The sequence below is a fragment of the Myxine glutinosa genome, chromosome 1 (genome assembly GCF_964187855.1).
Source record: "Myxine glutinosa chromosome 1, kmMyxGlut1.1, whole genome shotgun sequence".
Lineage (NCBI taxonomy): Eukaryota > Metazoa > Chordata > Myxini > Myxiniformes > Myxinidae > Myxine > Myxine glutinosa.
Window position 1 is genome coordinate 46,577,835 of NC_136261.1, and position 62,122 is coordinate 46,639,956.

Below are 62,122 nucleotides of genomic sequence, written 5' to 3' on the forward strand. Positions count from 1 at the left end.
TGTGGTTGCATACAACAAGTAAGCGGTTGCATACAAGCAAGTGGTTGCATACAACAAATAAGCGGTTGCATACAACAAGCAAGCGGTTGCATACAAGCAAGTGGTTGCATACAACAAATAAGCGGTTGCATACAACAAGCAAGCAGTTGCATACAAGCAAGCAGTTGCATACAAGCAAGCAGTTGCATACAAACAAGTAAGCGGATGCATACAAGCAAGCGGTTGCATACAACAAGCAAGCAGTTGAATACAAGCAAGCGGTTGCATACAACAATAAACTGGTTGCATAAAACAAGCAAGCGGTTGCATATAAGCAAGTGGTTGCATACAACAAGCAAGCGGTTGCATACAAGCAAGCGGTTGCATATAACAAATAAGCGGTTGCATAAAACAAGCAAGCGGTTGCATACAAGCAGGTGGTTGCATTCAACAAGCAAGCAGTTGCAGACAAGCAAGTGGTTGCATACAAAAATAAGTGGTTGCATACAAGCAAGTGGTTGCATACAACAAATAAGCGATTGCATAAAACAAGCAAGTGGTTGCATACAAGCAAGTGGTTGCATAAAACAAGCAAGCGGTTGCATACAAGCAAGTGGTTGCATACAACAAATAAGCGGTTGCATAAAGCAAGCAAGCGGTTGCATACAACAAGCAAGCGGTTGCATAAAACAAGCAAGCGGTTGCATACAAGCAAGTGGTTGCATAGAACAAGCAAGCGGTTGCATACAACAAATAAGCGGTTGCATAGAACAAGCAAGCGGTTGCATACAAGCAAGTGGTTGCATAGAACAAGCAAGCGGTTGCACACAACAAGTAAGCGGTTGCACACAACAAGTAAGCGGTTGCACACAACAAGTAAGCGGTTGCACACAACAAGTAAGCGGTTGCACACAACAAGTAAGCGGTTGCACACAACAAGTAAGCGGTTGCACACAACAAGCAAGCGGTTGCACACAACAAGCAAGCGGTTGCACACAACAAGCAAGCGGTTGCACACAACAAGTAAGCGGTTGCACACAACAAGTAAGCGGTTGCACACAACAAGTAAGTGGTTGCACACAACAAGTAAGCGGTTGCACACAACAAGTAAGTGGTTGCACACAACAAGCAAACGGTTGCACACAACAAGCAAACGGTTGCACACAACAAGTAAGCGGTTGCACACAACAAGTAAGCGGTTGCACACAACAAGTAAGCGGTTGCACACAACAAGTAAGCGGTTGCACACAACAAGTAAGCGGTTGCACACAACAAGTAAGCGGTTGCACACAACAAGTAAGCGGTTGCACACAACAAGTAAGCGGTTGCACACAACAAGTAAGCGGTTGCACACAACAAGCAAGCGGTTGCACACAACAAGCAAGTGGTTGCACACAACAAGCAAGTGGTTGCACACAACAAGTAAGCGGTTGCACACAACAAGCAAACGGTTGCACACAACAAGCAAGCGGTTGCACACAACAAGTAAGCGGTTGCACACAACAAGCAAACGGTTGCACACAACAAGTAAACGGTTGCACACAACAAGTAAGCGGTTGCACACAACAAGTAAGCGGTTGCATGGGCTGAGATACAAATGAATGCAGCGGTTGCTTACTCTCAGATGAACTTGGTTTGCTGCTTGTAGGAGTTGGCATGGAGGAAACATCTGTAGGAAACATTTTCTAACCAATAAATACAATGGAGGTTCGGATAACCACAGTAACAACGAAAAGGGCACTCGGTCGAGCGCATACCTCCACCAGGTGGAACAGTTTACATCTTGTATCCCACTGATAGGCCGAATCTGGATTCGGACCTGAACCAAAATCTAATCGGCTTGTTATTGTCACCTGACCAACTCATCCACCAAGTTTATTCATAACTCGTCCTTAACTTTTTTAAATATCATGTTATTTATCACTTTTCGCCCGATCTCCCAATGGTGAAGAATCACTTCAGAAATTAAATAATTCTCGTATCCGAATCCATATTCAGATCTTCACCACAATCGAATCGATTCGGTCTTGTCACACACACAACCTCTCCACCAAGTTTCATCCGAATACATCCTCAACTTTTTGAGATATTGTGCTACATGTCGGTTTTAGCCGCATCTCTCAATGGTGAAGAATCATTTTTATAAATTATCGTAGCCGGATCCGGAACCTCACCAAAATCTAATCATTTCGTCTTTACCACATACACAATATATCTGCGAAATTTCCTCTGAATCCGTCCACAACTTTTTGAGATATCTTGCTCACAGACAGACAGACAGGGTGAAAACATAACCTGCATCCACCTTCGGTGCGGAGGTGACAATTGTGAATGTTCGAGTAATGTGGGCAAGATGTCACCTCCTGCATGTATATAACCTCGTCCGTCATTTCGTTCAGTTTACCCTGTCACTTATCCTCCTTATCTTCCTTATCCTCCTCCTTATCCTTATCCTCCTCCTTATCCTTCTTAAAGCCTCCTTATCCTCCTCATCCTCCTTATCTTCCTTATCCTCCTTATCCTCCTCCTTACCCTCCTTATCCTCCTTACCCTCCTTATCCTCCTTATCCTCCTCATCACACTACTATCTTTACACCTTCACAAACTTCCCTCAATCCCCTCATCCACACACTTCTCTCACTACCTTTTCTACCATTTCAGCTACTTCCCTCGTGTCGTTCGCCCAATCACCTCCATCCCTTTACAGACTTCACACTCCACACTTCCTCCTTTACCAATTTCATCTCATCCCCCATACATTTTCACCAACTTCCTCCCTCATGCGCTTCTCCCTCTATCTATTTGTCCACTCCTCTGTCTACCTGTTCACTCATTCCCACAAATTCATTCACTCATCCATCACATCACTCGTCTTCTTCAAATTTAAATCGATTTCATCACATCTTGTTCACAGTTATCAAGTTAGAACTGAAATAACCTGTTTAATCAAACCAGGTACTATTTGTTACCTTCATAGTTGTTTTTATTGAACGAATCCACATCCCAGGTAAACCCCACATAACTTACCAACCACCTCCAGCCTGGTTCCTCCACCACAATCTCCATATGATCCTTGACTTGTTCTGATCATGATAACACAGAAATAATCTCCAGAGTCGTTCACGTTGAGCTGGAAAATCCCCAGAGTGAATCTTCTTCTTCTCAGTTTCGAATGTTCTTGTATTTCATGAACAGTTTGATTCGCACGGTTAATGTATTCCTCTGGTGCAGATTTTCCAAAGAAAACTGCTTTCCCTGTGAAGCTGTTGGGACAGTGTTTGTACCAGGACACGATGGGATTATCTGTAATGTACACCTTGTGTTTATATGTGTAAATGCTCTTCATGGAGACGTCACAGTGGAACTCGGCCTGTCCGTTCACATTGGCAGTGGTTGTGGTTATTGGTTGGGACATTGAGAGATTGGCAGATGATGGTGGTGGCCTCTGCATGCAACCACATTGGTCATCATCCAGGGTCTCTGGGGTTGGTGTGGGTCGGGGATGAAGTTAAAATATTATTATATATTTATTCTTCATTAAATTCATTATTTCTATGCGCAATTTAATAAATGTGATGTCATTAACACAACCTTGATGATAAATTATACTTTTTGTGCTGTTAATGTTCAAGTCGAGGATATTTTGTGTTTTAAATGTATTGTGAAATTGTTCAGAAAGACAATCGTGTGTTCCTGAAAAGGGGGTAAATAAAATTATTTACCAACCAATTGGAGGCAGGGAGCGGGGAGGTAGCAGGGGAAGGGGTAAGGGGTGATGAGGGTGGTGGGGCAGGGAGTGTGAGGGGAGGGTGATGAACGTGGTGGGGACAGGGGGTGTGGGAGGGTGATGAACGTGGTGGGGACAGGGGGTGAGGGAGGGTGATGAACGTGGTGGGGGCAGGGGGGTTTTGGAGGGTGATGAACGTGGTGGGGACAGGGGGTGTGGGAGGGTGATGAACGTGGTGGGGACAGGGGGTAGGTGTGGGAGGGTGATGAACGTGGTGGGGGCAGGGAGTGTGAGGGGAGGGTGATGAACGTGGTGGGGACAGAGGGTGTGGGAGGGTGATGAACGTGGTGGGGACAGGGGGTGTGGGAGGGTGATGAACGGTGAAGGGGACAGGAGGTGGGGGCAGAGATTGAGGCAGGGTGAAGAAAGTGGGGGGGGGGGGGGGGTTGGGTTGTGATGAGTCGGAGCTCCTTTGAATGACCAGACGAATGAATCAGTTCACTATAGACTAATTAATGCAGGATCTCTCATCTATCTATAATTCCAGTAATCTCTGTACGTCTGTACGTTTGTTTGTTTGTCTGTGACCGCTGTTTCTCGACAACTACCGGTCCGATATACTTGAAACTTGCCAGGTATATTGCTGGGGACCCGAGGATGTGCCTTTTCAAGGTTTCATATTAATCGGACAATTACTTACCGAGCTATGTCCAAAAAACGATTCAACCAATCAGAGAGCAGCGAACGATCGCGTGTGCCGAACGTGGAGGACACACTCTGCCTCGGATGGCACATTTGAGAGCGTATTCATTTATTTCACGTTTGCAAACTATGTTGGCGTTAAACTATGTTTTAAAACTAATAAAAACGAATTTGCGATTCATTCGCTTTCCTGCGCGTTTGTGCACGCGATGGCGATTTCTTTACCAAACTCCGGAAGCCGTTCGCTTTGGACCAAACCATTGCATGTAAATAGAGGGGGGGGATTGTCACCGTACTCGCAAGCCGTTCGCTTTGGACCAAACCATTTCATGTAAATAGAGGGGGGGGATATAATTTTAGATATAGATATAGTACGGGCAATGCCCTAGTCTATCTATAATTCCAGTAATCTCTGTTTGTACGTTTGTCTGTGACCGCTGTTTCTCGACAACCACGGGTCCGATATACTTTTAACTTGCCAGGTATATTGCTGGGGACCCGAGGATGTGCCTTTTCAAGGTTTCATATTAATCGGACAATTACTTACCGAGCTATGTCCAAAAAACGATTCAACCAATCAGAGAGCAGCGAACTATCGCGTGTGCCGAACGTGGAGGACACACTCTGCCTCGGATGGCACATTTGAGAGCGTATTCATTTATTTCACGTTTGCAAACTATGTTGGCGTTAAACTATGTTTTGAAACTAATAAAAACGAATTTGCGATTCATTCGCTTTCCTGCGCGTTTGTGCACGCGATGGCGATTTCTTTACCAAACTCCGGAAGCCGTTCGCTTTGGACCAAACCATTTCATGTAAATAGAGGGGGGGGGGGTATAATTTTAGATATAGATATAGTACGGGCAATGCCCTAGTATTTTAAATGTAAGGACATTACGGAGGCTTGTGGAGAGGTTCAAACTTGGTTATCACAGTCCATTCAATGTACATGAAAATAACGATAACTAAAAGTCATTTTTCCTTTGTTGAAGCTCCATCTCTCTTTTGTGCTGACAAAGGATAAACATCAGCAAAGGATAAACATCAGCTCTCCTTGCTTCCCAAGGTGGTGGCATATAGTTCAATGCAGGTGGTGCTGATTCCATCAATTGTTCTACCTGTCCACCATGGCATTCATGACCAAGACAAGTTCTTTGTTGTACTTTTCATTCTACTTTGAGCAAATAAAAAATTTACCAAACAATTTCTGGTCATCCCAATTTGTTTATTTTTCATTGTACAAGACTATAAGTTATGAGTCTGGTCTCACATAGAAGAAAAAATAATTAAATAAGGATGGTTGTTGGGTTAAAAATGAAATAATTTAATGAAACTTTCATGGAAAAAAGTCAAAAATGTTTCTTTAATTTCCTCAATGTCTGTTGCAATAACAACTTAGGATATGGAATTATGAATTACCTTGAGTAGTAATATCTGAGTTGAAGGTAATGGGGCCCTTAATACGATGGTTCTTACCTGTAGGTCGGAAAGTAAAAACGAGCACGAGAAGCAGGTAGATGTCTCCAGCGAAGGAATTCATGACTGTTTCATCCACAACTGTCACTCGGAATGAAACTCACTCTGGGAAAGTGAAATACTGCACAGGGAAGTATCGAAGAGTTTTGTTGGAATGAAGAGAGAATGAAGGACTAATGAATGGTTCAATGAATGATTGAATGAGAGATTGAATGATGTGGTCGACACAGGAGTTCTTGCATGTTAGTCTGTGTGTGGACAGTGAGCTGAGTCACCACGACAGAGGAAGAGGAAAATGATATTCATCACAGGGAAACAAATGGACGATGACAAACAGTGAAGAATAGATGGTTTGAGGAAGTTTGATGGTTTTGTAAATGGTAAGATGGCGTGTGACGTGGCTTGCCTTGACATGTACAGTTTTTGTCTCCCACCCCTCTGACAAGGTCCAGGTCTTGGCTATGGAGATGAAAATTAGCTCTGTCCAACCCACCCATCATCTGTCCATGTAATTTTGTGCACACTGTATTTGAAAAACCAATTTGTATCAGGATGTCGGTAGACTTCCTATGTGGGCATGTCATGTGCACTCCATATTTATAATAAACTAGCAGAAGTACCCGGCGTTGCCAGGTGGGGGAGGGGAGGGGAACGGGGAGGAGGAGGGGAGGGGAGGGGGAGGACTGGGGAGGGGAGGGGAGGGAGCAGTCAGAAGTGGAGGCTCTTTTACGGATAATTTATATCTCAAAGGGGAGGGGAGGGGGAGGAAGTGGAGGGGAGGGGGAGGGGAAGGGGGGGGAGCAGTCAGAAGTGGAGGCTCTTTTACGGATAATTTATATCTTAAAGGGGAGGGTAGGGGGAGGAAGGGGAGGGGGGGGGAAAGGAGAGAGGAGGGGGGTAAGGGGAGGGGAAAGGGAAAGAAGAGGGGGGGAAGGGGAGGAGGAGTTTGAAGGTGAGGGGGTAAGGAGGGGGAAGGGTGGGGAGAGGGGGAAGGGGAGCAGTCAGAAGTGGAAGCTCTTTTACAGAGAATTTATGTCTTAAAAGGGAGGGGAGCTTGTCACGGAGATGTCTTGCCTCGCCCTCCCCATGTGAACAAAGCATGCCTCCAATGAAGGATGCTTTAATTCAGCACACTAGGCGGGCCTCGTACCAAGCTGCGGTTTTTCGGCGCTCACTGCAACAAATGATCAATCCCCCGTCCCCTGATAGTCACGGATGAACATTATTAAACGATGAACTCTCCATCAAATAGATGACGAAGCCCTCAGCTCCAGAGAGTATTCTCGAAATAATAAGCTACAAATGTCTGAAAACTCGTTGCGAAGGTATGCTATGCTCCTCTCGTAAGTCAGGTTTGTCTTGCACCGATTTATGTTGTTGTAAGAATTGCATGAACTCCACTGAGACTATCACACAACAGCGCTTACAAGGGGATGGAGGTGTGGACATCGACAAGGATGAATATCTTGATGAACAAGCATTCTGAGTATTGCGCTGCAATACATGTCACCTACCAAAGTTCAAAGTGCCATAACTTTGTCAAAAATGATCGAATATGCAAATTTATGCACGGTTGATGCTGGTTTTCAAACTTGATCTGAGGTATGCTGAGACACATGTGTGTCACGCCTCGCCTCGTTGATAGGCCCGCAAGGATCGCTCCGTGGAGCAGCCTGCACGTATTGCACTGTGTGAATGAATGAATGAATGATCGTTTTAAGGCCATTTTCCCCGCTAGAGCGGGGGTTGGCCTTGCGAGCCCCATGACAATCATGATTCCCTGTTTGAGGCAATGTTTTTATGGCCGGATGCCCTTCCTGACGCCAACCCTTGGCCACACTCTTACAATGCACAGGGATATGGTGTACCTATTCTAAATTGGGGTACACACCGTGATCATTCATCCCAGCAAGCTGGTACTCAATTTGCTGACCTCGTTAGGATGAAAGGCTGAGTCAACCCCCCTGGCGTTAATTCAGCAATCGACCGGGATTCGAACCCAGGATCCTAGAATCCCAAGCCGGCACCCTAACCGCTAAGCCAACGCCAGGCTCTGTGTGAATTATATAATTACCAACTCATGGTCTGAGGTACTAGCGATTCAAGAGATATCCTTTAAAAAAAAAACATTTTCCTTTAATTAACGACACCTGCCAAACCATGTCACCTATCGCAAATTCCAAAAGGACATTTTAGTAGACTGACATGCTGAACAGATGTGTAAAGTTTCCCCTCGATTGGATCAAAAATGAGGGAGGAGCTCGGTTTTAAAGGTTCATGCTTAAAAACGTCATAACTCTGAAACCATGTGACGCATGACGTCATGCTCGGTGACCTTTTTGTTCGTCATGGGTATGCGATTCTGCCTGCAAAGTTTGGCGTCGATCTGTTCAGTCGTTGCAGAGAAAAAGGGGTTTTCGTGTTTTCACGAAAAACAATATGGCAGCTGAACCGCGCGACCTGTTACGTCATAATTACCATTAAAATATTCTACAGACCGATTCTCTCATATGGTGAAAAATTGATCTCAATCGGTCCTATTATTGCGGAGAAAATCTTTTTTAAAGGAAATTTAAACTTAAAATGGCACTGAGTTAAGGAGCATCAGAATTATCAGAATTCCCAAAGTTCAAAGTGCCATAACTTTGTCAAAAATGATCGAAACGTCGTGAAGTTCGAACTTGATCTGTAACTTATCATAAGGAAACCATGTGCCAAGTTTGAAATCATTAGCATTCAGCGTTTAGAAAAAAAAAGTCCGGAAAACTGTTCTTTGCGTGACGGACTGACGGACTGACGGACGGACGGACGGCGTGCAAACCTATAGTCCCCTCCGCTGTACACCGGTAGGGGACTAATAACTGTTGGGGTGGAATGGGGGTGGAATGTTTTGCCTATGGATTGAATGAGACGGGAAAGCGCACTGACCAAATTTGTCATGTAATATCTAAGTTCTAAGTTTATGTTCTAAGTTTATGGCAATTTCCATTCACTTTGTAATGTTTTGACGTAAATAATGCTACTTGAGCCCGTGTACGTTCAGAATTTTCGCATACATCGAAGCCTGTATCTTTGCGTATTGACACGATGGTGAATAAACTATCATGCGATTTACTTCAGGTGTGTGCCTTATTATTTGTCCCCTACCGGTGTACACCGGAGGGGACTATAGGTTTGCACGCCGTCCTTCCGTCCGTCAGTCCGTCAGTCTGTCAGTCTGTCAGTCCGTCAGTCCGTCACGCAAAGAACAGTTTTCCGGACTTTTTTTTCTAAACTCTGAATGCTAATGATTTCAAACTTGGCACATGGTTTCCTCATGATAAGATACAGATCAAGTTCGAACTTCACGACGTTTCGATCATTTTTGACAAAGTTATGGTACTTTGAACTTTGGGAATTCTGATAATTCTGATGATCCTTAACTCAGTGCCATTTTAAGTTTTAATTTCCTTTAAAAAAGATTTTCTCTGCAATGATAGGACCGATTGAGATCAAATTTTCACCGTAGGGGGGACTCGGTCTGTATAATATTTTAATGGTAATTATGACGTCACAGGTCACGTGGTTCGGTCGCCATATTGTTTTTCGTGAAAACACAAAAACCCAACGGCTGAACAGATCGAGGCCAACCTTTGCAGGCAGAATTGCATACCCATGACGAACAAAAAAGTCAACGACCATGACGTCATGCGTCACATGGTTTCAGAGTTATGACGTTTTTAAGCATGAACCTTTAAAACCGAGCTCCTCCCTCATTTTTGATCAAATCGAGGGGAAACATCACAGATCTGTTCAGCATGTCAGTCTACTAAAATGCCCTTTTGGAATTTGTGATAGGCCATGTGGTTTGGCAGATATCGTTAATTAAACGAAAATATTTTTTTTTAATGGATATCTCTTGAATCGCTTGTACCTCGGACCGTGAGTTGGTAATTATATAATTCATGCAGTGCAATACGTACAGGCCGCTCCACAGAGCGACCTTGCGGGCTTATCAACGAGGCGAGGGATGACACACATGTGTCTCAGCATACCTCAGATCAAGTTTGAAAACCAGCATCAACTGTGCATAAATTTGCATATTCGATCATTTTTGACAAAGTTATGGCACTTTTAACTTTGGTAGGGGACATGTATTGCAGCGCAATACTCAGAATGCTTGTTATCTATGGATTGATACTTATTGTATCAATGGATTATCATGTGTTCATCGGATTCATACCGCCGACCATAATACCAAGCTTCCCTACTCTACATTCACTATGCTATCCCTGGTCATCATGTTGTCCCCATATGCATCTGGAGACATTTTTAGAGTCGCCCCCTTCATCTGTTGTTTTCCAGACAACCACGAAACGTCGTTAATAAGCAGTATCCCTTCCATATGCCAAGCTTACCCATTTTCGAGAGGATATCTCTGATGGTTTCGAAAATATTTTAGGTTAATTTCAGAGAAATTCATTGAATTTTACAGTAGGTACGTACGACAAAAGTACATTTTTTACATATCCACTGTATGATGTGTCCATAAGTAAAAGCCTTCAAAACTGACAGGGCCACAGAACCATGGGAGGTCTGTGCCTAGCATAAATTCCTAGGCTGAATTATATGTACTGACGGAGATACCACGCCACAAAGTCGGCACCGTAGCTAAAAATCCTCCTTTTTGACTCTACATGACCTAGTTTGACGTGGTCGTTCACGGAAACTGGCAGGATTTCAGAGTTAAACTTTTAATACAAGGTCAGGCATGTTGTATACAATAAAACAATGCATAGAAATCGTAGTCCCACGAGTTCGGAACGAAACTCATTTTTTGGCACTATTTCAGGCCTCAGCTTGAGGCCTATATACCATCTCCAGGCGCTGCATAACGTCACTGCCGGCCCCGAAGGGGGCACGGCAATTACGCGCGCTGAAAAGGAGTACTCAGTTTTCACTCCGGTTGTTTGTTTGTTTTCTTGTTTGTTTTCTTGTTTGTTTGTTTGTTTGTTTGTCCGGGTGATATTTCAGCCATCCTTTGAGCTCGGAAACTGAAATTTGGGCACAATATTGAGCAAGTACTTTGTCAAAAACATTATTTTTTGTTTTTTAATTAATCAATTAATTGATTAGTTACTTAATTATTATCGATTACTTAAGTACTTCTTGTACACCGCTCCTTTCCTATGCCATCTGCAGGCACTGCGTAACGTCATTGCTGGGACCAAAGGTGGCTCGGCAATGACACACGCAGAAAGGGAGTACTCAGTTTTCACTCTGGTTGTTTGTTGAACACCGCTCCTTTCCTATGCCATCTCCAGGCACTGCATAACGCTATTTCCAGGCACCGAAGGGGGCTCGGCAATGACACACGCTGAAAGGGAGGACTCAGTTTTCACTCTGGTTGTTTGTTTGTTGTACACCGCTCCTTTCCTATGCCATCTCCAGGTGCTGCATAACGTCAGTGCCGGGCACCGAAGGGGGCTTGGCAAAGACGCATGCTGAAAGGGAGTACTCAGTTTTCACTCTGGTTGTTTGTTTTCTTGCTTTCTTGCTTTCTTTCTTGGTTGTTTGTTTGTCTGGGCGATATCTAAGTCATCCTTTGAGCTAGGAAGCTGAAATTTCGGCACAATAGTGAGCAAGTACTTTGTCAACAACTGTATTTTTAAGTTTTTTGTTTAATCAATTAATTGATTAGTTATTTAATTATTAGCGATTAATTAAGTACTTCTACATTTCCTTTCTCTTATAGGCATTATCTCAGGCACCTTTTGAGTTGGGAAGATGATATTTGGACATGCCAATGACCAAGTGATTTGGCTGTAAAGTCAGACAAGAAAAAGAAACCTGTTAATAACAGTAACCCCCAGACAACCAATATACAGGAATGGCCTGATCATAGGTACTATTACATCACTGAGGAATGGCAGCGCTCAGCATGCAATATGCTCGATCTCGTTTTCATCAGGTCCAATGGTATGAGTTGTGGTGGTCCAGATGTGATTCTTACATGTCCAGACCATCACAGATTTCAAAAAATCAAAGGCGACAGTAACTGTTTATTTCGCAAATTTGCACATATCATCACTGGCTCGCAACAACAACACGGAGCTGTGCGTTCTGCAATTGACACACACATGTCTGATATTGAGACATACTTTCCACTGGTGTGTCCAGTGTTGAAGCCTCCATAAGAGCTTCTCATATGGACAGTGCAGGTACTTGGGGTACAGAAAACTAAATTCTTACTCTCGCACATTTGCTGAATACCCCAGTGTATGTGTACAACAGCGAGAGTATGGATTGGGTAAGGTACTCCCCTATGCATGTTGACGAAAATTTGCATGAAAATGTCACGTAGATGGCTATGTACATCAGGCTGCAGCATGATCACTTTGATGTTGTTCTCTCGACTGTAAATCCACAGTCGCTATTTTGGCCGTTTCTAAGTGCAGGTCATTGTGTGGCTTGAGGCAGGATGAAGACATTACTCTTTGAGAAACGAGCAATAAGACAGAGCTGCAAGATACAGTCAGGGTTACGTAAGACAATATTTGAACACATGTGCAGTGTTTGACTTTGCTGACTAAGATATCTTGACACTTTTGCTCCAAGATTGGGTATCCTCTGAGTACCATACACCATTGTGTTATTCCACATTGTAAGAAATTACAGAAACAAGTGAATAAAAAAATTAATTGGCCTTGCCCCCCCAGCTCTCTCTGGGCTCTGTCCCACAAATATTCCTGCAGGTCGCACAAGATCTGCCTGCAACCCTCTTATGGTTACAATCTTGGAGAATTATTAACAATTTCTGGTGTTATGTTACTAAAACTTCAAGAGACTTGGTTTAGCAAAATCAATGTTTTATTCACTTTTCAGAATTTGTTGTATACTTGAGAATTGTTGTATACTAAGCCGAGATCTTTAATGAGTCTTTGTTCGTCTTTGTTGAAGCTCGTTTGGTAGGTCTTGGTTGAAGCTCGGTCTGTAGGTCTTTTGAAGCTCGTTCAGTTGCTGACCAGTCTTCAGTTGTTCCCCGTCCACTCTGCGCTCCCTGCTCGCAACTTTCTCCTGGTTTTAAAGCCCCAAAACCCTTTGATGTTACAGAGCATGCAGGGTGTCCCTTATCCCAAAACCTTATTTGGCTCTCTTGGCTAGCTTGTACTTATTTCTGTTCAAGAGGTCAAATACTCTGACCTGCTGAGGAAGAATTTGCAGCCTATGTGCAGTGGCCTGAACATAGGCTATTTTTCTACACAGATGGCAGTCCACGAGCATTACACATTTTTGTCTGGAATTAACTCTCCTGCCCACCTGTTAGTTCTATGCACTTTACTCATTCGTAAAGTAAAACATATCCACTTTAAACAAGATTACATTGATATATATATATATTCTAGCAATATTGTCAATATGAATATTTATTCCCTGACAATCCCCAGTTTTTCTTTTATGTTTATATTATCCATTAATTTAAACATTACCACATTTAAATATTCAAACCACTAATCTGGTAATTTAATTTCCTAAGGCATACACCGTCATTCTGGAAGAATTTTGATCACAATACATTTCCTTGTTCATTGACTCTTTCTATGTTGATAATTCAATTCAACTCATTTGCATAAAGATCACAAAACATTTCACCTTCACCAAAATGCAATAATTTCAGTTCATCATTAAAATAATAAAGCATCTGCAACATTTGGCAAAATATTTGCCTTTAATCAAATATTGACTTTCTTTGTTTGAAAAAAGGGGCGGATCACTTGTATTTGGAATTTCAGCATAAAACATTTTTCTCCTGTTGTCTTCATCACACCTTCACTATTTGCATAGGATTTTCCGCTGTTGTGATAGCTGGGCAGAGTCAAAGACTGACCCTGCTCTCCATGCAGCATCCTTGCCACTCTTGCTGTGAGCCATAGTAGATTTGAACAAGGCCTCCATCCAGTTGTAGTCGACTTGCCTCCTCACTAATCGCGAGCATGGAGCAAGTATTGATGTGATGTTGATTTTTTCAACAAGATGTGGAGCAGGGATGCCGGATGCATCCGCAATGATGATGTTGGGACCATGGTACTCAGTTGTCCATGGTCCATACCAGGAGCCCACAGCAGAATCGTGCACAGCTGTTGTGAAGGAAAAACGCAGTCGTTCGCTTGCAGCTCCAGGCTGGCTCCCCGGAAGTTGGTGAAGTAATGACACACGTCACCGTATCCCGTAAACGTTGCAGGTAAAATATCGTCATCCTGCAATTGCTGATGTGATGAATGTTCGAGGTATTTGAACACAAGTAAGTGATCGCCCTTTTCCATATGTTGCAGTGTGACCCAGACAAATGGTCACATAATTTTCCCTTGGTGAAGGTAAACATCCATCCTCCAAAGGAGCATTTCTTCATCATTCTTTGAGAAAGAGGGTGTATGCCAAGATTAACTTCATTTTCACAAATTTTCCTTTTTCAAACTTCTTCCCAGATGTCGTTATCACTCCATTTGGGATGTGGTCTTGTCTTTCCTTTACTTAGCCACATTTATATCTGCTCTCCACACAGATTGAATCAGATGGGGTTCATTGTAACATGAAATCACTATATTTTATAACAACTTCACACGAATAATATTCAAATCAGACATGTGTTTTTCACTACTAAAACTAAGAATAGCATCCACAATTGCTTTCAGGTTCATATAATTCAAAAAATTAAACACATGCAGGTGTTGTAACTCAACTCAAAGAAAATAAATGCATTAATAATGATTATATATGATTTAAATCACAAACAGGAATATCTAATTCCCAACAATTCTTGCAAACAAGCAAACTATGCCTAATGTGTTATTAGCATAGTCCTCCCCGCTTTTTGTTTTTCTTTAACAGTGTTACTTGTGGTGATATGAGTTCATCGATCGTGTAAAACGGACATAGTGCACAACAAGTTGTTATGCCCTTATTTCAACTTGACTGTATTCATTTGCAACATTACTTGATTCAATCGTTGAATCTCAGTATTCATGTCGCCATAGATGTCTTCCTCTTTTGGTTCCACATGCATTTCCTCATTTGTTGCTTTGTTTATTTCCTCTTTGGTGGCTGCTTGTACTATCATAGTGGTGTTTGTTATCTTATTCAAACCCACCGTCACTAAGGTTTTCAAGCAAGCCACTACTAAAACTATTGCCAATATAACCACTAATCCAATAAACAAGTATTGGAGTATCTCAGCTGCTACTCCTCCCAAAGTGTTTTCCAGCCATGCAAAAGCACCCCCTTTCACATAATCGTGATATTTAGCTCCCTCTCTTCTGATTGTATTGGCTATGTTATAAATGTCGCCCGAATTATCAGGTATGTATGTACAACAATCTGTACCAATTACTGCGCATGTACCTCCTTTCTCTGCCAACAGCATATCTAATGCCATACGATTTTGTAATGCCATGGTTCTTGTCGCTGCCAGCTCACTTGTAAGTTGTGTCAATCCACTAGCTGTTTTATTTGCCAATGTTTCTATAGCCAATGCCATTTGCCGTAGTTCATTTCCTGCCTTCCAGGTTCCATAAAATGGAAATACTACCATTCCAACCCATTCTCCCATACTAACAGTTCTTTTCGGCCTAGAATGCAGGATACGCATTGGTGAAGTCGTTAACAAGCGCATGTGTGGAAGTACAAACCCAAGAAAGCATGTGCCGAACCACCCCGACGGGAGATACGGATATGCCTTATGTCCACATATAAAATATGTATTATTATATGTCCATGTGTTGTCCTTTCCCCAATAGCCTTCCCAATACAAAGCTAAACCGGTTGTGCCATTTGGTCCTAGTGGGACAGGTGTTCTCATCCAGCCTTCATGCCACCATAACCGTGGCATGTAGAGGTACCCATAGACCTGTTATGCATAGGCGTTCGGGGTCTGGTGATACACATTAATCCTATCATTTGTTGTTGAATGGTCATGTAAGAGGGCATGTCGTCCTCATCATATGCAGGTCTATAACTGTTTTTAAATTGGTCACAATTATAGCCTCCTCTATTCCATCCCATTTCCCCTGACAATTCGCCGTCATAAGCTGATGCTACCAGGGTGTGAGGGAAACGGCTACATAACTCTTCCCAACTAAAAGGAACTGCTTCCAATGGTACTCCGATCTCACTAGAATGCGGCATTTGTGTACATATCCAACAATTACTTTCATTTGCTATGTCAGCCCTTGTGTGGGCTAAATGTAAAAAAGTATTAATCCCGTGTAATCCATCGGGTTGCAAAGGTGTGTTCCTATCTTCCATCAAACTTCTCTTTTGCTGATGTCGAACCACATAATCATATATCTGTGTGTTGGCCACCAATGTTGCGTTGTTGGCTTGCATTAACCCGAAATAATGCATGCAACACAGAGTCCCAACCACTAGAGAACTCATTGCTAGGATTAATATCACCATTTTCAAGGAGTATCCGAAGTAGAAGTCCCTTGCTTTCCCTGATTGGTCGGCTTGTCTTGATAAGGTCTTTCCCTGTGTCCCACCTGTATCCATCTGTAAAACATGTGAGCTACCCCTTGTATATGTCCATACCTATAACATAATTACATGTCAATGAAATTCAGCATTATACCGAACTCATAACTAGCAAGCTTCTTCACAGGTTAATAAAAAGAAAAATAATCCCTTAATATTTAACATGATCTGATTATGTGCCTGTTTCTGATCCCTCTATTTCCCGGGGTCCAACTAAATCCCCTGATCATGAGTGTAGTTGTGATACATTATCACTCATGTTGCACTAATATCAGTAGATAATTGTATGTCATATAGGCAAATAAATGTCTCAAGTAGGAATACTACATGTTAAAAAATGCAATGTGTATCAATGCAAGTGATGTTTGAAATGTAATGGAAATGAATGGAAAGCATGACTTTCATTTATCAGCCGCTGAATGTTCTGCTGGGCTGCCGGGTGCAGCCTCATTGTCAGCGGGACCATCCTTCTCAGTCCCATGTGCTTGCTTGCAATGAGAGGCATGAATCCAACTTGGTCTACCTTGGCATTTCACTGCAGTATGTGTTGTCAGCAGGACCTGATGTGGTCCTGACCATCGCGGTGTTAATGCAGTTTTCCGTTTGAAAATTTTGATGTACACATAATCTCCAGGTTGAAAAGAATGACATTCATTCTCTGCCGGTTCTGGTAAAGCTTCCTTCACCTGAGAATGAAACATCTTCACGATTTTGGTCAATTCAATACAGAAAGAGTACATCAAATCATCCATCTGGTGAATATCCATCTCCCTGACTGTCAAGGGAGGTGAATGAGGTACCCGCATTGGTCTCCCCATCAAGATTTCATGCGGGGATAATCCCGTTCTCCTATTTGGAGTAGCCCTCATTGCGAGGAGTGCAAGTGGAATGGCATCCGGCCATTTCAAGTTGGTTTCCGCACAGATTTTGGCCAACTTGTTCTTTATTACTCCATTATGTCGTTCCACTGCTCCCGCTGATTGGGGGTGATAAGGACAGTGAAGATGAAGATTTATCTGCATTGCCTTACCCAATTCCTTGACGACCCCCGCTGTGAAATGCGTACCCTGATCAGAAGAAATCCTGCACGGAACTCCAAAGCGGCATATGAAGTCCTTCAACAGAATCTTCACAACTGTTTTGGCATCTGCATGTCGACAAGGGTAAGCCTCCACCCACTTCGTGAACATATCTACAATCACTAAAACAAACTCAAATCCAGCGCACTTCTCCATTTGGATAAAATCCATCTGTAAATGTACGAATGGACCTGATGGGGCGGGATGAGCTCCTGGTGTAGTCTTTTCCCCTTTTCCTGGATTGTATGCCTGACATACCTGACATGTAGCACAACATTGCTCTGCCACAGGTGTAAATCCAGGTGCATACCACTGTCTTGACACCGATGCACACATTCCTCCTTTCCCTGTATGACTCACTCCATGAGCCAGACGAGCAATCCATGGCAACAACTGGCGGGGAGCAACAACACGCCCCTCGCGAGAAGTCCATAATTTAGATTCCTTGTCAAATGTGCATCCAGTCTGTACCCACAAATCTTTCTCCCGGTCCTCCACCATGTCCTGCATAGCACTGACGTCTTGCAGCGTTGGGGTGTTTTCAGGAATCCTTACAGGTCCCTGTATAATCACTGAGTCTTGCTCCAAATGTGCCGCAAGCTTTGCTGCTTCATCCGCCCTTGCATTTCCCTGCGAGACGTCATCTCTTCCTCGTGTATGGGCCTCACATTTGACGACTGCAATTGCAGATGGTAGAAGGATTGCTTCCAAAAGGCTAGCAATCAACTTCCCGTTTTTAATTTGGCTGCCTGAAGATGTCAAAAAGCCTCTCTGTTTCCAGAGAGCACCATAATCATGAACAACCCCATGTGCATACCTGGAGTCTGTATAAATGATGACTCTCTGGCTTTCCGCTAAACAACAGGCTCTAGTTAATGCATAAAGTTCTGCCTGTTGAGCTGAGTAGGTGTTTGGTAATTTTCCGCTCTCCCATGTCTCAACATCCGTGCATACTGCATATCCCGTCAATAGTGAACCATCCAATGCTCTTGATGATGATCCATCAACATACAGTACCAGATCTGCATCTGGGATGGGAATGTCCTTCAAATCAATGCGAGGCACTAGTGCATGTGCCAATACCTCCGCACAATCATGGGGCTCACCATCATCCTCTGTTGGTAACATAGATGCTGGGTTCAGCGTTGGACAATGCTGAATGGTAAGGTTTGATGGCGTTAATAACCCTAGTTCATATGTTGTAGCCCTTGATGCTGAAAGGTGCTGTGTCCCTGCCTTCAGCAAAACCATCGCCACCGCATGCTCAACAAGAAGAATTAAGGGGCACCCCAGGACTATTGTAGCTGTGGCTTCTACTGCATATGACGCTGCTGCCACTGCTCGCAAGCACAGTGGAAACCCTCGTGCTACTGAATCCAATCTAGTGCTGTGATATGCTACGGGGCGCAGTTTTCCCCCATGTTTTTGAGCCAACACCGATTGGGCATATCCTTCTTTCTCATGTGAATAGAGAAAGAAATTTTTTGTCATAATCTGGCAGTCCTAAAGCAGGAGCCGATGCTAAGGCATCTTTCAATGTCGTAAAGGCTTGTTCAGCTTCCGGGGTCCATTTCAAAGGATTTGGACTGTTTGGTAAGCTGATGTCCAACAGGGGGCGAGTCAGTACTGCGTAATCAGCAATCCACTGATGGCAAAACCCCGTTGTCCCCAAAAAAGATTTCATCTGCTTGACAGTTTTAGGTTTTGGAAGTGTCCTGATCACTTTTACACATTCAGGGCACAATCGTCTCGTGTCGCCTTTCAAAATATGTCCTAAATATTTCACCTCTTCCTTACAGAACTGCAACTTATCTCTCGAGGCCTTGTGGCCTTTGTCTGCCAACGCTGTCAGTAGCACAACAGTGTCCTGCTCACATGCTTCCTTTGAAGTCGAGCATATGAGAAGGTCATCAACATATTGTACCATCACTGAACCCCCAGGAAATTCAACATCGCTGAGGTCTTCATGTAGAGCACGTGAAAACAAAGTTGGGCTCTCCGTGTACCCTTGTGGTAACACAGTCCAGGTAAACTGTAAATTTTCGTACGTGAATGCGAAAAGATAACGCGAATCCTCATGAATGGGTACACTAAAGAACGCTGAACATAAGTCCACCACAGAATAAAACTTCGTGTTGCATGGAATACTTGACAGTACAGTGATCGGGTTAGGGACCACTGGATAGGCTGGGATGACACAATCATTAATTGCTCGAAGATCTTGAACAAATCTCCAAGTAGTCTTGCCTGGCTTCTTCACAGGTAAAATAGGAGTGTTGCACATGCTCACAGTGCGAACTATAACTCCCTGTTCCACCAATGATCGAATCACTGGTGCAATACCAGCTTTTGCCTCTGGTCTCAATGGATATTGGCGCTTTCTAGGCAATGGCTTAGAATCATCTACTGTGATCCTTACAGGTGCAATACTCTTGATTCGTCCCACATCATTTGGATGCGTTGTCCACAAGCATATTGGTATTTGATCGAGTGGGTCCTGGTCACCGTCAGCGTCAGAGCTGAGTAGGTATACCCCAATATCGTCAGTATCATTCGATTCAACAATCATGTTGAAGGTTGTAGAAAGCACCTGCTGTCCGAGCTGCCAACAAAATCCATCTCCATCTAAGTCATAGAGTGGGGCGCTTTGAATTTCTCCCATGTATCCCCTGTTGTTACACTCTTTCAAAGTTGCAATCATTATTCCAACATCTTTTGCTTCGTACCCTTGTGCCACCGCTAAGGTGACGTGTGGGGTTGTTGTTTCGGGTTGATTCCACAGGAGTTGTTGGTCTGGCGTCAAAGACACTGACATCCCAACTCCCTGTCGTCCCACCCACAATGACGTCAGATGTATATCATACTTGGTGTGCAGGTATTTAAAAACCCGCTCTGCATAGGACCCCTCTTCTCCTGTAGCATCATAACATGTTGTGCAGTGAAGATCAGTTTGCCATGTCAGAAAGTCCATCAAAAAATTATCTAACCATTCCTGTACTTCGGGCATTTCATCCTTCAGTGTCATAAAACTAACACACAAAAGTTCCGCCATGATTGTATCATCGATATCCCATCGATGTGTTGTTGGTCTTGTCAGGCCGTCTAGTACCTTAGAAATAAAGTCGTGGGAGTGTTCTGGCATTTCTAGATACAATCCGTTTTCATTACAGATGACAGTGCAATTCAATTTACACAATAAATCTCTTCCCATCAAATTTACTGGAACGCCAGATGCCACAAGAAAGACATGTTGTGCAGTCAATGGACCAAGTTGGACACGCAATTCTTCCGTGACTGGCGTGTGTATGGGAACTCCTGACACTCCGACCACATTCGTATAGTATTTTGACAATGGTATATCGGGAAAATCTGCTTGTCGTAACGTGGAACGCGTAGCTCCCGTATCGACGAGAAAGGGTGCCTTGCGTCCACCTACTGTCAAATTAACACTTGGTTCCTGTGCAGCCGACCCTGAGATTAAAGGAAGCGCTGCCACTTGGTCATTTTGGTCTAGTCAACAGGGTGTGGCAGACCATTTAGTCTGCTGAGGTCCTCCCTGAATTGGGGCATTCCTCAATAGAACCCTATTTGTTGATGGAGGTGGTGGTAACCGGTAGTATCCCTGTTCTTGGTTTCTCTCCCGAAATTGTCTTTGATATGGGCATCGCCTTTTCCAATGTCCCATTTCTCCACAATTGAAACATCGCTGTCTATCATTGGCTGGTCTGTCCACCTGTGCACTTGTATTTCTGGGCTGCATCTCTTGGTTTCTGGGTTGCCAATCCACTCTCTGGTTATTTCCTACTGCATTGTTGCATTGTTGCCCAGAAAACCTATTGCGTTGATTCGTAGTCATCAGGGCTTGAGTCTGTAGTTGCATCAATTTCTCGGCATTTACAGCACTATTCCTGGCTTGAATCCGCTGATGATGCAAGGCGTAATTCAATATTTCTTGCATTGGCTTGCCTTCCCAAGCAATACATTGTCTTTCCACTTCACTCTTCAATTTGGGCAATAGACCATTAATAAAAAGGGGTTTTAAGGCATTGTCAATTTGTGCCCGGTCTATGCCTGAATATAGTCGGAAAACATCTCGCAATCTGTCCAAATAATCGCTAGCATCTTCGCCAGTTTTCTGCTTGCATGTAACCACTTTGTTCCAATCCGTCACTGGTGGCAATTTTTTGATGGCCTCTATCAATTTATTGATCTGTGCCGTTCTAGCCTCCGTGGGCATGTCAACCTGTCCATCTTCCGTATTTACCCAGTTGGCCTCATGCATTAAGTTCCTCAAAGTGGTGGTATTAGGAATTAACCATTTTAAAAGTATTTCCATGTCTCTTGCAGTGGGCAACTGAGTTTCCACAATTAACCGCAGTTCCTCCGCAAATTGAAGTGGATCTGTTTTGATTGATGGCATACTACTCTGCAATGCCTTCAATTGATGTACCTGCCATGGTCTATACATCAGATCTGGGTGTTGCTGATTTGCCCCTGGAAATTGCCGCTGAGGAAAATTCATAACACCACATTGCTCAAACCCTCCTTGTGAGAGAGTCAACTTTTGATCATTCATTAGCCAATCACATTGATCGTTAGATTGATTGGCATTTATCACACGACCCTTACTCCTTGTATGGTGAAATGGAGAGCATGATAAAGGTATAGCAGCTGGTTGCATCGTTTGCCCACTTTGAGTCGGTTCCTGTGCCCCAATTGCACCCTCTTGGGTAGTTACCTCAAATGGGTCACGTCTTTCACCTGTCCTCTGTTGACTAGAACCAATCGCTGCACTCTGTTCTGGTCTTTCGGCAGGTACAGGTACTACCTGTGGCTGATATACAATATTTCTCCGATAAGGTGGAGGAGTTTCGTCTTCCAGTTCATTTGTCTCGTATGATCTGGCTTCTGGATACAATTTGGGTTGGGATTGCTCTCCATTGCTGACTCGAAGAGGCATCTGATTTGTTACCTTACACAACCTATGCTGTATCTGTTTCACCTCTTTCTTCAAGCCCCCCATCTTTGCTTTGGTCTCCCTGTCCCTAGATTCAGCGTCCCAGTAATAGAATGGTTGCCAATCCACTTTGAACTTCTGTCGCCCTCTTGCTTCCAATTCTTTTCTGAGTGTTGCCAATACGTTTCTATCAAAAGTGCCCTCCTGTGGGAATCCATTTTTTTGACCTTTCGTCCATTCATACCAGGATTCCACATCTTTAAGTGATTCTGCCCCATATTTCTGATACATGGAGCTGATACAAGCACCTCTTTGACTCAAATCCAATTGACCTTGTTTAATCTTGCAGAATCCACTTCCCATTTTGCCTGTGTGTGAGTACCTCTTTATACTCACTCAATATATCAAATAACTACAAGGACTACACATCGGACTACACCTGTATCCACTATCAACTGTGTGTACTGCAAAAATCGCAGAAGTTTGTTCCACCTTATACAAAGTAGCGTTGAATGCGTTGTTGTCTAGCTTATTCCGATAAGCTCCACTCTGTGGTCTTCCAGGAAGTATCTCTCCACCTGTCCACTTGATGACTGCAGGTGATTTCCAGAGAGTCCCCCTGCCCTGTGGCTTTTCCCACACCCCAATCTCACTGATCAGAGTTGCAGATGAGTTTGGATCAGTAAGTCCTGTTAAGGGGGGGTCAAACAAAAATAACCACATAATATAACAAATAACCACTAGACTCACCACTTCGCTCATCCTCCCAGGTTGTCTGCGCATTGATGTTTTGCAAATGTCTCAAAGCTTCTTTCTTGAGACCGCACTTTTTATTCATCCATCAATTGACTTGATTAAATTAAATTTAAATAAAATCAGATCAGATTAAATTAATCAGATCAAAATCAATCAGATCAATCGGATCAGAATCAGAATCAATTCAAATATGCAATTTCAATCAATTCACCAACATTTATCAATAAAATCCTAATAATAATACATAATAAAATATCATAAATGATAATATCAAAATTCAAATATCAAATCATCATTGAAATTAGCATTGAAAATATCAAAATATCAAAATAGCAAAATTCACATTTATCAGTCTGATAACTCTATATCTAAGCCTGTGCCCAATGTAGGCAAAACAGTTCCGTCCGCTGGCGGAGGTATTCGATCATGTCGGTCGTCACCTCGTACCCATACCTGCCGCCAATTGACAAATAACCGTTCTGCCTCTGGATCATATCTGACATATTTGCTCAATCCTGTGTGGTCATTATATCACAAATTAAAGCTGAACAACCACTGAAGGCAACTCAACCCTTCATTTGTGAGACAATCAGCGAAAATTGATCCGACAGATATGAGCCAGTCCATTGGGCAATGTCGCACATGTCACGTGCCACATGTCACACGTGTCACATGTCACACGTCATGTGATGTCACATGTCATGTCATGTGTCACCCACCATGTCACACTTTGAAAGACACTCAAAGTTCTTGACAATTAAAATGGTGTAAGATTCCTGAAATGTGTACCAATGAATGACAATTCATAATCATACCATAATCATCCATTGCAGAAGACAAGCATTACCTGTATCAATACATCCACGTGGTATAATCAACAACGAAACAGTTATCATTAACAAAATTTGAGAATGAACATCAATAATCAAAATATGACAAACATGAATCTCATCAACAATGAGAGAAAACAATGAGAACTATGAAAAGGGAAACAGATAAAAGTGAAACAAAAGAGGAGGAAAGGAGGAGGAAAGAGGGGAGGAAAAGGGTGGGGAAGGGAGGAGGAGAAGTGGCAGAATGCCAAGGGAGGAATGAGGCTGGGGGAGGGGTGGGGCTTAGGGGTATTAATACTATGCGAAATACGACACTCATTGTATTTTTCTAAAAATAACTGTGTATGATTGGCTGCACTTATTCTCCCTTACAAGGCTGTGAAAGGTTATATGATGGATACTATTGTCCCTCTCGACCTTCGGTGCAAATCATACACTCATCTGTGTATTATTTTAACGATGTAAACTGTGTCGTACCATTTCACAAATTATTGTAGCAGTATTGGGGCCATGGTTGGAGGAGGGGGGGGGGGGAGAGAGGGGTGCAAAAACACATGCATACCCACACATACATACCCACACCCATACACACAAAAACACAGCAAGACCACATAATGAGGTGATATGCTAAAATCAATATGGGATCCATATGGGATATGCAATCCCATTCAATCCCATACAATCAACGATCCTATACATGCCTCATACAATCAGTAATATAACATGATTTGGAGGGGGTGGATAATGGTAGAATGAAGTTAGGGTTAGGATTGGGTTGGGGTCAACAAATTCATGTACATGTAAATTCATTCATGTATAAACAGATCACAATATATTTCATCATTGGTTTCCCACCATTTAATTGCCTTGTCAAATGTCATAGTATCTTATATCAATAAATTCCCTTTTTAAAATCTTAAAAGACAGATGAAATATAAAATGATCAAAGGTACATTCGATGGTTCTATTTTTTTTTTTTAGAGATTCCGGATCACAGTAGCATGGGATTGGCTCTCATTAAATTTCATCTTGATTGAAGGATTTTTTTAGCTGTGGTCCAAGATGGCCGCCGCCATAAAAAATCCTAAAAATATATATATTTTTTCTCTAATCAGGATGTAAATATACAGGTAAAAAGTAAGTTTGGAGAGAAAAAAGGAAGGGGGAAGGGATACAGAAGGGAAGAAAAAATGGGGGTTTTGGATAGGGGGGGGACGGAAGGAGGGAGGGGGAAAGGGCAAGGGAAGGTTGGGGGGTGTAGGGCAAGAAAAGGTGAAAGAGGTTACATTTAAAAAATCGCTTCTGATCCCATATGTAGAAGTGGACGGGACCCAGGACACAACACCAACCGGTTGCCATGGGCAACCTGCCTGCACGCATTTTACAACGTGCCCGGCTGGACGTGGAAAAGAATGCCTATTTTTTTTTTTTTTTTTTTTTTAGACTGTCTGTCGACTCGTGCAGACAAATTGGCTAAATGCCAAACAATGCTAAATGCTAAATTCACTTTTGTTACTACACTGGGAATGCATGTTTGAAAATCGAATCCAGCCGATTTTACCATTATTTGGCTTACTGTACAGATGCTGTATAAAATCGCTTTTTTTACTGTAAAATCGCTTTTAAAAAATCGCTTTTAATCGCATTAAAAAATCGCTTGAAAAATCGCTATCCAATTCGTGCGAGAGCATATCGACTCGTCCCTCGTGACCACATCAAAAACGAGGCTCACCACAGGAAAAATATTATATAAGTCTCAACCGTAGGAACCCAGCAAATTTGAATCATCATACAAAAGGAATGGGGAGATATGTAACACAGACCATTGAACTGAAATAACGTATGAAATCAAATGGATACACAAAATATTTTCATGACTGGACGAATGCAGCACCCTTTTTCGCTAACGTCCCGGGATACGTTAGTGGCTCTTTGCACTCGTAGAATGTACCGAAAAAAAATTTCAAATTACAGAGAAAAAAATAAAAATAAAATTTTTTATTATTTAAAAAAAAAAAAAATTTCGTCATGACTTCTGAAATTAAAAAATCGTACAATAATTACAGTATATACCATATCAGTGGTCCTTCATGAAAGCACAGCACCTTTTCTAAAGACAAAAGGCTTTAGTGGATCTTTGTGACGGTCCATGGCACCATCCCTGAAAAATGCGTATACATAAATTTTGGAAGAAAAAGAGAAAAAAATCGTCATGATTTCTGAAACCTTTTAAAGGCCTCGTGATTTTTTCCCCCTTCCACATATCAACAAACACACAAAACTCAAACACTGAACTATTTGCGCAGATTAACATCAGACTACACAGATAACAAACAAAAGCTTACCTTGTTCTGTGGAGTTGACTTCCTTACGGGCCACCACTTCTTGGAGAATTATTAACAATTTCTGGTGTTATGTTACTAAAACTTCAAGAGACTCGGTTTAGCAAAATCAATGTTTTATTCACTTTTCAGAATTTGTTGTATACTTGAGAATTGTTGTATACTAAGCCGAGATCTTTAATGAGTCTTTGTTCGTCTTTGTTGAAGCTCGTTTGGTAGGTCTTGGTTGAAGCTCGGTCTGTAGGTCTTTTGAAGCTCGTTCAGTTGCTGACCAGTCTTCAGTTGTTCCCCGTCCACTCTGCGCTCCCTGCTCGCAACTTTCTCCTGGTTTTAAAGCCCCAAAACCCTTTGATGTTACAGAGCATGCAGGGTGTCCCTTATCCCAAAACCTTATTTGGCTCTCTTGGCTAGCTTGTACTTATTTCTGTTCAAGAGGTCAAATACTCTGACCTGCTGAGGAAGAATTTGCAGCCTATGTGCAGTGGCCTGAACATAGGCTATTTTTCTACACAGATGGCAGTCCACGAGCATTACACATTTTTGTCTGGAATTAACTCTCCTGCCCACCTGTTAGTTATATGCACTTTACTCATGCGTAAAGTAAAACATATCCACTTTAAACAAGATTACATTGATATATATATATTCTAGCAATATTGTCAATATGAATATTTATTCCCTGACAGTATCCTCTGAGTACCATACACCATTGTGTTATTCCACATTGTAAGAAATTACAGAAACAAGTGAATAAAAAAATTAATTGGCCTTGCCCCCCCAGCTCTCTCTGGGCTCTGTCCCACAAATATTCCTACAGGTCGCACAAGATCTGCCTGCAACCCTCTTATGGTTAAACTGCCAAAATCAAGACTCTCTGCTCACCTTCACTCCTCTTTTCTCCCGCCTCTGGAACAAACTCCCTCACTCTCTTCAATCCCACTCCACCCTCCAGTTCTTTAAAACAGCTGTTCACCACCATCTCTTATCTTCCCCCATCCAAAACCTTGATCTTTTCTACCCCCGCTAATTTCACCCCAATTCCACTTTTTTGAAATACCAACTTCTGTCCTGGAAGTCCTTGGTGTCCTTGTGTTTTATACTTCCCCCACCCCCCCCCCCCCACCCTTCCCACGCCTCCTCCCCCCAAGCCCTCTCCCTCGCATACATCTCCCTGCTCTCAAATGTTGTGTGCTCTCAAGTGTTTGTGTGCTTCCCCTTCTCTCCCCATCTTGTCTTCCGCTCCCTCTTTGTATATTTTTTGTTTGTCTGGTTGATTTGTTTGTGAAGTAAATGTCAGCTCTTTCACGAGCCTCGATTCAGTATACAAAAAAGAAAAGAAAAAAAAAGCCAAATTAAAAAGGCAATGTAAGGATGACAAACTACAGTCTAAAAAAGGTCCGAAACAAGATAGGGATGATGTTGGTTTCGAGAGTAGCAAACCGTATTGCCATCAAATAACAATCCCGACATCACTGCCTCCGGTCTATTGTCTCGAGCTAGGCCGAGCTAAAAGTATTAGAAGCTCCTATATTTCATTTCTGCATGAGTATAAGAAGCTCCTATATAATTTCAGGGACTCCTTGCAGCTTCAGTTGTCTTTCCTACTTTTCTTTTTTATCAACTTAGAGTAACCAATGACAAATGGAGATAATTATAGAATGCTCTGTTATATAGATGATTATATCGATGTTCATGCAGTTTGTAAGAAGTTGATGATCATGTACCGATATTATAACATTGCTGCTAATTTGTAGTCTCAGTATGTGGCTACACGACAAGAGTAATCAAGTACTGTTGTAACCAGTGAAGTGTTTGTTGAAGCTTGAAGCAATAATTGATGTGTAAATGAGGCAGTGATGCTTGTTGGTCACGTGGGCTGTTATTTTAGCCACGCCTCCCTGCACATGAACCAACGTCTTCATTCAACTACACGAAGGTTTGAAATCCGACGGAACGCAACGCATATTTGCTTTAATTACTACACAATGGGAAGGGAGATAATCTTTACATTTAATAAGAAATAACTGACTACTGTAGGCTTCATGTTGTCATGAATTAACTAGAGGGCGTTTCTTTATTGCAAAACCACAACAATATATATATATATATTATATATATATATATATATATATATATATATATATATATATATATATATATATATATATATATATATATATATACATACATACATACATACCTACACTACTGGTCAAAAGTTTCAGAACACCTCAATTTTTCCAGTTTTTATTGAAATTTATGCAGTTTAATGTCTCAATGTAGTCTGAAATTAAGCACAGAACAAATAAACATTTGGAGATTAAAAAAAAAAGAAATCATAGAATCATTTTGTTTAACAAAATTTAATTTAAATTTTTGACTCAGCAAAGTAGCCCCCTTTTGCAAATATAACCGCCGAACACACTCGTGGCATTCTTTCTACAATGGAAATCAAATATTGTTCGGGAAATTCTTCCCAACACTGTTGTAGAAGTTCCCACAAATGTGTTGCACTTGTAGGTTGCTTTGCTTTCACCCTTCTGTCCAGTTCTTCCCAAACCAGCTCGATGGGGTTTAAGTCTGGAGACTGTGCTGGCCATTCCATGATTTGAAGCCTACCGTCTTGTTCTTTTCCTCGAAGGTGGTTTTGACATAGCCTGGAGGTGTGTTTAGGGTCATTATCTTGCTGTAGGATGAACCCCTGACCAACTCGGCATATACCAGAGGGTATTGCATGGCGCTGCAAAATGCTGTGGTAGCCCTTTTGGTTCGGGTGCCAGTCACTCTGTGCAAGTCGCCGACTCTGGATCCAGCAAAAGAGCTCCAGACCATCACGCTTCCTCCTCCATATTTGACAGTTGGTGTCACACACTGAGGAACCTTCCTTTCACCGACTCGACGGCGCACAAAAACTCTGCGTGATGAACCAGATTTCAAATTTTGATTCATCTGTCCATAAGACCTTCTTCCAGTCTTCAGTTGTCCACTGGCGGTGCTTCATGGCCCAGGCAAGCCTCTTTTTCTTATTTTGCCATCTTAGCAATGGCTTTCTTACTGCCACTCGACCTGTCAAACCTGCAGCTCGAAGTCTTCTCTTCACAGTTGAAACTGAGCCTTGCTTACTTCGACCAGTGTTAAGCTGTGCTTAAAGCTGTTGTCCTATGAGCCGCCTATCACGCAAGCTGTTGACTCTCAGAAACTTGTCTTCTGATTTTGTTGTGGCTTTGGGTCTGCCAGACCTCTTCCTGTCAGAGTTTCCTCCAGTTTCCAATATACTACTTCCTGCAGTGCAATATTGTCCAAATAATGCTTCAGAGGGTGTAATAACAGTCTGTTCCAATACTGCTTTTATACAGACAGGGGGTTTGTAATCAAGTAATCAGCAGAGGTTGGGACACCTGTAGGAATTGTTTGCATCAACTTTCAAGGCTTAATTTACTTACATTGCTGCAGAACAGCTGTAAGTTGTTAACCCACTACTTGTTCCCTGAAGAAGGCCTTTTTTTTTTACAATATAACTGTGCAATTTACATTATTTTCCCGTTTTTGCGAACCTCAACATTTTTTTTTAACCTCGAGCAGTTTACTGCTTACCTTTGTACCATTTCAGGTCATTCACTGGACAATAAATTGCGTAAATTTCAATGAAAACTGGAAAAATTGAGGTGTTCTAAAGCTTTTGACCGGTAGTGTACATATATATACACACATACATACATACATAAACACAATCGTTTAAATACATTTTTTCCCTCATCAATCTACACTCAATACCCCATAATGACAAAGAGAAAACAGGATTTTAGAAAGTTTTGCAAATTTATTAAAAAGAAAAAACTGAAATATCACATTTACATAAGTATTCAGACCCTTTGCTATGACACTTGAAATTTAGCTCAGGTGCCTCCCATTTCTCTTGATCATCTTTGAGATGTTTCTACACCTTGATTGGAGTCCACCTGTGGTAAATTCAATTGATTGGACATGATTTGGAAACACACACACCTGTCTATATAAGGTCTCACAGCTGACAATGCATATCAGAGCAAAAACCAAGCCATGAGGTCGAAGGAACTGCCTGCAGAGCTCAGAGACAGGAATGTTTCGAGACACAGATCTGGGGAAGCCTACAAAAATATCTCTGCTGCATTGAAGTTTCCCAAGAGCACAGTGGCCTCCATAATTCTTTAATGGAAGAAGTTTGGAACAACAAGGACTCTTCCTAGAGCTGGCCGCCCGGCCAAACTGAGCAATCGGGGGAGAAGGGCCTTGGTAAGAGAGGTGACCAAGAACCCGATGGTCACTCTGGCTGAGCTCCAGAGATCCTGTGTGGAGATGGGAGAAACTTGAAAGCACATAGAATCTTGTTTCTCACAGTCTGAGAGTCCTTTAGGTGCTTTTTTGCAAACTCCAACCGGGCTTTCATGTGTCTTTCACTGAGGAGAGGCTTCCGTCTGGCCACTCTGCCATAAAGCCCACATCGGTGGAGTGTTGCAGTGATGGTTGTCCTTCTGGAAGTTTCTCCCATCTCCACACAGGATCTCTGCAGCTCAGCCAGAGTGACCATCGGGTTCTTGGTCATCTCTCTTACCAAGACCCTTCTCCCCCAATTGCTCAGTATATATATATATATATATATATATATATATATATATATATATATATATATATATATATATATATATATATATATATATATCTGCTCAGTATATATATGCTCAGTATCTGTATATATATATATATATATATATATATATATATATATATATATATATATATATATATATATATATATATATTGGAACCCATCTGTGGATCGGTCCCATCGGCCGATGGGTCTGACCCATCTGTGGATGCACGAGAAATGACAATGCAGACCCATCGGCCGATGGGTCTGCGCCATCTGCGGATGTGTTGTTCACCTTGAAGGAATGTGTTGACAGAATGGTGCTCTTCAATCAGGTACACAGTCATTGGAATTACATGTGGTAGTAATTTAACAGAGATGATTTTTAAATGTTTTATTTAACTTTTATTTTTAAAATTTAAATTTTATTTTTTTATTTAATTTAAATTTTATTTTATTTAATTTAATATAAAGGAATTTAACATTCCCCTCCGCCATTATCAGAAGAACACCTAATGTTTTGTATGAATGTTGAGTATGTTATGTAAAGCTTTACTAAAACTGCCATGTATTTGTTAATTACAAAATGTATTGACAAAATGTATAAATAGATGGGTAGAAATAGATAATAAAACATTTAAAAATCATCTCTGTTAAATTCCTACCACATGTAATTCCAATGACTGTGTACCTGATTGAAGAGCACCATTCTGTCAACACATTCCTTCAAGGTGAACAACACATCCGCAGATGGCGCAGACCCATCGGCCGATGGGTCTGCATTGTCATTTCTCGTGCATCCACAGATGGGTCAGACCCATCGGCCGATGGGACCGATCCACAGATGGGTTCCAACATATATATATATATACAGAATACTTTGTGAATGCACTGTAAAGAATATATATATATATATTCTTTATACATGGTCTTGACTTGTAGAAGGATACTTAAGCAACATTTTGTTGGGGTGTGGGTGATTTAACGGGTGTAGAATATATCATGGCTTTGGATGGGGGATGACACATCCTCTTCCTCTTCCTCTTTCTCTTTCTCTTTCTCTTTCTCTCTAACTCTGTCATGGCCCTAACTTCGTGAAGGTGGTGGTACACCATCCTGGATATGGGGGGTATCTGTGTCGCTCCTGGTTGATCGATTGGTTGTCTCTGTGTTGCGGGCTTGTTCGAGAGAACTTTCCAGTGCTTTTCAACAACAACCACAACAAAAACACCAAGAACACTTCAGCCACACTTAATTTCCCACAGGAGTAAAAATCCATTGTTCCTCTTGTATCTCAACACAGAAATGTACTCACTTTCACAAAGATGAGTGTTCTGATGTATCATTTTTAGAATATTGACTTGCATTACTATAAACAATTAGATCATTAAGTTTAATCACTTGAAGAAACATGAACTATGGGTATGCAAAGAGGATTCAATCCAACTATGATGTTTCATGAAAAAAAAACAGGTAATCGATCGATAGGTTTTACTCATTGGCATGTGAATGTTTTTGAAACAATAATATAATTCATTTCTTCAGCTATGATACTTTTTCTACTTGTGCCATTTTTAACCCTTGCCCTGCTTGATTCACTCTCCGAGACGTCTTTCAGGGGTCGCAGGATAGCACATCGTAATGGTTTTGTCAAGGTGTTGCTGTTGGTTGGAGAACAAATAATTAGCAATAATAAAGAACAGTTTTGTCATCATGAATAGTGTTTCATGGACTGGCCATTCTATCAATAGTTAATTACACCAGGACTACCAGGACTTCGCATTCCCATCCACCAAAAAAGAAATCTCAATGATAGTCCTCAATGAATTAGCCATAATAGAAGGTGTGACAACTTTCAACCTTGACAACGCCAACAACCCCCCACCCCCAACCACTCCCCATTACCAGTCAGCTGGCACTCATTTTGCCAACCTAGCAAGGATGACAGGCTGAGACAACCCACATGGTGTTAATTCAACGGCACAACAGGGGCTTAAACGTAGGACCCTGAGTTTACAAGCTAGCCACTTTAGCCATTAAGCCAACACCTGGCTTTTCTCATATTGACAACAGGCTGGTAGGATAGGATTGAGGTACACTATGTCCACTCGCCTCCAAGATGTCTCGTCTCAATCGGCAACCCCTGAATCCACCATTTGTTTTAAATTGCTCAATTTAAATCCACTCATCCTTAAGCATTGAGATATCACATGTTTGTACAGGTTGTTTATGTCAACATAATAAGATAATTTAATTCATTATTTTCATCATATCCGTTAAAATATACACGTATTTTTTGCGTGGACACCACCCCACTCATTTTTAAACTTTCCAATCACTTTTTAATTTTTAGTTCACGTGTAATGTAGTTCCGGGGAGCTTATGCGATGCCACGTCATCCGTCCGTCAGTCCGTTAGTCCGTACACATTCTTTTTTATACATGGGCTGAGGCTCATAGTGGAGCACACACACACACACACACACACACACACACACACACACACACACGTGGAGATTGTACCATTTCATTGTGTTTTGCTTCATTCAAATTATGACTTGCTCAAACATATATGCTCTCGTTTTACTTCGCAGAAAGGAGTATAGCCTGAAACCAGTTCAAGCCAGGTCGCTAAAGAGAAAAAGAAAACAACTTGGAATGTGAGAGAATAATAATTGGAATGTGGCCTGGTTTTCATCATGTGGGAGATGTCCTTGAAGTAAGCTTCTCTGCGCAGTTCTGGTGATAGGACAAGACGAGGGGGCAGTTGTTCAACTTCCCCCTTTCTCCGAAATTGCTCAACATTTCTGGGAATAGCTATGACAAATATCTTGCCTTAATGTATATAAGACTTGCCTTTTGCTGAGTTACTTTAGAGTGTTTTGAGAATCCTCCAGACACCTTTGAGTCCTGATCTTTCTCTAACAGTCTCCACGATCGTGTTGGTTCTTCAATAAAATTATTTTACTCTTTCATCAGGATGGACCTTGAATCGATTCACAAACATACACACACACACACACACACACACACACACACACACACACACACACACACACACACACACACACACACACACACACACACACACACACACACACACACACAGACATACTGATGAGACAAACACTTAACACAGCCACTGAGCTGGGGGGAAGTGCCATCATGACGTCACTTCCCAGGATGCTACAGGTACCAGTGACGTCATTACAATGGCGCTACTTTCTCACTGTACTCAGCGTGGCATTTCGTCAAGAGGAGTTTCATCCTCTCCATGGATTCCATCTAATGGGGATTGTCCGTGCTCTACTTTTTAAGCAAGGAAGCAGCACGCACCATTTTAATGTCTTTGGTATGACTTAAACAGGTCCAAACTGGATGGATGTATTTTTGGAGACGCAATCTCCTTACTGGATGGCCTTTGGCTTCCTGCAGGAGCTCATCCACCCTTTATCAGGTGTTGTTTTTGGTCCTGGTAGGTGTCACAGTCACCCTCCCCACGAGCAAAGCCAGTGAGGGGTGTCAGTTTAGTTGCTGACAACCCGACCATGCGGCAGGTAGCATTGGGTTACATGTTACCAGTGGCAGTCCCAAAAGACTGACCTGACTGAAAACTTGTCCTGGGATTGTGTTTGTTTTAAGTCTTATGATTTTGTTAGTATGATTCTACGTGCTGCCCTGTCTCCTAGCAACCATTGAAATTGGTTTAAAATACGGTGACACTGCTTAAAAGGATTGACAATGTAAATAAGGACCTGGTGGGCTATCGTACCTGTGTGGATGCCAGATTGCGCCAGCGGATAAAGGAATGGGGACTTTTGAAGCACTAGGGTGGTGGTTTGGCAGAGGAGGTAAAAGAGTTGGAAGCCCGGGTAACAGAACAGAAGTGGGTGTTTATCGACAAAGGCCTGTGGGGGCCAAAATTTAATGGGGAAAGGATGGATGAGATGTTGCAGGAGCAGGTGAACACTTGGACAATACCATCAAGGGAGAGTTTGTTCAAGTCCAACAGAGACTGCTAGATGAGGTGAGTCGGTCCGTTAAGCCAGGGGACCCTCGCCACGAGCCACATTTGGGCACCGGAGGCTCCGAAATTGAATACCCAGCTTGGGGGTGTTTTGGCCCTAGGTTGGATTCGGACATGGAGGAGTCGGGGAAAGGAGCTTCAGGAAAAACCATCCCCCTTGTATATTTTGACGGGTCAGGGAATTTAGAGGCTTTTCTGATGCAATTTGAATATGTGTCCCAGCTCAATTGTTGGGGGGAGCGGGAATGCAAAGGGAATCTGCTGGCAACACTGCGGGGGCCAGCCGCAGACGTCTTAAATGAGATCCCAGAGAGAATATTGACCAGTAAGGGCATTTACAACACCTTGAACCATAGGTTTGGTACGGGTGCAAGGTGCAACCTGGTCCTGGTGCAGCTGCTGCATTGCAAATTAAAACCTAGTGAAACGCTGCAGGAGCTGGCCCAGGATATTTTCCAATCTGTGTGAATTGCATATAGGGACCTACCAGCACAGGCGTAGGACAAGCTGCCCATAGAGAAATTTATGGCAGCTCTTCCTGACCCCGATATCCGAACTTTGGTGGAGTTGCAGGATCCGGCCACGGTGCACTGAGCAGCTGAGTGCGCAGTGATACTGACCATTTTAAGGAAGTTAAACCACGCACCAGAGAGGTCACCTGTGTCGGGACGACAGGTGGAGGTACGGGATCAGGAAGAGAAGCAGGAAGAATCGGGCATTACCCGAATGCTAAGGGGGATTAGCCGGCAGCTGTCAAATTTGACAAGGGGTAAATTTGCAGAGGGTGAGTCACAGTGGTGTGGTTTGGGTTCACCATCAGGGCGGCCCGATCTTCGTCGTGTTGGCCCGAGAGTAAGGTGTGCTCCGGCAGGGGTTCCGACTGGTCCATTCATGGGGACTTGCTTTAGGTGTGGGAGAAGAGGACACTCGCAGCGGTATTGTCGGAACCACCTAGGCACCATCCTCCCATCAGGCTTCACAGCCCAGAGAGGAGAGGACCTCCGGAAGGACCACAGAATCCGGGGAGCGGGTCACCGCCTCGGGCTGGTCAGGCCACTGTAAGCTGTTTGGGAAACTATAACGAGCTGAGCATGCGAGTGTGTGCCATGTGTGCTATACGAGTATAACGAGCCATGCTCGGCTCGCAAGTATGTGGAGAAGCGCCCTTATTTGGTGAAAGTAGTAAATTGTGGAAAAATTGGCACGGGTAATTTGAGGGTTAGAAGCAAAATTGAGGGTGAATTTTGTGAAGCTATGGTGGACACTTGGGTTAGTGAAACCATCATTAATCCAATCCTGTTAGACCAAAGTGTTGGAGGCTGAGACAAAATTGATAGGTTAGCAGGACACAGCCTTCAACTGGCTACGGGGTGATGGCTCTAATATTGGGCCGCGGGGTTGAAGGGATGGAGTTGGGCAGTCCGGAGGTCAATGTGGTTGTATGGGTAGCCAGGGTGTGCGACCAATGTCTTCTGGGATTGAGTTTCCTGGTGGAACACGACTGTCAACTAGACCTTGGGCGAGGTCACATGTGGTTCGGTACCGAGAGGCTGAAGTTGGTTGGGATGGTGGATGACGAGGAGGTGCAGGGGACGTGGCTGGAGGTGTCACGCACTGTGGCCATGCCTCCCAGGTTTGAGTCCATGGTAATGGTGGAGTTGGCAGCAGGTGCTCACGACATTGGCCAGCTTGGGCTATTGGGGTCGTGGTCCTCACATGGGGCTGAAGGATTGATGGTGGGCTGCACCCTCGTGGACACTCATCCATCAACAATGTTGATGAATAACTATGTTGGCAGTTCGGCTGTTCAACTTGTCCGATAGCCCTCGCACGGTAAGGGGCGAAGCTGTCGTAACCAAGTGTAGTAGTGTAGTAGAGTTGTAGTAGTAGGAGAAATTTATCGGCCTGAGGGAGAGCAGGACATGATGACACGCTCTCAAGAGGGCCTAACATCGAAGCAGGTAGAGACATTGCACAATTTGGTTGGTAAGAACTTGGATGTTTTCTCTCTCTCTCCCGAGGATTTTGGACGCACGAGCCTCGTCAGGCATCAAATTAAGCCTGGTGGGGCTCGGCCAGTTCGCCAACTGCCATGGCGGCTCCCTTTCGCTAAGAAAGAGGAGGCAGAAGAACAAGTGAGAAAATTAGAAAAAGCCGGAATTATTGAGCCCTCGTTGAGTCATAGTGGGCTGGTGTCACCCATTGTGCTGGTGAAAAAGAAGGGTGGGACCACTCGGTTCTGTGTGGATTATCGCCAACTCAATCATGTGACACTCAAAGACTCATATCCCCTACCAAGGATTGATGGGGAATTTTTTACAAAGAGGACAAATTTTACCTCCTCTGCCAAACCACCACGCTGGTGCTTTAAAAGTCCCCATTCCTCTATCTGCTGGTGCATTCTGACATCCACACAGGTGCGATAGCCTTCCAGGTACTCATTTACTTTGTCAAGCCTTTTATTTGTTGACCCAATTTTGTCACTATTTGGCTATTTGTAAAAACAGTTCGGCTAAAATATGTCCTGTCATAAAAAAATGTCCTGTCACCAGCGATTAAGGCAGCTGCATGATGAATAGCCGAACAGTATTTACTCCCGAGTAAATTTTTTCAGTGATTCTTCACCTATAAGTGATGGGGCTAAAACCGATATTTCGTACGATATCTCAAAAAGTTGTAGATGGATTCGGACGAAACTTGGTGGACATTGTACTTGGTGGACTTGGTGGTGGTGGTGGTGGGTTTGTGACAAGGAATAATTGCTTCAATTTTGGTAAATATTCGAATCCGAATCTGGATCCAAGAATTTTTAAAAGTAATTTGTTACTGTGATGGGGCTAAAACCGATATATAGCACGATATTAAAAAAGTTATGCATGGATTCGGACGAAACTTGGTGAATGAGTTGGTGAGGTGACGAGAACAATTGCGATTAGATTTTGGTTCGGGTTCGAATCTAGATCCGACCTATCAGTGGGGTCGACACAAAGCGTAAACCATTGAGCCTGGCGGAGGTATGCATTTTACCAAGTGCCGTTCTAGTTGTTATTAGTCCCCTACCGGTGTACACCAGAGGGGACTATAGGTTTGCACGCCGTACCTCCGTCTGTCCGTCCGTCAGTCCGTCAGTATGTCAGTCCGTCACGCAAAGAACAGTTTTCCAGACTTTTTTTTTCTAAACGCTTAATGCTAATGATTTCAAACTTGGCACAGGGTTTCCTCATGATAGGTTACAGATCAAGTTCGAACTTCACGACGTTTCGATCATTTTTGACAAAGTTATGGCACTTTGAACTTTGGGAATTCTGATATTTCTGATGCGCCTTAACTCAGTGCCATTTGAAGTTTTAATTTCCTTTAAAAAAGATTTTCTCTGCAATAATAGGACCGATTGAGATCAAATTTTCACCGTAGGGGGACTCGGTCTGTGGAATATTTTAATGGTAATTATGACGTCACAGGTCATGTGGTTCGGCCGCCATATTGTTTTCCGTGAAAACACGAAAACTCCTTTTTCTCTGCAACGGCTGAACAGATTGAGGCCAAACTTTGCAGGCGGAATCGCATACCCATGACGAACAAAAAAGTCAGCGAGCATGATGTCATGCATCACATGGTTTCAGAGTTATGATCTTTTTAAGCATGAACCTTTAAAACCAAACTCCTCCCTCATTTTTGATTCAATCGAGGGGAAACTTCACAGATCTGTTCAGCATGTCAGTCTACTAAAATGTCCTTTTGGAATTTGCGATAGGTCACGTGGTTTGGCAGATGTCGTTAATTCAACGAAAAATTTTTTTTAAATGGATATCTCTTGAATGGATATCTATCTCATGTGTCTCAGCATACCTCAGATCAAGTTTTAAAACCAGCATCAACCATGCATAAATTTGCATATTCGATCATTTTTGACAAAGTTATGGCACTTTGAACTTTGGTCGGGGACATGTATTGCAGCGCAATGCTCAGAATGCTTGGTGAGAATGTTTCATTCTGATTTCTTCATTCTGGTATCCTTCCCCTGTGCCATTTTCTTTTATTAAATACACTTTGTCCCGGGGTGGATTCCACTTGTTCTGGCTGCTTCGTTTGGCAGTTTAGCGTAGTCGCAGTGGAGTTGGTGTGTGGGTGAAACCGTGGAGAGTGAAGGGTGTTGTGAATGCATGGTGAATGATCAGTAATTGATGTTGTAAAACAAATGATCTTTTCACCATTTTATTTCATTGTAGTTTATCTTTTCACCATTTTATTCCATGCTGAATCTTCCAGTTTCACTCTCAGCTTTCTGTGTTCTTCCATTTCTCCGCAGCTTTACCAGCATCCAGATGATGAATCCCAGGAGAGCTCCACAACCCAGCAGCATTATTATGAATGAGATAAAGAGATGCAAAAAGCACTTGCGGAGACCTTAAGAACAAATACCGAGAAGAAACAAAGCAAATTAAGTATTTTCATTAATTACTCATTTTCTTATCAATCACATGTTGTTGTTAATATTGATATTGATCTGCCAGTCCAGGCTTTCTATCAAAATGGATCCCAACCAATAGCTCTCTCACTGCAGATCAAATGCACTTTGTCCTTCGGAGGGAACATTTGATGGATTATTGTCAAAATATTTGTTTCATTTCAGGCAATAAATTATTCAAGGCTTGGATTAATCTTACTATAATTCACCAAATGTCCGTCTGTCTGTCCGTTCCCAGATACCGCAAAAACAGCTGAACCAATCGCAACGATATTTTGGGTGGGTAATCCTGGAACCCCCTGGAATAAAATAGGCTATATTAGTTTTCCAATTTTTCCAATTTTCCAGTTTTTCCAAACACGATGGAATAATATTTACCGATATGAACAGTGATGTGGCTTTTGTTGAAATTCTACAAATACTGTTTAGATTTTGATGAGAATTATGAACCTGCCGCGAATGTGGAAGTGGACAGATGACGGCAATGCGCGGGTTTGCTAATATCCAAATACAACCGTCATTCAATCATAATGTTAAATTGTTAAACGTTAATCGTGTTAATCGTTTTGTTAAAGTATCAATTAATGATTGGAATTGAGTGAATACAATTACGATTTTGAATTCGTAATTGTGTTCACCCAACCGTACGGAACTTCACATCAGGATTTAAATATTTGTTCATGTCACGAATGTTGTTAAATGTTAATTTTTTATATTAATGCTATTTAATTTGTGATTGGAGTTATGCTGTTTGGAATGAAAAAAAGAGATATAGAGTTCAAGTGAATAATGACGGAATGCCGTGATGGTTTCTACTTTCTAAACGTGAAATTCGTGGATCACCATATGCAGATTCGCCATTGACTGTGTATGGAACAAACGTACCTGTTTGTTTGCGAACGGGTATGTTTTTCATGGAAGTCGTTCACGAACTTGCTGTCCATGTCTGACGTGCGACTGAAGGTGCTACAGGAATGTGGAATTTATTGGTTTCATGCTTTAGCATTTGCCGTTTCTGCATTGTCTGTTTGCCTCTGGCCTCCCACCCGTGCGTAGCACGGGTACCTCACTAGTGCTTGTAATTGAGCTTACATATTGATAATGGTTTTGAAACAATGTCTTAAACAATGTATAATACAATTAAAATGCTGCTAAGCTCTTCAAAGGCATCTCGATACAGACATTTTCACCATGAAAACTTTCAGAGGAGAGCAGGATGAGTTAGATGCTCGTGAGATGACTTAACTTGCTGAAGGACAACTAGCAGACAGTTCAAGATCTGAGGTGTGGACGCTATGTCGATAGAGCAGATAGACCATGATGCAAACACTTGCTAGCTCCAGTGAAGGCCTGCAGATCAGGCACTTCAGCAATATGGAGGACCTGTGCACATCGATTGTGATGTTCTACTGAAGAAGAGTCACCAAATTCTGATCATGATCAATGCTCCACTCAATAAGACCCCCACTCCACTGCCCTGTTATACTCCCAATGAGGCCTACCATCCCATCCTTGAAATGTTTGGTCACGATCAATAAAATGGTTAATTTGATTACACTACCCCCTATTCCAACCCACCCTTAAATCTCAAATTATATTACAACCAAAGAACTTCATTTTTTCCCCCATCAATAACCCCCCTCGGGGCCCACACTATCCCTTCCAAGTTTTGTGGTGTTCACTCAATTATTTATTTTACACACACACACATAAACACACACACACACACAGAGACACACACACACACACAGAGACACACACACACACAGACACACATATACACACACACACTCACACACACTCACACACACATACACACACACACACACACACAAACACACACACACGCTGACGAGACAAACACTTAACACAGCCACTGAGCTTGGGGGATGTGCCGTCACTACCGTCACTTCCCGAGACACTCTGGGTACCAGTGACGTCATAACAATGGCGCCTATTCTCTGTGGGAAATTTCCTCAAGAGGAATTTCCTCCTCTCCATGGATGCCAACCGATGGGGATTGTCCGTGCTCTGTCTTTTTCAAGCAAGGAAGCAGCAAGTACCATTTTTAAAGTCTTTGGTATAACTTGAACCAGTCCAAACTGGATGGGTGTTTCGACTCCTGTTTTGAGTTACAGAGAACCCTTTTTTTTACCATAAATCCCCTATGATGCAAGCCAGGTTTGGTAGCACTGCGTGCCACAGGGATATTTATCTACGTGTTAGAGATAAATATCCCTGACATAGATATTTATCTACCCCCTCCCCAAAATTCCACCCCTGCATAAAATTACCTCTCTATTTACCGTGCGCTCGCAAAGCGAAAGCAGGGTTAAGCATTCGGGTACGTACGTGCATGCCTGCATTTTAAAAATTCATTTTCACGTCAACCGTTGGTCCGATTGACATGAAATTTTCACGATGGGAGGGCCTCCTCCTGTAGAATATTGTAGTGAATATTATGACGTCACAGGTCACGTGGTACTGGCGCCATCTTGGAAAAACCAAAAATATTTGCACCTCTATATCTCAAAAACTGCTGCACAGAAATAATTGAGACAGGTCTCATTGGAAAGAACTCTCCAGGCGGAATAAAATATGTGAATGGTGATGTCATAGGTGCCGCCGTTATGACGTCATAATTCGACAAATAAACAACTTTATCCGATCAGGATGAAATTTCTTGAGCATCTTCTCGGTATAAATTGATGCGGAAATAAAATTATAATGACGTCGTAGGTCACGCGGTTCGGCCGCCATATTGTTTTGAGTGAAGAGCCTTAAAAACCACTACAATCCAATTTTCTCCAAATCGACTGAACAGATGGAGGCCAAACTTTGCAGGCAGGATCGCATACCCATGACGAACAAAAAGGCCCGAGAGCATGACATCATGCATCACATGGTTTTGGAGTTATGACGTTTATAAGCATAAACTTTTAAAACCTAGTTCCTCCCTCATTTTTTATCCTATCGAGGGGAAACTTCACAGATGTGTTCAGCATATCATTCCACTAAAATGTTCTTTTGGAATTTGCGATAGGTGACGGTGTTTGGCAGATATAAATAATTAAACGAAAATATTTAAAAAATTATAACTATTGAACCACTTCATTGATTGACGTGAAACTTTATATTATAGTGGAGGTAATGAAGTTTAACAAGTTTGCGAAATTTCAAGATGATTGGATGTATGGTCTGGAAGCTGGAAGTTGCTATTTTGTGAAGAAGAAGAGTCTTCTAGAGTGGGCATGGAATTAATTATCACACTGCACATGACACGCAGGCAAAGTATGGAGCGACCTCACAGGGTCATTTTGACCGGAAATAAAATTCTGATTTCAGATTTGTCAATCGCTGAGGTATATTAACACATGACCAAAACAGATTTGGTGAAATTCAGACGATTTTTGACAAAAATATAACATTTGTGTCTGCATTTCAGTAAAGTAAAGTGTGTGATGTGTCAGCATTTTAAAAAATTGAAACGTGGCTCATTGTAAATAACTCCATATGGGGAATAGGTGTTGTTAACGATGATGTAATTGGTGCCATAATTATGACGTCATAATTCGACAGGGACAATGCTGAGTCTGATCAGTTTGAAATTTATTGAGCATGATCTATGCAACAATTATTTAGAGAATATAAATTGATGATGTCATCGCTCACGTGGTCTGGCAGCCATATTGAATCAAAAAAAAAAGAAACGTTCAAAAATAGAAGAGTTGGCTCACACCAAGTTGACTGCACAGGGTAAGTATTCTATGAATACCATCTAGTTTACTATCTTTTCAACCCCATTATGCATGCTAAATTTGATTGTGATGACTTAAGCGTTACAAATATTTACTCCCTCCACCCCCACTCCCACCCTGCCTATAAAAGGCTGGAGTTTCTCAATATAGTGTGTTGGGCCTTGTCTTGTTCCTCGTTCAAATGACCTCTCCAATGCACTGGAAAACCCTATCTTCCCTTTTTCAGATGACTTCCTATCGTGCCGTATAATACTCTCTATAATACCCTCTCCCAATGCGAGTGGACTACAGCTGCCTCACTCTCTTCTGATCTGACATTGAAATTGAGTGAAATGTCCTTCTATCCTGGAAATGTTGCTGTCTCACCCTGTTGCTCTGTAAGGATTGCGAAACTAACCGAACTGCCTATTTCCATGGGCCGGCATTAGAAGATGTTTAGTCTCTTGAAGATTTGTGCCTCACCATCAGCGATGACCTATGGGCCAACTACATAGTAAAGATGGCCTAAAAAGCGAGCAGCAAACTGGTCATCCTCCATCGATCCACGTCTTTCCTTGGAAAATGAGAGCTAACACCGTTTACAAGGCCTTTGACAGTCTTCATGTAACAAAGGAGTTGAGGTGTTTCAGTGTTTCCTCCATTTTCTCTCTCTTTTCCTGTCCTGTTGTGCCAATTGTTGCCCCGCGAACACGCTGTCATTTTAACCTTGCTTTTGCATCAGCTTTTCTCTCTTCTGTACACAAAAACGAACCTTTATTTCCCCACCAATAATGTTTTTTGAGCAATGCACCAATGCAATGATCAGGTACATACGTCACTTGTCACACCCAAAATGGAGGTATGATCCAGCTGTACTCATCCTTTTTACAGTGATTAATTGCATCGGGATAATTTTTCAGGAGAGCGGGAAAACAACATCTGTCCAACCTCAAGATTGAACATTCAAAGTAATCTCCCTCCTCCAAAATCTGGTGGCAGGTTGTTAAGTCTGTCTGTGGAGTTGTTAGGGTTAGGGTTAGGTTAGGGAGTAGAAGCAAGCAGTTGAATACAAGCAAGCAGTTGAATACAAACAAGCAGTTGCATACAATTAAGCAGTTGAACACAAACAAGCAGTTGCATACAAGCAAGGAGCGGATGCATACAAACATTTACGTGGATGCATACAAGCAAGCAGTTGCATACAAGCAAGCAGTTGCATACAAGCAAGCAGTTGAATACAAACAAGCAGTTGCATACAAGCAAGCAGTTGAATACAAACAAGCAGTTGCATACAAGCAAGCAGTTGCATACAAGCAAGCAGTTGCATACAAGCAAGCAGTTGCATACAAACAAGTAAGCGGATGCATACAAGCAAGCAGTTGCATACAAGCAAGTAGTTGCATACAAGCAAGCAGTTGCATACAAGCAAGCAGTTGCATGCAAACAAGCAGTTGCATACAAGCAAGCAGTTGCATACAAACAAGCAGTTGCATACAAGCAAGCAGTTGCATACAAGCAAGCAGTTGCATACAAGCAAGCAGTTGAATACAAACCAGCAGTTGCATACATGCAAGCAGTTGCATACAAGCAAGCAGTTGCATGCAAGCAAGCAGTTGCATACAAACAAGCAGTTGCATACAAGCAAGCAGTTGCATACAAGTAAGCAGTTGCATACAAACAAGCAGTTGCATACAAGCAAGCAGTTGCACACAAACAAGTAAGTGGATGCATACAACAAGCAAGCAGTTGAATACAAGCAAGCGGTTGCACACAACAAATAAGTGGTTGCATAAAACAAGCAAGCGGTTGCATACAAGCAAGTGGTTGCATACAACAAGCAAGTGGTTGCATCCAAACAAGCGGTTGCATACAACAAATAAGTGGTTGCATAAAACAAGCAAGCGGTTGCATACAAGCATGTGGTTGCATACAACAAGTAAGCGGTTGCATACAAGCAAGTGGTTGCATACAACAAATAAGCGGTTGCATACAACAAGCAAGCGGTTGCATACAAGCAAGTGGTTGCATACAACAAATAAGCGGTTGCATACAACAAGCAAGCAGTTGCATACAAGCAAGCAGTTGCATACAAGCAAGCAGTTGCATACAAACAAGTAAGCGGATGCATACAAGCAAGCGGTTGCATACAACAAGCAAGCAGTTGAATACAAGCAAGCGGTTGCATACAACAAGAAACTGGTTGCATAAAACAAGCAAGCGGTTGCATATAAGCAAGTGGTTGCATACAACAAGCAAGCGGTTGCATACAAGCAAGCGGTTGCATATAACAAATAAGCGGTTGCATAAAACAAGCAAGCGGTTGCATACAAGCAGGTTGTTGCATTCAACAAGCAAGCAGTTGCAGACAAGCAAGTGGTTGCATACAAAATAAGTGGTTGCATACAAGCAAGTGGTTGCATACAACAAATAAGCGATTGCATAAAACAAGCAAGTGGTTGCATACAAGCAAGTGGTTGCATAAAACAAGCAAGCGGTTGCATACAAGCAAGTGGTTGCATACAACAAATAAGCGGTTGCATAAAGCAAGCAAGCGGTTGCATACAACAAGCAAGCGGTTGCATAAAACAAGCAAGCGGTTGCATACAAGCAAGTGGTTGCATAGAACAAGCAAGCGGTTGCATACAACAAATAAGCGGTTGCATAGAACAAGCAAGCGGTTGCATACAAGCAAGTGGTTGCATAGAACAAGCAAGCGGTTGCACACAACAAGTAAGCGGTTGCACACAACAAGTAAGCGGTTGCACACAACAAGTAAGCGGTTGCACACAACAAGTAAGCGGTTGCACACAACAAGTAAGCGGTTGCACACAACAAGTAAGCGGTTGCACACAACAAGCAAGCGGTTGCACACAACAAGCAAGCGGTTGCACACAACAAGCAAGCGGTTGCACACAACAAGCAAGCGGTTGCACACAACAAGTAAGCGGTTGCACACAACAAGTAAGCGGTTGCACACAACAAGTAAGCGGTTGCACACAACAAGTAAGCGGTTGCACACAACAAGTAAGTGGTTGCACACAACAAGCAAACGGTTGCACACAACAAGCAAACGGTTGCACACAACAAGTAAGCGGTTGCACACAACAAGTAAGCGGTTGCACACAACAAGTAAGCGGTTGCACACAACAAGTAAGCGGTTGCACACAACAAGTAAGCGGTTGCACACAACAAGTAAGCGGTTGCACACAACAAGCAAGCGGTTGCACACAACAAGCAAGCGGTTGCACACAACAAGCAAGCGGTTGCACACAACAAGCAAGCGGTTGCACACAACAAGCAAGCGGTTGCACACAACAAGTAAGCGGTTGCACACAACAAGTAAGCGGTTGCACACAACAAGCAAACGGTTGCACACAACAAGCAAGCGGTTGCACACAACAAGTAGGCAGTTGCACACAACAAGCAAACGGTTGCACACAACAAGTAAACGGTTGCACACAACAAGTAAGCGGTTGCATGGGCTGAGATACAAATGAATGCAGCGGTTGCTTACTCTCAGATGAACTTGGTTTGCTGCTTGTAGGAGTTGGCATGGAGGAAACATCTGTAGGAAACATTTTCCAACCAATAAATACAATGGAGGTTCGGATAACCACAGTAACAACGAAAAGGGCACTCGGTCGAGCGCATACCTCCACCAGGTGGAACAGTTTACATCTTGTATCCCACTGATAGGCCGAATCTGGATTCGGACCTGAACCAAAATCTAATCGGCTTGTTATTGTCACCTGACCAACTCATCCACCAAGTTTATTCATAACTCGTCCTTAACTTTTTTAAATATCATGTTATTTATCACTTTTTGCCCGATCTCCCAATGGTGAAGAATCACTTCAGAAATTAAATAATTCTCGTATCCGAATCCATATTCAGATCTTCACCACAATCGAATCGATTCGGTCTTGTCACACACACAACCTCTCCACCAAGTTTCATCCAAATACATCCTCAACTTTTTGAGATATTGTGCTACATGTCGGTTTTAGCCGCATCTCTCAATGGTGAAGAATCATTTTTATAAATTATCGTAGCCGGATCCGGAACCTCACCAAAATCTAATCATTTCGTCTTTACCACATACACAATATATCTGCGAAATTTCCTCTGAATCCGTCCACAACTTTTTGAGATATCTTGCTCACAGACAGACAGACAGGGTGAAAACATAACCTGCATCCACCTTCGGTGCGGAGGTGACAATTGTGAATGTTCGAGTAATGTGGGCAAGATGTCACCTCCTGCATGTATATAACCTCGTCCGTCATTTCGTTCAGTTTACCCTGTCACTTATCCTCCTTATCTTCCTTATCCTCCTCCTTATCCTTATCCTCCTCCTTATCCTTCTTAAAGCCTCCTTATCCTCCTCATCCTCCTTATCTTCCTTATCCTCCTTATCCTCCTCCTTATCCTCCTCATCCTCCTTATCTTCCTTATCCTCCTTATCCTCCTTATCCTCCTTATCTTCCTTATCTTCCTTATCCTCCTTATCCTCCTTGTCCTCCTTATATTCCTTGTCTTCCTTATCCTCCTTATCCTCCTTATCCTCCTTATCCTCCTTATCTTCCTTATCCTCCTTATCCTCCTTGTCCTCCTTATATTCCTTATCCTCCTTATCTTCCTTGTCCTCTTTATCTTCCTTATCCTAGTTATCCTCCTTATCCTCCTCATCCTCCTCATCTTCCTTATCCTCCTTATCCTCCTCCTTATCCTCCTCCTTATCCTCCTCCTTATCCACCTCCCTATCCTCCTCCTTATCCTCCTTATCCTCCTCATCCTCCTTATCTTCCTTGTCTTCCTTATCCTCCTTATCCTCCTTATCCTCCTTATCCTCCTCATCCTCCTTGTCTTCCTTATCTTCCTTATCTTCCTTATCCTCCTTATCTTCCTTATCCTCCTCATCCTCCTCATCTTCCTTATCCTCCTTATCCTCCTCCTTATCCTCCTCCTTATCCTCCTCCTTATCCACCTCCTTATCCTCCTCCTTATCCTCCTCCTTATCCTCCTCCTTATCCTCCTCCTTATCCACCTCCTTATCCTCCTCCTTATCCTCCTTATCCTCCTCATCCTCCTTGTCTTCCTTATCTTCCTTATCTTCCTTATCCTCCTTATCCTCCTGATCTTCCTTATCCTCCTTATCCTCCTCATCCTCTTTATCTTCCTTATCCTCCTCCTTGTCCTCCTCCTTATCCTTCTCCTTATCCTCCTTATCCTCCTCATCCTCCTTGTCTTCCTTATCTTCCTTATCTTCCTTATCCTCCTTATCCTCCTGATCTTCCTTATCCTCCTTATCCTCCTCATCCTCTTTATCTTCCTTATCCTCCTCCTTGTCCTCCTCCTTATCCTTCTCCTTATCCTCCTTATCCTCCTTATCCTCCTCATCCTCCTTATCTTCCTTATCTTCCTTATCTTCTATTGTCTTCCTTATCCTCCCTATCTTCCTTATCCTCCCTATCTTCCTTATCCTCCTTATCCTCCTTATCCTCCCTATCTTCCTTATCCTCCTTATCCTCCTCATCGTCCTTATCCTCCTTATCCTCCTCCTTATCCTCCTTATCCTCCTTACCTTCCTTATCCTCCTTATCCTCCTCATCACACTACCATCTTTACACCTTCACAAACTTCCCTCAATCCCCTCATCCACACACTTCTCTCACTACCTTTTCTACCATTTCAGCTACTTCCCTCGTGTCGTTCGCCCAATCACCTCCATCCCTTTACAGACTTCACACTCCACACTTCCTCCTTTACCAATTTCATCTCATCCCCCATACATTTTCACCAACTTCCTCCCTCATGCACTTCTCCCTCTATCTATTTGTCCACTCCTCTGTCTACCTGTTCACTCATTCCCACAAATTCATTCACTCATCCATCACATCACTCGTCTTCTTCAAATTTAAATCGATTTCATCACATCTTGTTCACAGTTATCAAGTTAGAACTGAAATCACCTGTTTAATCAAACCAGGTACTGTTTGTTACCTTCATCGTTGTTTTTACTGAACGAATCCACATCCCAGGTTAACCCCACATAACTTACCAACCACCTCCAGCCTGGTTCCTCCACCACAATCTCCATATGGTCCATAACGTGCTCTGATCATGATAACACAGAAATAATCTCCAGAGTCGTGCACGTTGAGCTGGGAAATCTCCAGAGTGAATCTTCTTCTTCTCAGGGTCGAATGTTCTTGTATTTCATGAACAGTTTGATTCGCACGGTTAATGTATTCCTCTGATGCAGATTTTCCAGAGAAAACTGTTTTTCCTGTGAAGCTGTTGGGACAGTGTTTGTACCAGTACACGATGGGATTATCTGTAATGTACACGATGTGTTTATATGTGTAAATGCTCTTCATGGAGACGTCACAGTGGAACTCGGCCCGTCCGTTCACATTGGCAGTGGTTGTGGTTATTGGTTGGGACACAGAGAGATTGGCAGATGATGGTGGTGGCGACCTCGCCATGCAACCACATCGGTCATGATCCAGGGTCTCTGGGGTTGGTGTGGGTCGGGAATGAAGTTAAAATATTATTATATATTTATTCTTCATTAAATTCATTATTTCTATGCGCAATTTAATAAATGTGATGTCATTAACACAACCTTGATGATAAATTATACTTTTTGTGCTGTTAATGTTCAAGTCGAGGATATTTTGTGTTTTAAATGTATTGTGAAATTGTTCAGAAAGACAATCGTGTGTTCCTGAAAAGGGGGTAAATAAAATTATTTACCAACCAATTGGAGGCAGGGAGCGGGGAGGTAGCAGGGGAAGGGGTAAGGGGTGATGAGGGTGGTGGGGCAGGGAGTGTGAGGGGAGGGTGATGAACGTGGTGGGGACAGGGGGTGTGGGAGGGTGATGAACGTGGTGGGGACAGGGGGTGAGGGAGGGTGATGAACGTGGTGGGGACAGGGGGTGTGGGAGGGTGATGAACGTGGTGGGGACAGGGGGTGTGGGAGTGTGATGAACGTGGTGGGGACAGGGGGTGTGGGAGTGTGATGAACGTGGTGGGGACAGGGGGTGTGGGAGGGTGATGAACGTGGTGGGGGCAGGGGGTGTGGGAGGGTGATGAACGTGGTGGGGGCAGGGAGTGTGAGGGGAGGGTGATGAACGTGGTGGGGACAGAGGGTGTGGGAGGGTGATGAACGTGGTGGGGACAGGGGGTGTGGGAGGGTGATGAACGTGGTGGGGACAGGGGGTGTGGGAGGGTGATGAACGGTGAAGGGGACAGGGGGTGGGGGAGGGAGATGAACGTGGTGGGGGCAGGGGGTGTGGGAGGGTGATGAACGTGGTGGGGGCAGGGAGTGTGAGGGGAGGGTGATGAACGTGGTGGGGACAGAGGTGGGGGCAGAGATTGAGGCAGGGTGAAGAAAGTGGGGGGGGGGGGGGGGGTTGTGATGAGTCGGAGCTCCTTTGAATGACCAGACGAATGAATCAGTTCACTATAGACTAATTAATGCAGGATCTCTCATATTTTAAATGTAAGGACATTACGGAGGCTTGTGGAGAGGTTCAAACTTGGTTATCACAGTCCATTCAATGTACATGAAAATAACGATAACTAAAAGTCATTTTTCCTTTGTTGAAGCTCCATCTCTCTTTTGTGCTGACAAAGGATAAACATCAGCTCTCCTTGCTTCCCAAGGTGGTGGCATATAGTTCAATGCAGGTGGTGCTGGTTCCATCAATTGTTCTACCTGTCCACCATGGCATTCATGACCAAGACAAGTTCTTTGTTGTACTTTTCATTCTACTTTGAGCAAATAAAAAATTTACCAAACAATTTCTGGTCATCCCAATTTGTTTATTTTTCATTGTACAAGACTATAAGTTATGAGTCTGGTCTCACATAGAAGAAAAAATAATTAAATAAGGATGGTTGTTGGGTTAAAAATGAAATAATTTAATGAAACTTTCATGGAAAAAAGTCAAAAATGTTTCTTTAATTTCCTCAATATCTGTTGCAATAACACCTTAGGATATGGAATTATGAATTACCTCGTGTAGTAATATCTGAGTTGAAGGTAATGGGCCCTTAATACGATGGTTCTTACCTGTAGGTCGGAAAGTAAAAACGAGCACGAGAAGCAGGTAGATGTCTCCAGCGAAGGAATTCATGACTGTTTCATCCACAACTGTCACTCGGAATGAAACTCTCACTCTGGGAAAGTGAAATACTGCACAGGGAAGTATCGAAGAGTTTTGTTGGAATGAAGATAGAATGAAGGACTAATGAATGGTTCAATGAATGATTGAATGAGAGATTGAATGATGTGGTCGACACAGGTGTTCTTGGATGTTAGTCTGTGTGTGGACAGTGAGCTGAGTCACCACGATAGAGGAAGAGGAAAATGATATTTATCACAGGGAAACAGATGGACGATGACAAACAGTGAAGATTGGATGGTTTGAGGAAGTTTGATGGTTTTGTAAATAGTAAGATGGCGTGTGACGTGGCTTGCCTTGACATATACAGTTTTTGTCTCCCACCCCTCTGACAAGGTCCAGGTCTTGGCTATAGAGATGAAAATTAGCTCTGTCCAACCCACCCATCATCTGTCCACGTAATTTTGTGCACACTGTATTTGAAAAACCAATTTGTATCAGGATGTCGGTAGACTTCCTATGTGGGCATGTCATGTGCACTCCATATTTATAATAAACTAGCAGAAGTACCCGGCGTTGCCAGGTGGGGGAGGGGAGGGGAACGGGGAGGAGGAGGGGAGGGGAGGGGAGGGGGGAGGAAAGGACGGGGGAGGGGAGGGGAGGGGGAGGACTGGGGAGGGGAGGGGAGGGAGCAGTCAGAAGTGGAAGCTCTTTTTACGGATAATTTATATCTCAAAGGGGAGGGGAGGGGGATGAAGTGGAGGGGAGGGGGAGGGGAAGGGGAGGGGAGGAGTCAGAAGTGGAGGCTCTTTTACGGATAATTTATATCTTAAAGGGGAGGGTAGGGGGAGGAAGGGGAGGGGGGGGAAAGGAGAGAGGAGGGGGGTAAGGGGAGGGGAAAGGGAAAGAAGAGGGGGGGGAAGGGGAGGAGGAGTTGAAGGGGAGGGGGGAAGGAGAGGGGAAGGGTGGGGAGAGGGGGAAGGGGAGCAGTCAGAAGTGGCAGCTCTTTTACAGAGAATTTATATCTTAAAGGGGAAGGGAGGGGGGGGGGGAAGGGGAGGGGAGCAGTCAGAAGTGGAGGCTCTTTTACGGATAATTTATATCTTAAAGGGGAGGGGAGGGGAAGGAAGGGGAGGGGGAGGGGGGAGGGGGGAAGGGGGACGGGAGGGGAGGGGTAAGGGGAGGAGAGGGGGGCAAGGGAGGGGGGGGGGAAAGGGGAGTGGGAGTTGAAAGTGAGGGGGTAAGGAGGGGGGAAGGGTGGGGAGAGGGGGAAGGGGAGCAGTCAGAAGTGGAAGCTCTTTTACAGAGAATTTATGTCTTAAAAGGGAGGGGAGCTTGTCACGGAGATGTCTTGCCTCGCCCTCCCCATGTGAACAAAGCATGCCTCCAACGAAGGATGCTTTAATTCAGCACACTAGGCGGGCCTCGTACCAAGCTGCGGTTTTTCGGCGCTCACTGCAACAAATGATCAATCCCCCGTCCCCTGATGGTCACGGATGAACATTATTAAACGATGAACTCTCCATCAAATAGATGACGAAGCCCTCAGCTCCAGAGAGTATTCTCGAAATAATAAGCTACAAATGTCTGAAAACTCGTTGCGAAGGTATGCTATGCTCCTCTCGTAAGTCGGGTTTGTCTTGCACCGATTTATGTTGTTGTAAGAATTGCATGAACTCCACTGAGACTATCACACAACAGCGCTTACAAGGGGATGGAGGTGTGGACATCGACAAGGATGAATATCTTGATGAACAAGCATTCTGAGTATTGCGCTGCAATACATGTCACCTACCAAAGTTCAAAGTGCCATAACTTTGTCAAAAATGATCGAATATGCAAATTTATGCACGGTTGATGCTGGTTTTCAAACTTGATCTGAGGTATGCTGAGACACATGTGTGTCATGCCTCGCCTCGTTGATAAGCCCGCAAGGTCGCTCCGTGGAGCAGCCTGCACGTATTGCACTGTGTGAATGAATGAATGAATGATCGTTTTAAGGCCATTTTCCCCGCTAGAGCGGGGGTTGGCCTTGCGAGCCCCATGACAATCATGATTCCCTGTTTGAGGCAATGTTTTTATGGCCGGATGCCCTTCCTGACGCCAACCCTTGGCCACACTCTTACAATGCACAGGGATATGGTGTACCTATTCTAAATCGGGGTACACACCGTGATCATTCATCCCAGCAAGCTGGTACTCAATTTGCCGACCTCGTTAGGATGGAAGGCTGAGTCAACCCCCCTGGCGTTAATTCAGCGATCGACCGGGATTCGAACCCAGGATCCTAGAATCCCAAGCCGGCACCCTAACCGCTAAGCCAACGCCAGGCTCTGTGTGAATTATATAATTACCAACTCATGGTCTGAGGTACTAGCGATTCAAGAGATATCCTTTTTTTTAAAAACATTTTCCTTTAATTAATGACACCTGCCAAACCATGTCACCTATCGCAAATTCCAAAATGACATTTTAGTAGACTGACATGCTGAACAGATGTGTAAAGTTTCCCCTCGATTGGATCAAAAATTAGGGAGGAGCTCGGTTTTAAAGTTTCATGCTTTAAAACGTCATAACTCTGAAACCATGTGACGCATGACGTCATGCTCGGTGACTTTTTTGTTCGCCATGGGTATGCGATTCTGCCTGCAAAGTTTGGCCTCGATCTGTTCAGCTGTTGCAGAGAAAAAGGGGTTTTTGTGTTTTCACGAAAAACAATATGGCGACCGAACCACGTGACCTGTGACGTCATAATTACCATTAAAATATTCTACAGACCGATTCTCTCATATGGTGAAAAATTGATCTCAATCGGTCCTATTATTGCGGAGAAAATCTTTTTTAAAGGAAATTAAAACTTAAAATGGCACTGAGTTAAGGAGCATCAGAATTATCAGAATCCCCAAAGTTCAAAGTGCCATAACTTTGTCAAAAATGATCGAAACGTCGTGAAGTTCGAACGTGATCTGTAACTTATCATAAGGAAACCATGTGCCAAGATTGAAATCATTAGCATTCAGCGTTTAGAAAAAAAAAGTCCGGAAAACTGTTCTTTGCGTGACGGACTGACGGACTGACGGACTGACGGACGGACGGACGGCGTGCAAACCTATAGTCCCCTCCGCTGTACACCGGTAGGGGACTAATAACTGTTGGGGTGGAATGGGGGTGGAATGTTTTGCCTATGGATTGAATGAGACGGGAAAGCGCACTGACCAAATTTGTCATGTAATATTTAAGTTCTAAGTTTATGTTCTAAGTTTATGGCAATTTCCATTCACTTTGTTATGTTTTGACGTAAATAATGCTACTTGAGCCCGTGTACGTTCAGAATTTTCGCATACATCGAAGCCTGTATCTTTGCGTATTGACACGACGGTGAATAAACTATCATGCGATTTACTTCAGGTGCGTGCCTTATTATTTGTCCCCTACCGGTGTACACCGGAGGGGACTATAGGTTTGCACGCCGTCCCTCCGTCCGTCAGTCCGTCAGTCTGTCAGTCTGTCAGGCCGTCAGTCCGTCATGCAAAGAACAGTTTTCCGGATTTTTTTTCTAAACTCTTAATGCTAATGATTTCAAACTTGGCACATGGTTTCCTCATGATAAGATACAGATCAAGTTCGAACTTCACGACGTTTCGATCATTTTTAACAAAGTTATGGTACTTTGAACTTTGGGAATTCTGATAATTCTGATGATCCTTAACTCAATGCCATTTTAAGTTTTAATTTCCTTTAAAAAAGATTTTCTCTGCAATGATAGGACCGATTGAGATCAAATTTTCACCGTAGGGGGGACTCGGTCTGTATAATATTTTAATGGTAATTATGACGTCACAGGTCACGTGGTTCGGTCGCCATATTGTTTTTCGTGAAAACACAAAAACCCAACGGCTGAACAGATCGAGGCCAACCTTTGCAGGCAGAATTGCATACCCATGACGAACAAAAAAGTCAACGAGCATGACGTCATGCGTCACATGGTTTCAGAGTTATGACGTTTTAAAGCATGAACCTTTAAAACCGAGCTCCTCCCTCATTTTTGATCAAATCGAGGGGAAACATCACAGATCTGTTCAGCATGTCAGTCTACTAAAATGCCCTTTTGGAATTTGTGATAGGCCATGTGGTTTGGCAGATATCGTTAATTAAACGAAAATATTTTTTTTTAATGGATATCTCTTGAATCGCTTGTACCTCGGACCGTGAGTTGGTAATTATATAATTCATGCAGTGCAATACGTACAGGCCGCTCCACAGAGCGACCTTGCGGGCTTATCAACGAGGCGAGGCATGACACACATGTGTCTCAGCATACCTCAGATCAAGTTTGAAAACCAGCATCAACTGTGCATAAATTTGCATATTCGATCATTTTTGACAAAGTTATGGCACTTTTAACTTTGGTAGGGGACATGTATTGCAGCGCAATACTCAGAATGCTTGTTATCTATGGATTGATACTTATTGTATCAATGGATTATCATGTGTTCATCGGATTCATACCGCCGACCATAATACCAAGCTTCCCTACTCTACATTCACTATGCTATCCCTGGTCATCATGCTGTCCCCATATGCATCTGGAGACATTTTTAGAGTCGCCCCCTTCATCCGTTGTTTTCCAGACAACCACGAAACGTCGTCAATAAGCAGTATCCCTTCCATATGCCAAGCTTACCCATATTCGAGAGGATATCTCTGATGGTTTCGAAAATATTTTAGGTTAATTTCAGAGAAATTCATTGAATTTTACAGTAGGTACGTACGACAAAAGTACATTTTTTACATTTCCACTGTATGATGTGTCCATAAGTAAGAGCCTTCAAAACTGACAGGGCCACAGAACCATGGGAGGTCTGTGCCTAGCATAAATTCCTAGGCTGAATTATATGTACTGACGGAGATACCACGCCGCAAAGTCGGCACCGTAGCTAAAAATCCTCCTTTTTGACTCTACATGACCTAGTTTGACGTGGTCGTTCACGGAAACTGGCAGGATTTCAGAGTTATACTTTTAACACAAGGTCAGGCATGTTGTATACAATAAAACAATGCATAGAAATCGTAGTCCCACGAGTTCGGAACGAAACTCATTTTTTGGCACTATTTCAGGCCTCAGCTTGAGGCCTATATACCATCTCCAGGCGCTGCATAACGTCACTGCCGGCCCCGAAGGGGGCACGGCAATTACGCGCGCTGAAAGGGAGTACTCAGTTTTCACTCCGGTTGTTTGTTTGTTTTCTTGTTTGTTTGTTTGTTTGTCCGGGTGATATTTCAGCCATCCTTTGAGCTCGGAAACTGAAATTTGGGCACAATATTGAGCAAGTACTTTGTCAAAAACATTATTTTTTGTTTTTTAATTAATCAATTAATTGATTAGTTACTTAATTATTATCGATTACTTAAGTACTTCTTGTACACCGCTCCTTTCCTATGCCATCTGCAGGCACTGCGTAACGTCATTGCTGGGACCAAAGGTGGCTCGGCAATGACGCACGCAGAAAGGGAGTACTCAGTTTTCACTCTGGTTGTTTGTTGAACACCGCTCCTTTCCTATGCCATCTCCAGGCACTGCATAACGTTATTTCCAGGCACCGAAGGGGGCTCGGCAATGACACACGCTGAAAGGGAGGACTCAGTTTTCACTCTGGTTGTTTGTTTGTTGTACACCGCTCCTTTCCTATGCCATCTCCAGGTGCTGCATAACGTCAGTGCCGGGCACCGAAGGGGGCTTGGCAATGACGCATGCTGAAAGGGAGTACTCAGTTTTCACTCTGGTTGTTTGTTTTCTTGCTTTCTTGCTTTTTTTCTTGGTTGTTTGTTTGTCTGGGCGATATCTAAGTCATCCTTTGAGCTAGGAAGCTGAAATTTCGGCACAATAGTGAGCAAGTACTTTGTCAACAACTGTATTTTTAAGTTTTTTGATTAATCAATTAATTGATTAGTTATTTAATTATTAGCGATTAATTAAGTACTTCTACATTTCCTTTCTCTTCTGGGCATTATCTCAGGCACCTTTTGAGTTGGGAAGATGATATTTGGACATGCCAATGACCAAGTGATTTGGCTGTAAAGTCAGACAAGAAAAAGAAACCTGTTAATAACAGTAACCCCCAGACAACCAATATACAGGAATGGCCTGATCATAGGTACTATTACATCACTGACGAATGGCAGCGCTCAGCATGCAATATGCTCGATCTCGTTTTCATCAGGTCCAATGGTATGAGTTGTGGTGGTCCAGATGTGATTCTTACATGTCCAGACCATCACAGATTTCAAAAAATCAAAGGCGACAGTAACTGTTTATTTCGCAAATTTGCACATATCATCACTGGCTCGCAACAACAACACGGAGCTGTGCGTTCTGCAATTGACACACACATGTCTGATATTGAGACATACTTTCCACTGGTGTGTCCAGTGTTGAAGCCTCCATAAGAGCTTCTCATATGGACAGTGCAGGTACTTGGGGTACAGAAAACTAAATTCTTACTCTCGCACATTTGCTGAATACCCCAGTGTATGTGTACAACAGCGAGAGTATGGATTGGGTAAGGTACTCCCCTATGCATGTTGACGAAAATTTGCATGAAAATGTCACGTAGATGGCTATGTACATCAGGCTGCAGCATGATCACTTTGATGTTGTTCTCTCGACTGTAAATCCACAGTCGCTATTTTGGCCGTTTCTAAGTGCAGGTCATTGTGTGGCTTGAGGCAGGATGAAGACATTACTCTTTGAGAAACGAGCAATAAGACAGAGCTGCAAGATACAGTCAGGGTTACGTAAGACAATATTTGAACACATGTGCAGTGTTTGACTTTGCTGACTAAGATATCTTGACACTTTTGCTCCAAGATTGGGTATCCTCTGAGTACCATACACCATTGTGTTATTCCACATTGTAAGAAATTACAGAAACAAGTGAATAAAAAAATTAATTGGCCTTGCCCCCCCAGCTCTCTCTGGGCTCTGTCCCACAAATATTCCTACAGGTCGCACAAGATCTGCCTGCAACCCTCTTATGGTTAAACTGCCAAAATCAAGACTCTCTGCTCACCTTCACTCCTCTTTTCTCCCGCCTCTGGAACAAACTCCCTCACTCTCTTCAATCCCACTCCACCCTCCAGTTCTTTAAAACAGCTGTTAACCACCATCTCTTATCTTCCCCCATCCAAAACCTTGATCTTTTCTACCCCCGCTAATTTCACCCCAAATCCACTTTTTTGAAATACCAACTTCTGTCCTGGAAGTCCTTGGTGTCCTTGTGTTTTATACTTCTCCCACCCCCACCCCCCCCCACCCTTCCCACGCCTCCTCCCCCCAAGCCCTCTCCCTCCCACACATCTCCCTGCTCTCAAATGGTGTGTGCTCTCAAGTGTTTGTGTGCTTCCCCTTCTCTCCCCATCTTGTCTTCCGCTCCCTCTTTTTATATATTTTGTTTGTCTGGTTGATTTGTTTGTGAAGTAAATGTCAGCTCTTCCATGAGCCTCGATTCAGTATACAAAAAAGAAAAGAAAAAAAAAGCCAAATTAAAAAGGCAATGTAAGGATGACAAACTACAGTCTAAAAAAGGTCCGAAACAAGATAGGGATGATGTTGGTTTCGAGAGTAGCAAACCGTATTGCCATCAAATAACAATCCCGACATCACTGCCTCCAGTCTATTGTTTCGAGCTAGGCCGAGCTAAAAGTATTAGAAGCTCCTATATTTCATTTCTGCATGAGTATAAGAAGCTCCTATATAATTTCAGGGACTCCTTGCAGCTTCAGTTGTCTTTCCTACTTTTCTTTTTTATCAACTTAGAGTAACCAATGACAAATGGAGATAATTATAGAATGCTCTGTTATATAGATGATTATATCGATGTTCATGCAGTTTGTAAGAAGTTGATGATCATGTACCGATATTATAACATTGCTGCTAATTTGTAGTCTCAGTATGTGGCTACACGACAAGAGTAATCAAGTACTGTTGTAACCAGTGAAGTGTTTGTTGAAGCTTGAAGCAATAACTGATGTGTAAATGAGGCAGTGATGCTTGTTGGTCACGTGGGCTGTTATTTTAGCCACGCCTCCCTGCACATGAACCAACGTCTTCATTCAACTACACGAAGGTTTGAAATCCGACGGAACGCAACGCATATTTGCTTTAATTACTACACAATGGGAAGGGAGATAATCTTTACATTTAATAAGAAATAACTGACTACTGTAGGCTTCATGTTGTCATGAATTAACTAGAGGGCGTTTCTTTATTGCAAAACCACAACTATATATACATATATATACTGAAACGCAAAAGAAACTTACCACCTTTGAAACCTTTAAATATCAACAATAACACTGCGTGTAGTAAATGTGTGAACTTATTTGTGGACAATAGTGTCCTCGCTGTCAGACAAAACGGTCACGGATGGTCACTTGAACCTTCAATGGTCACTTCATAGCACAGCTGTTGAACAGCCGTTTTGACTGTCAATGATTAGCCAAGGGGTACGGGATGATTTTAATGAGCTGCACGTGATGTCTTGATATTGGCTTTAAAAAGGCCAGTGCAAAATGGGCATTTTGACTGAAAAATTTGACCATTTTGACCAACTTCAAAAAGACCGAAAACACAAAAGAAACTTACCACCTTTGAAACCTTTAAATATCAACAATAACACTGCGTGTAGTAAATGTGTGAACTTATTTGTGGACAATAGTGTCCTCACTGTCAGACAAAACGGTCACGGATGGTCACTTGAACCTTCAATGGTCACTTCATAGCACAGCTGTTGAACAGCCGTTTTGACTGTCAGTGATTAGCCAAGGGGTACGGGATGATTTTAATGAGCTGCACGTGATGTCTTGATATTGGCTTTAAAAAGGCCAGTGCAAAATGGGCATTTTGACCGAAAAATTTGACCATTTTGACCAACTTCAAAAGGACCGAAAACGCAAAAGAAACTTACCACCTTTGAAACCTTTAAATACCCAGAACTGAGACCTGAGACCACCCAGAACTGAGAAACTTTGAGCATGACAACGCTCGTCCCCATGCTGCTCGCTTTACCACTGCATTTCTCCAAGGCGAGAACATCAACACCATGCAGTGGCCTGCACTCTCCCCTGACCTGAATCCCATGGAGCACCTGTGGGATGAGCTTGGGAGACGCGTAGTTGGCAGGGCCAGGACACGGGCGGAGCTGCTTCAGACATTGAGGACTGAGTGGGACAGAATCCAGCAGCAATCCATCCAAAGACTGGTAGGCAGTATACGCCGACGATGCACTGCCTGTGTCAAAAACAATGGTGGCCACACACGCTATTGAAAGGGGACTGACATTGCACCCTGTGCTGTTCTGTACTGTAGAACAAACTGATGAGATGGTGTATCTTGGTCAAAAACTTGACATGTCATCAATAAAATGCCAATGTTTCAATTAGCAATTGTTGGTTTGTTTTATTTTGAACTGTTACAATTTTATTACATTTCAAACAAGTGGTAAGTTTCTTTTGCGTTTTCGGTCTTTTTGAAGTTGGTCAAAATGGTCAAATGTTTCGGTCAAAATGCCCATTTTGCACTGGCCTTTTTAAAGCCAATATCAAGACATCACGTGCAGCTCATTAAAATCATCCCGTACCCCTTGGCTAATCACTGACAGTCAAAACGGCTGTTCAACAGCTGTGCTATGAAGTGACCATTGAAGGTTCAAGTGACCATCCGTGACCGTTTTGTCTGACAGTGAGGACACCATTGTCCACAAATAAGTTCACACATTTACTACACGCAGTGTTATTGTTGATATTTAAAGGTTTCAAAGGTGGTAAGTTTCTTTTGCGTTTCAGTTTTTATATATATATATATATATATATATATATATATATATATATATATATATATATATATATATATATATATATATATATATATATATATATATATACATATATATATATATATATATATATATATATATATATATATATATATATATATATATATATATATATACATACATACCTACACTACTGGTCAAAAGTTTCAGAACACCTCAATTTTTCCAGTTTTTATTGAAATTTATGCAGTTTAATGTCTCAATGTTCTCTGAAATTAAGCACAGAACAAATAAACATTTGGAGATAAAAAAAAAAGAAATCATAGAATCATTTTGTTTAACAAAATTTAATTTAAATTTTTGACTCAGCAAAGTAGCCACCTTTTGCAGATATAACCGCCGAACACACTCGTGGCATTCTTTCTACAATGGAAATCAAATATTGTTCGGGAAATTCTTCCCAACACTGTTGTAGAAGTTCCCACAAATGTGTTGCACTTGTAGGTTGCTTTGCTTTCATCCTTCTGTCCAGTTCTTCCCAAACCAGCTCGATGGGGTTTAAGTCTGGAGACTGTGCTGGCCGTTCCATGATTTGAAGCCTACCGTCTTGTTCTTTTCCTCGAAGGTAGTTTTGACATAGCATGGAGGTGTGTTTAGGGTCATTATCTTGCTGTAGGATGAACCCCTGACCAACTTGGCATATACCAGAGGGTATTGCATGGCGCTGCAAAATGCTGTGGCAGCCCTTTTGGTTCGGGTGCCAGTCACTCTGTGCAAGTCGCCGACTCTGGATCCAGCAAAAGAGCTCCAGACCATCATGCTTCCTCCTCCATATTTGACAGTTGGTGTCACACACTGAGGAACCTTCCTTTCACCGACTCGACGGCGCACAAAAACCCTGCGTGATGAACCAGATTTCAAATTTTGATTCATCTGTCC

General features: G+C 42.8%; 2 protein-coding genes across 2 annotated transcripts in view; both read right to left on the minus strand.

Moving 5' to 3' along the window:
• The window catches only part of LOC137415174 (uncharacterized), a 12,182-nt gene extending 6,025 nt beyond the window's left edge, over nucleotides 1-6,157 (minus strand). Inside the window, exons 1-3 of the mRNA XM_078771198.1 lie at nucleotides 5,885-6,157; nucleotides 3,007-3,459; nucleotides 1,598-1,648 (exon numbers count right to left, since the gene is read on the minus strand). Of these exons, the coding sequence (XP_078627324.1) occupies nucleotides 1,598-1,648; nucleotides 3,007-3,459; nucleotides 5,885-5,948 (568 nt within the window). The 5' untranslated portion in view covers nucleotides 5,949-6,157. The remainder of the gene's footprint in view (nucleotides 1-1,597; nucleotides 1,649-3,006; nucleotides 3,460-5,884) is intronic.
• A 33,057-nt stretch (nucleotides 6,158-39,214) lies between these two features.
• LOC144890617 (uncharacterized) lies at nucleotides 39,215-51,573 on the minus strand. Its single transcript, XM_078771205.1, has 4 exons — nucleotides 51,299-51,573; nucleotides 49,280-49,735; nucleotides 46,733-46,783; nucleotides 39,215-39,420 (listed from the first exon to the last, which is right to left on the minus strand). Exons 1-4 carry the CDS (start codon nucleotides 51,360-51,362, stop codon nucleotides 39,260-39,262), a joined length of 732 nt encoding a protein of 243 aa, XP_078627331.1. The 5' UTR covers nucleotides 51,363-51,573; the 3' UTR covers nucleotides 39,215-39,259.
• Between the last annotated feature and the right edge of the window lie 10,549 nt (nucleotides 51,574-62,122).

Coding starts and splice junctions, on each gene's coding strand:
- LOC144890617 (XM_078771205.1), bottom strand. CDS start 51,362: ATGAATTCCTTCGCTGGAGACATCTACCTGCTTCTCGTGCTCGTTTTT. Junction 46,784..49,279: donor AACCAGGCTGGAGGTGGTTG/GTAAGTTATGTG, acceptor TGTTTCCTACAG/ATGTTTCCTCCATGCCAACT. Junction 39,421..46,732: donor CAAACCAAGTTCATCTGAGA/GTAAGCAACCGC, acceptor TTTGTTCTTAAG/GTCTCCGCAAGTGCTTTTTG.